At 36.5% G+C, this 53175-nt stretch overlaps 2 protein-coding genes across 3 annotated transcripts; both read right to left on the reverse strand.

Moving 5' to 3' along the window:
* Nucleotides 1-387: 387 nt before the first annotated feature.
* On the reverse strand, nucleotides 388-18662 carry LOC137400196 (probable inactive tRNA-specific adenosine deaminase-like protein 3). 2 transcript variants are annotated; one of them, XM_068086516.1, is made up of 7 exons: nucleotides 18613-18662; nucleotides 17308-17378; nucleotides 15307-15523; nucleotides 14435-14540; nucleotides 12448-12608; nucleotides 4264-4371; nucleotides 388-788 (listed from the first exon to the last, which is right to left on the reverse strand). In XM_068086516.1, the coding sequence occupies exons 1-7, from the start codon at nucleotides 18636-18638 to the stop codon at nucleotides 623-625; spliced, it is 855 nt and encodes a 284-aa protein (XP_067942617.1). In that variant the 5' UTR covers nucleotides 18639-18662; the 3' UTR covers nucleotides 388-622. The 2 variants fall into 2 exon arrangements, with proteins under 2 accessions (XP_067942617.1, XP_067942618.1); XM_068086517.1 differs by lacking the exon at nucleotides 4264-4371.
* Nucleotides 18663-21767: 3105 nt separating this feature from the next.
* LOC137399814 (ELAV-like protein 1) lies at nucleotides 21768-42997 on the reverse strand. Its single transcript, XM_068086046.1, has 10 exons — nucleotides 42883-42997; nucleotides 40744-40886; nucleotides 38929-39069; nucleotides 37194-37347; nucleotides 33938-34068; nucleotides 31285-31376; nucleotides 30966-31131; nucleotides 30716-30862; nucleotides 23563-23715; nucleotides 21768-22333 (listed from the first exon to the last, which is right to left on the reverse strand). The coding sequence occupies exons 1-10, from the start codon at nucleotides 42965-42967 to the stop codon at nucleotides 22007-22009; spliced, it is 1539 nt and encodes a 512-aa protein (XP_067942147.1). The 5' UTR covers nucleotides 42968-42997; the 3' UTR covers nucleotides 21768-22006.
* Between the last annotated feature and the right edge of the window lie 10178 nt (nucleotides 42998-53175).

Consider the following 53175-nt stretch of genomic DNA (forward strand, 5'->3'; position numbering starts at 1 on the left):
AGATCTAATACTCAGTTATGTGATGGTTATTGCAGCTAACAACTCTTGTTTATTATATAAAAAGTATTTAATTTTTTATAACAATTTGTACCTAACTAGTCTCCTTTGGCTGATGACATTATTTTTATGCTTTACGGTGTCATCAGTCAGTATGTTGCATGTCAATCGTGCTTACCAACTCACCATGTTTCACTAATTTGACTTACCATGTCAACTTACCGCACAGTATTATTCAATTTGGCTGTTCTGCACAAAATATACTTTAAAAATCAACCGGCAGAGGTTCATTTTCCTAAAGAAGGTTAAAAACTAAAATTTAGCAAAGCACAAAGATGAGTTTCAATGCTCACCATTTCTGAACATCCAAAACAATACAAGGTACAGGTGAGACAATGTCCTGTTTAATTCTCAGCACAAGATAATCAAATGGATTCTATCGGTTGCGATAGCAACAGTTACTTCCCTTGATATCTCATATCACAGCTAGCTCCCTTTTTCTCTCCCTCTCTGATCCATGTTTCAGCATGACTCTCAAGTAAGAGCAATATCTTCTCATGGTACTGAATGAAGCCATGAGGTCTGACATCACACGAGTTGTCAAGGTCAAGGTGACTAACAAGCCTCATGACCCAGATGATGCAATTGGCTTGACTCTTTTTGTTACAGTGAAGCTGTGGTTTAGTTTTCCATGACAATGTAGCTTGTAAACAGTACCAAGTGCGCCAGATGAAGTCGGACTGTTATAATGTACATGCTTGATTCGAGAGTGCAGCAAGGCCATGGCACACCTAAACACATAGTAGATAAGCTAGGTAGCGCAGCCTTGACAAAACAGGACAGGAGAATAGTAACAGAAATAACCAGATGAGAATATACAGGTAGCTTAGTGTAGTCACTGAAACAACTACACAGAGGAATAGTTACAGTGATCATTAAACAGGAGTGTAGTCACAGAATAGCTGAACAGGGATGTTTTAACAAACCTAATTAAACTGGGGTGTAGTCACAAGAATGACTAGACAAGACTGAAGTAACAGAAGTAATTAAACAGGGGAATACTAGCAGCAGTAGTAGCTAAGCGGGTGTGTAGTCAAAGAATAATTGAGCAAGGATGTACTCACAAACCTAATTAAACTGAAGTGTAGTCACCGGAATAACTAGACAGGAGTATATATTCACAGGAACAACTAGATAGATTGTAGCCACGGAAATGACTGAACAAGGCCATATTCAGAGCAGTAAAAACATGAGTGAAGTTTTAAACATAACAAGGCAGGGTGTGGCTACAGAAACTACTATAATGAGATATAACTTTTATACATCGCTAGACATGGGAATACGATTATAGACCAAGAAAACAGGGCCACCCTTACAGCCATAAAAAGGGAGAAGTAGCCCGAGAGATAGGTAAAAAAAGGTGTGGTTACATATAGGCTACTACTAAACTAGAGCTTAGTCAGAAATGTAGCTACGTGATAACTATACAGGAGTGTACTTATGTACACACGAAGAAGATTACAAAAGAACTACAGAGGGTCATTTACCTACTTGAATTGCCAACTAGATTACTAGATGTATATAAGATAGCATATTGATAGGTAGTTGTGTTTAGTATAACATATTGATAGGTAGTTGCGTTTAGTATAACATATTGATAGGTAGATGTGTTTAGTATAACATATTGATAGCTAGATGTGTTTAGTATAACATATTGATAGGTATGTGTTTAGTATAACATATTGATAGGTATGTGTGTGTATAGTATAACATATTGATAGGTATGCGTTTAGTATAACATATTGATAGGTAGATGTGTTTAGTATAACATATTGATAGGTATGTGTTTAGTATAACATATTGATAGGTATGTGTGTGTGTATAGTATAACATATTGATAGGTAGTTGTGTTTAGTATAACATATTGATAGGTAGTTGTGTATAGTATAACATATTGATAGGTATGTGTATAGTATAACATATTGATAGGTATGTGTATAGTATAACATATTGATAGGTAGATGTGTATAGTATAACATATTGATAGGTAGATGTGTTTAGTATAACATATTGATAGCTAGATGTGTTTAGTATAACATATTGATAGGTATGTGTTTAGTATAGCATATTGATAGGTATGTGTGTGTATAGTCTAACATATTGATAGGTATGCGTTTAGTATAACATATTGATAGGTAGTTGTGTTTAGTATAACATATTGATAGGTAGTTGTGTATAGTATAACATATTGATAGGTATGTGTTTAGTATAACATATTGATAAGGTAGGTGTGTTTAGTATAACATACTGATAGCTAGATGTGTTTAGTATAACATATTGATAGCTAGATGTGTTTAGTATAACATATTGATAGGTATGTGTTTAGTATAACATATTGATAGGTAAGTGTTTATTATAACATATTGATAGGTAGATGTGTATAGTATAACATATTGATAGGTATGTGTATAGTATAACATATTGATAGGTAGATGTGTATAGTATAACATATTGATAGGTAGGTGTGTTTAGTATAACATATTGATAGGCAGTTGTCTGGCCATGTCAGGATAGACATATGTACCTTTACATACAATACACATAAGGCCATGTCAGGATAGATATATGTACCTTTATATATAATATACATAAGGCCATGCCAGGATAAATATATGTACCTTTATATATAAGAAACATAAGGCCATGTCAGGATGGATATTTGTCCCTTTATATATAATATACATAAGGCCATGTCATGACATATAAATTATTCAAAGTTGCAGTAGAAATTCCAATAAGTACTAAAGTCAAAATTTTGAAATTACTTGGCGAAAAGCCTGTATTTACAGATAAATAACATCTCATATGGCTCACAGGTGCTTTGTGACAATAACTTGTGATTGATTGCTCGGTTGACGTCATTTTGTAATGAACATCAAATCTCTTTCATAGACTTTAATTGTTTTCCTATAGCACAGCCTACTACTCTTCCAATGAGAATGGTTGGTGAGGCTAAGGAAGCCTGAATTGCTTCCTATAGCACAGCTTACTACTCTTCCAATGAGAATGGTTGGTGAGGCTAAGGAAGCCTGAATTGCTTTCATACACTTGTTTAAAATCTTGTAGGCAGGGATAAAGCATAATATAATCACATGACTTAAGCCATCATGACTTAAGCCATCATGACTAAAGGCCGGGCCACACGTATCGTGTAATTTCAACTAATCTGGGAAATTCCATTCGTACGAAATTTCTGACCTGCCACACGGAGTTTCCTCACCACGGATTCGTACGAAACTAACTTTCAACTAGCCAATCATAACGCGGTGATAAATTGAAGCCGATTCCATTTCAATCATTTGCTTCAGTACAAACATGCGGGTCAGATCTAAATAAGATAACGATTTGTGAGTTTCTAGCCGCAATTCCTAAATCGGTTCCGGAATGTACACGTAAAATAATTTCGGCGCCTACAATATAACTGCGCGTTAATAAGGTCGTTTCTACGCAACTACAAAACTGCTAATGCTAGTTGCATGAGTAGTTGTAGTAGGCTGTTGTTGTAAATGGTTTTTAGTATACTTTTGAATAGAGCTTGCACATTGATAATATTATTACGAACTATTACGTATGTACTACATTGCAAAACGGTTATTTTGTATGACTACAGCAGGTTTTGGCTTGCCCACAAAACCGTTTTACTTTTTCTTCTAATTACAATACAAATTTGAACCTGACTTCAGCAATGATTAGCCTAGCTACAAAACAGTTATATTTCTATTAAATACATATTGGAACCTGACTTTTCAGCAAATATTAGTCTAGCTACAAAACAGTTATATTTCTATTAAATAAATCCATTACGTCCATGGTACTACTGATTACAAATAATCGCCAACACAGTTACACAGTTTTCAAACCGAGTTAGAAACTGCGGGCTAGAAACTCACAAATCGTTATCTTTTTTAGATCTGACCAAACATGCGCAAAAGAAAACGACCTTCAACATTCAACTAACCTTTTCAACCGACCAAACAAACAACGATTCGTAGGAATTTCTGACGTTTCGTCCAATGCAGGATTCGTTCATCGTTCGCAACCAACGATGGACGAATTCGTCCAAATGTCAATTTGTACGAACCGTTTCGTCCAAATTTCGCTGATTTCGTGAGAATTTTGTCTCGTGTGGCCCTACCGTTACAACATGTCTGATAACGAGGCTTAAAAATAGATACAGGCTATAAATACTTTTGGTAATCAACTCACATAGAACAAGGTTCATGGGTGAGGTAAGCTGTATAACCAGTACAAATGTAACCGCCTTCATTTGTTGACAGGTCAGCCTTCCGTTTTCTGGCCTCACCAATCCTATCACTGGCATAAAGCAACATAACACGAGTTCAGACACCAAGTATAATGTACAAGAGACCTCACCAACCCTATCACTAACATAAAGCATCATAACACGAGTTCAGACACCAAATATAATGTACAAGAGACCTCACCAACCCTATCACTAACATAAAGCATCATAACATGAGTTCAGACACCAAGTATAATATACAAGAGACCTCACCAACCCTACCACTGACATAAAGCATCATAATACGAGTTCAGACACTAAGTATAATGTACAAGAGACCTCACCAACCCTATCACTAACATAAAGCAACATAACACTAGTTCAGACACCAAGTATAATGTACAAGAGACCTCACCAACCCTACCACTGACATAAAGCGACATAACACGAGTTCAGACACCAAGTATAACATACAAGAGACCTCACCAACCTTATCACTGACATGAAGCAACATAACACGAGTTCAGACACCAAGTATAATGTACAAGAGACCTCACCAACCCTATCACTGACATAAAGCAACAAAACACGAGTTTAGACACCAAGTATAATATACAAGAGACCTCACCAACCCTATCACTGATATAAAGCAACATAACACGAGTTCAGACACCAAGTATAATGTACAAGAGACCTCACCAACCCTATCACTGACATAAAGCATCATAACACGAGTTCAGACACCAAGTATAATATACAAGAGACCTCACCAACCCTATCACTGACATAAAGCATCATAACACGAGTTCAGACACTAAGTATAATGTACAAGAGACCTCACCAACCCTATCAATAACATAAAGCATCATAACACGAGTTCAGACACCAAGTATAATATACAAGAGACCTCACCAACCCTATCACTGATATAAAGCAACATAACACGAGTTCAGACACCAAGTATAATGTACAAGAGACCTCACCAACCCTATCACTAACATAAAGCAACATAACACGAGTTCAGACACCAAGTATAATATACAAGAGACCTCACCAACCCTATCACTGATATAAAGCAACATAACACGAGTTCAGACACCAAGTATAATGTACAAGAGACCTCACCGACCTTATCACTGACATAAAGCAACATAACACGAGTTCAGACACTAAGTATAATGTACAAGAGACCTCACCAACCCTATCACTGACATAAAGCAACATAACATGAGTCCAGACACCAAGTATAATGTACAAGAGACCTCACCAACCTTATCACTGACATGAAGCAACATAATACGAGTTCAGACACCAAGTATAATATACAAGAGACCTCACCAACCCTACCACTGACATAAAGCAACATAACACGAGTTCAGACACTAAGTATAATGTACAAGAGACCTCACCAACCCTATCACTGACATGAAGCAACATAATACGAGTTCAGACACTAAGTATAATATACAAGAGACCTCACCAACCCTATCACTGACATAAAGCAACATAACATGAGTCCAGACACCAAGTATAATGTACAAGAGACCTCACCAACCTTATCACTGACATGAAGCAACATAATACGAGTTCAGACACCAAGTATAATATACAAGAGACCTCACCAACCCTACCACTGACATAAAGCAACATAACACGAGTTCAGACACTAAGTATAATGTACAAGAGACCTCACCAACCTTATCACTGACATAAAGCATCATAACACGAGTTCAGACACTAAGTATAATATACAAGAGACCTCACCAACCCTATCACTGACATAAAGCATCATAATGCGAGTTCAGACACCAAGTATAATGTACAAGAGACCTCACCAACCTTATCACTGACATGAAGCAACATAATACGAGTTCAGACACTAAGTATAATATACAAGAGACCTCACCAACCCTATCACTAACATAAAGCAACATAACACGAGTTCAGACACCAAGTATAATATACAAGAGACCTCACCAACCCTATCACTGACATAAAGCAACATAACACGAGTTCAGACACCAAGTATAATATACAAGAGACCTCACCAACCCTATCACTGATATAAAGCATCATAGCACGAGTTCAGACACCAAGTATAATGTACAAGAGACCTCACCAACCTTATCACTAACATAAAGCAACATAACACGAGTTCAGACACCAAGTATAATATACAAGAGACCTCACCAACCCTATCACTAACATAAAGCAACATAACACGAGTTCAGACACCAAGTATAATATACAAGAGACCTCACCAACCCTATCACTGATATAAAGCATCATAGCACGAGTTCAGACACCAAGTATAATGTACAAGAGACCTCACCAACCTTATCACTAACATAAAGCAACATAACACGAGTTCAGACACCAAGTATAATGTACAAGAGACCTCACCAACCCTATCACTGATATAAAGCAACATAACACGAGTTCAGACACCAAGTATAATGTACAAGAGACCTCACCAACCCTATCACTGACATAAAGCATCATAATACGAGTTCAGACACTAAGTATAATGTACAAGAGACCTCACCAACCTTATCACTGACATAAAGCATCATAACACGAGTTCAGACACTAAGTATAATGTACAAGAGACCTCACCAACCCTATCACTGACATAAAGCATCATAATGCGAGTTCAGACACTAAGTATAATGTACAAGAGACCTCACCAACCCTATCACTGACATAAAGCAACATAACATGAGTCCAGACACCAAGTATAATGTACAAGAGACCTCACCAACCCTATCACTAACATAAAGCAACATAACACGAGTTCAGACACCAAGTATAATATACAAGAGACCTCACCAACCCTACCACTGACATAAAGCATCATAACACGAGTTCAGACACCAAGTATAATGTACAAGAGACCTCACCAACCCTATCACTGACATAAAGCATCATAACACGAGTTCAGACACTAAGTATAATGTACAAGAGACCTCACCAACCCTATCACTGATATAAAGAAACATAACACTAGTTCAGACACCAAGTATAATGTACAAGAGACCTCACCAACCCTATCACTGATATAAAGAAACATAACACTAGTTCAGACACCAAGTATAATGTACAAGAGACCTCACCAACCCTATCACTGACATAAAGCAACATAACACGAGTTCAGACACCAAGTATAATATACAAGAGACCTCACCAACCCTATCACTGATATAAAGCAACATAACACGAGTTCAGACACCAAGTATAATGTACAAGAGACCTCACCAACCCTATCACTGACATAAAGCATCATAACACGAGTTCAGACACCAAGTATAATGTACAAGAGACCTCACCAACCCTATCACTGACATAAAGCATCATAGCACGAGTTCAGACACCAAGTATAATATACAAGAGACCTCACCAACACTATCACTGACATAAAGCATCATAACACGAGTTCAGACACCAAGTATAATATACAAGAGACCTCACCAACCCTATCACTGACATAAAGCAACATAACATGAGTCCAGACACCAAGTATAATGTACAAGAGACCTCACCAACCCTATCACTAACATAAAGCAACATAACACGAGTTCAGACACCAAGTATAATATACAAGAGACCTCACCAACCCTACCACTGACATAAAGCATCATAACACGAGTTCAGACACCAAGTATAATGTACAAGAGACCTCACCAACCCTATCACTGACATAAAGCATCATAACACGAGTTCAGACACTAAGTATAATGTACAAGAGACCTCACCAACCCTATCACTGACATAAAGCAACATAACACGAGTTCAGACACCAAGTATAATATACAAGAGACCTCACCAACCCTATCACTGATATAAAGCAACATAACACGAGTCCAGACACCAAGTATAATGTACAAGAGACCTCACCAACCCTATCACTGACATAAAGCATCATAACACGAGTTCAGACACCAAGTATAATGTACAAGAGACCTCACCAACCCTATCACTGACATAAAGCAACATAACACGAGTTCAGACACCAAGTATAATATACAAGAGACCTCACCAACCCTATCACTGATATAAAGCATCATAGCACGAGTTCAGACACCAAGTATAATGTACAAGAGACCTCACCAACCTTATCACTAACATAAAGCAACATAACACGAGTTCAGACACCAAGTATAATGTACAAGAGACCTCACCAACCCTATCACTGACATAAAGCAACATAACACGAGTTCAGACACCAAGTATAATATACAAGAGACCTCACCAACCCTATCACTGATATAAAGCATCATAGCACGAGTTCAGACACCAAGTATAATGTACAAGAGACCTCACCAACCTTATCACTAACATAAAGCAACATAACACGAGTTCAGACACCAAGTATAATATACAAGAGACCTCACCAACACTATCACTGACATAAAGCATCATAACACGAGTTCAGACACCAAGTATAATATACAAGAGACCTCACCAACCCTATCACTGACATAAAGCAACATAACATGAGTCCAGACACCAAGTATAATGTACAAGAGACCTCACCAACCCTATCACTAACATAAAGCAACATAACACGAGTTCAGACACCAAGTATAATATACAAGAGACCTCACCAACCCTACCACTGACATAAAGCATCATAACACGAGTTCAGACACCAAGTATAATGTACAAGAGACCTCACCAACCCTATCACTGACATAAAGCATCATAACACGAGTTCAGACACTAAGTATAATGTACAAGAGACCTCACCAACCCTATCACTGACATAAAGCAACATAACACGAGTTCAGACACCAAGTATAATATACAAGAGACCTCACCAACCCTATCACTGATATAAAGCAACATAACACGAGTCCAGACACCAAGTATAATGTACAAGAGACCTCACCAACCCTATCACTGACATAAAGCATCATAACACGAGTTCAGACACCAAGTATAATGTACAAGAGACCTCACCAACCCTATCACTGACATAAAGCAACATAACACGAGTTCAGACACCAAGTATAATATACAAGAGACCTCACCAACCCTATCACTGATATAAAGCATCATAGCACGAGTTCAGACACCAAGTATAATGTACAAGAGACCTCACCAACCTTATCACTAACATAAAGCAACATAACACGAGTTCAGACACCAAGTATAATGTACAAGAGACCTCACCAACCCTATCACTGATATAAAGCAACATAACACGAGTTCAGACACCAAGTATAATGTACAAGAGACCTCACCAACCCTATCACTGACATAAAGCATCATAATACGAGTTCAGACACTAAGTATAATGTACAAGAGACCTCACCAACCCTACCACTGACATAAAGCATCATAACACGAGTTCAGACACCAAGTATAATGTACAAGAGACCTCACCAACCCTATCACTGACATAAAGCATCATAACACGAGTTCAGACACTAAGTATAATGTACAAGAGACCTCACCAACCCTATCACTGATATAAAGAAACATAACACTAGTTCAGACACCAAGTATAATGTACAAGAGACCTCACCAACCCTATCACTGATATAAAGAAACATAACACTAGTTCAGACACCAAGTATAATGTACAAGAGACCTCACCAACCCTATCACTGACATAAAGCATCATAACACGAGTTCAGACACCAAGTATAATGTACAAGAGACCTCACCAACCCTATCACTGACATAAAGCAACATAACACGAGTTCAGACACCAAGTATAATATACAAGAGACCTCACCAACCCTATCACTGATATAAAGCAACATAACACGAGTTCAGACACCAAGTATAATGTACAAGAGACCTCACCAACCCTATCACTGACATAAAGCATCATAACACGAGTTCAGACACCAAGTATAATGTACAAGAGACCTCACCAACCCTATCACTGACATAAAGCATCATAACACGAGTTCAGACACCAAGTATAATATACAAGAGACCTCACCAACACTATCACTGACATAAAGCATCATAACACGAGTTCAGACACCAAGTATAATATACAAGAGACCTCACCAACCCTATCACTGACATAAAGCAACATAACATGAGTCCAGACACCAAGTATAATGTACAAGAGACCTCACCAACCCTATCACTAACATAAAGCAACATAACACGAGTTCAGACACCAAGTATAATATACAAGAGACCTCACCAACCCTACCACTGACATAAAGCATCATAACACGAGTTCAGACACCAAGTATAATGTACAAGAGACCTCACCAACCCTATCACTGACATAAAGCATCATAACACGAGTTCAGACACTAAGTATAATGTACAAGAGACCTCACCAACCCTATCACTGATATAAAGAAACATAACACTAGTTCAGACACCAAGTATAATGTACAGGAGACCTCACCAACCCTATCACTGATATAAAGAAACATAACACTAGTTCAGACACCAAGTATAATGTACAAGAGACCTCACCAACCCTATCACTGACATAAAGCATCATAACACGAGTTCAGACACCAAGTATAATGTACAAGAGACCTCACCAACCCTATCACTGACATAAAGCAACATAACACGAGTTCAGACACCAAGTATAATATACAAGAGACCTCACCAACCCTATCACTGATATAAAGCAACATAACACGAGTTCAGACACCAAGTATAATGTACAAGAGACCTCACCAACCCTATCACTGACATAAAGCATCATAACACGAGTTCAGACACCAAGTATAATGTACAAGAGACCTCACCAACCCTATCACTGACATAAAGCATCATAACACGAGTTCAGACACCAAGTATAATATACAAGAGACCTCACCAACACTATCACTGACATAAAGCATCATAACACGAGTTCAGACACCAAGTATAATATACAAGAGACCTCACCAACACTATCACTGACATAAAGCATCATAACACGAGTTCAGACACCATGTATAATGTACAAGAGACCTCACCAACCCTATCACTGACATAAAGCATCATAACACGAGTTCAGACACTAAGTATAATGTACAAGAGACCTCACCAACCTTATCACTGACATAAAGCATCATAACACGAGTTCAGACACCAAGTATAATGTACAAGAGACCTCACCAACCCTATCACTGACATAAAGCATCATAATGCGAGTTCAGACACTAAGTATAATATACAAGAGACCTCACCAACCCTATCACTGACATAAAGCATCATAATACGAGTTCAGACACCAAGTATAATGTACAAGAGACCTCACCAACCCTATCACTAACATAAAGCATCATAACACGAGTTCAGACACTAAGTATAATGTACAAGAGACAGCAAGACACTGCCTTTGTTCTTATGTTTATTAATTTTATGGATTATCTAATATGAGGAATGTAATGTTTTGTTAAAGAAGAACTTGCACACAATTTTAGTAGATTTTATCAGAAAATGTAAGTACTTTTTTTTTCATTTTCGATAGTTGTTGATGTTTGAGGCGATGTGACTGCAAGGTAGTTTCAAGGTTAAAATCAACAAAACTTGATTGCGGTTAAAACGCTCAGAAGAACAATAGGTGCCGAAATGACATCACTAGTTGTTATCGTTGCTATAGTTGATATCGGCTATTGTGTTCAAGTTGCAACATTACATGTCTCTATTCTGTCTGTCTCTTTACAACTATAGACACTGTAATCGCATTTTCCCTTGATCTTAGCGTTTTTACTACGATTAAGTTTTATCGATTTCAATCATGAAACACCCTGGCAGTCGGGTCACCTCAAACATCACAAATGAAAAAAAAATACCAGTACTTTCTGATAAAATCTATTCAAATTTTGTGCAAGTTCATCTCTGATTGTGGATCAATGGTTTGGTTAGATTTTTTAGCAATAAATAGTTTAAAGTTTATTCTTTGAGCACACAGAAGTGCTATGTAGAGTGGCTTGATCCCATATATTCTAACAGTGAGAGCGTGACCTAGTCTCGTATTTCCACCATCCTGTCTAGCGTAAATACTCGTGTTTTTGGAGCTCGTGCTATTTTAGTCAACCGAATTGTCTTTTGATTCACACCAAAATTGTGTGCAAGTTCATCAAAAAACAACTAATTGCTTCATCTTAGTTATGTGAGAATGCTAATAACAAATTAGGATAGGAATGCAGATATGAACACATGCGACTCACGCTGATAAGACAGGCGTCGAGTCCCATACTCCGCCCCCGTGGTTGTGAGCTACGCTATCGATAGCAACCATTACTGCGTGCTTTAAGGGATGAGCACCAGTCATGGAGTGTCCAATGCCAATCAATTGCTTTCTCTCCGTGTCTGCTATGACAGCGCCACACTGCAGTAAGTTAAAATATCCTACAGTGCCATATCATATATTAGCCATTGCTATCAGCAATATACATGTAGATAACAATACATTCACTCCAACAAGCCTGCTCTTCTACCTTCTGAACGATTGGAGTACAATAAGTGCAATGTGATGATTTTATGCAAAGTTAATACAGCTGAACATAGACATAAAAAACTAACTCAAGCTATACAGTTTATGGTGTATAATAATGTGAACTCTTTTAAGAAATTGTTGTGCAGTCTGGGAGAGGATCAATTTAATACAAACATCTGAGAAAATAAGCCGACGCTATGACATAGCTATACATATATTAATAAAGTATTCTTGATAAAATCATTGTATTTTATATATTTTTATGTTCTCTGAATATGCGACTTACGGCACCAAATAATACAATGTTTAAAAAAATTTTGTTTAGTCTTGGAGCGGAGTAAAATTATTTAACATTTTCCATTTGAGAGTCAATGTTGGGAGTTTAGCAGCTGAAGCTTGGTACCTGAACACTGTTATGGTTAGCATTTGCAGATGTTCCTTGGTTTCTTGAGAGGCCAATAAGAAGTATAAACAGTGAATTAATAACCAGTCAAATTCTCCTTATTGTAATAGTAAAAATGGTTTTGGAGTTTGCACAAATCTCTTTTTGAAGAGCCTCCTGGGATTGATCGTGGTTAAAACCCAAACTGGGACTGTATAAAATCTTTTAGGAATGAGGTTCCAACTAGATTCCTTTTGAATCAAATTATAAAATATGGATAAAAACTGCAACTAATACTAATTTGTCACTATGAATAATCATGCCCTTTGTCATAAGACAAGTTATAGCAATCAACTACAAATATGTCTACCAAGGAGCAATAAACAGTATATAAAACTGATGAATATACTGTAAAATCTCTCTTTGAGCGCCACCTTTATTTGAACGCACCTTTATTTGAACGCACCTCTATTTGAACGCCAGTACAGAAGAAGGATTACAAAATACAGCGCCACCCTTTAATTGAATGCCACCTCTATTTGCCTGCCAGTTTGACATTCTTTGGATTTTATAATTTTATAATAAAAAGTAATCAGTAGGAAAATGGTTCATAAAATAGTATTAATAATGACTCAGTTACATCGATACAATTCTTTCATTGTTGCTGCAGCGGTTACCATGGTTTTAGTGACGGTGCACCTGAAAAGATCGATTGTCACAATCATCAAAACCACACACTGATTCAAAGTCACTAAGGTCTAAATCCGATCTATTGTTTTTAGATTCATCCATAACGTGGTTTACAATCTTACCTGAAGACTTTTAAGCGTTTTGGTAGATCATGAGAATACTTTCCAGGAATGCCATACTACATAATAGCAGCCATTATTATAACATATTCAAGTCCACTTTTAAATCCGAGGCTTTACAGCTTTTCTTTAAAACTTTGAAAGCAACACTATTGAAATAATTCATAGCTGTATATAGCTAATATTTTTTAATAAAAGTAGTACCTTGGTTATATCAGTCTGATATTTCAACATACGTACATGAAAAACTGGTTTAGCACAAATGCTGGGGCCGATGGCATTAATGTAATGCTGCCTGAAGAAGAGTGTGAAATATAAGTGACATTAGCATTGTTTCGTCTGTTTTTCATTTAAAATTTATACTCTCAAAATTCTGATGAGCTAGTCAAAAACACAGGGCCACCCTCATTTTGAATGTCACCTTTAATAAAATGCCACTATAAGGAAACAGTCAAAAAATACAGCGGCGTGGAGTTCAAATAGAGGTTTTACGGTAACTAACAACTATAGGTGATCATGACACATACCTTGTGAACAAGTGAAGACACGCTTTGATTCACTTGCTCATGAGCCATGGCCATGCACATGCTATCAAATTCAGAGAAGTCAGGTCCTTGCAATTGTTTTTCCAACCTTGAAATGGTATTCATAGCACCAGTACAAAGTTGTGCTACTTGTAGAAACAACATCAAGACAAAACTTCGATCGAGTGATATGCACACATGTGAAACCTCATGCAGCCATTGCAGGTTACCTTATTGCGGTAACCTACTCCACAGAAGATTTGACATACAAAATAGATACAACGTAAAATGAACTGCTATTGTGATGAATGGTTCCTATTAATACATAAAACTTGGTTTTTCTTAATATTTGAGCACCAAAAAATCGAAAATCAAGTAAAATGGTCTCAAGAAAATACAGAATCCTCCAGTATGTCAAGTTCCTTAAAGAACTTGCAACTAATATCAGTATATAAAACTATTTTCAGGATATAAAATTATTTCCAACACCGCGAAATTAATGTCAGCTGGCAAAACTAGTATAGGCATTTAATAGTAATTTAAAGTTTCTCAAAAACGACAACCACCTTTTTAACAACAACTTTCTAACGACAACCATAGCTAACAATAATTGCGCTCATAGTTATTACACGTGATGATCTCCCATGGAGCAGACAACTGCCAAAGTACTAGCAATGTTAAAAATTGATGTTGGTCAATGAGCTGTGCTGTTTTTCAGAAGCGTGTTAGGTCAATCAACATTATTCCACGAGAACATTACTCCAAATTATAATAAATTTGACCCACGATCTTTAACAAATATGATAAACAAGCTAGACAATATACGAATAGTCATAATAAATATATGTAGAAGAGGTACCTGCTGATTCACTCACAGTTTATTCTCATGAAATGAAGTAGGCCAGTCATGCTTGCACATTTCAAACTGTTTCCGAGTAATTGGTGGAGTGGAAGCGGCACGGCAGCAGTATGACTCGGAAGAAAAATCTGAGAGGTCTATGGAGGTTACAGATAAAAGCTTTTCATGACAGTGAGGCTCAAAGTCAAGTGCCTCAGGAAGCTGACACAGCAGAATGTGTGCAGACTTACCACCTGCAATACGCAGCAAAATAGCGTTAAAGCTGATATAGACTTCCTGTAACTAGCTGTTCCATTAAAACCCTGAAGGAAGACACTGAAAATTCTCGGAAGTGGAACAGGGAAATTTTGTAGTGTACCACCAAAATTGTAAGGAGTGAACACTCGAACTGCGTACAGTGATACTAAAACTGTATAGAACGATACTAGAACTGTGTAGAGTGACACTAAACTGAGTAGAGTGACATTAGAACTGAGTAGGGTGACACTAGCACTGAGTAGAGTGACACCAGAACTGTGTAGAGTGACACTAGAACTGTGTAGAGTGACACTAGAACTGTGTAGAATGACACTAGCACTGAGTAGAGTGACACCAGAACTGTGTAGAGTGACACCAGAACTGTGTAGAGTGACACCAGAACTGAGTAGAGTGACACCAGAACTGTGTAGAGTGACACTAAAACTGTGTAGAGTGACAGCAACAGCTTCTAGGTAAATCAGACACGCTGATTCCGATTTTGTACTCAAAATAAATATTGGTCCACTAACCTTCAAAGTCATTGAGGCTTTCTTGAAGCGTTTCAATATCCGTCTCAAAAACAATACAATCGGCATAACAAGCTCCGCCCATAATAATGTGACGAAACCTAGCTTTTCCAGGAACGGAGGTTAGGGATGTTCAGTCCGATTTAGAATAATACAGATGGGTGTCTTAAACCCCATTATTATCTAAATCCAGCCTGTAAAATAATCTCAGTCTTTTATGAAAGGTTTATAAACTATTTAAAATTGCTGGTAGCTTGTAAAATGATGTTTAAATAGGCTGAACGCCGAGAAAAATTAGCTCAACAAGCGTGATTTTATCACAAGGTAGCGTTGTTATCGCGCTTTTTGAGTTTGTTTTTTAAATATGCAATGTTTATCTACCTTTCAGAAAAAACTGAGATTATTTTCAAGGCTGAATTTAGATAATAATGGATTTTAAAACACCCATCTCTATTATTCTAAATCAGTCTAAACATCCCTAACTTTTGTTCCCAAAAAGCTAGGTTACGTCATGTATTTATGGGCGGAGCTTGTTGTGCCGATAGTGTTGTTTTCGAGACCGATATCAAAACGCTGTAAAAAAGCCTTAATTACTTTGAAAGTTAGTGGACCAATCTTTATTTTGAGTACAAAATCCGGAATCAACGTGTCTGATTTACCTAGTAAAAACGATAAAAGTTGTAAGTGACAGTTGTGGTTTAATCAACCATCCTGAACCGATTTTCAATATTACCCAAATAACCTACCAAAAGTGGCTCATAAACCGCTCTTGGCAGCTTCCAAGTTTGTTCCTCTAAACTTACAAGCTATCAGGTGAGTTTAGTGTAAGAGGCTAAGTGGTGTGGGACACTTTCAAACCCTTCCTAGTCAATGGAAAGGAGGAACACTTTTAGGTGGAAGACGGGACAGTGAAACATATCAACATCCCAAATTATATGGTACTGACTGATATGTAAGGAACTCCATGGCTCGGATATAAGTCAATATTTTATGAAAATCATCCAAAATAGTAAGTTTTTAGTATCATTACTATATGAAGAAGCTTGTGAAAAAGCACAACTTTTTAAAAGCACAACTTTTAAAAAGAAAAGTGTGCTCACCCACAATGTATTCGACCAACAACATGCATGTAGGTTAATTTGTCTTCAAACAATACCAAATGACATCATTTCATACTAAATGATATCATTTCATACCAAACATCATTCATAATAAACCTTCATATTACTCTTTCCTATGTTGTATCTTCCTACCTGCATCTGTGACAGTCTTTACTCGTCGCAAGTGTCTATGATTGATGAGTGGGTAGTGTTCTGTTAGCTCTCTACATAAAAAGATAGCTCATTAGTGATGGAGTTAGTTGTAGACCAGCTAACTAGGTGCAGTATTGTGCCTCAACCCGAGTTATTGAAAGTAGCTAAACTTTTAGGCTTGTTTGACAGCTACTAGACCTTAATCTATAAATATTATGAACCTATAATAGCAAAATTTTAGTAGATTTTATCAGAAAGTGTCAGTATTTTTCTATCATTTGCGATTGTTTTTGATGTTTGAGGTGGTCTGTCTGCCAGGATGTTTCAAGATTAAAATCAGTGAAACTCGATCGTGATTAAAATGCTCAGAAGTACGTGAAAAATGGCATCACTAGTTTTTATCATTGCAATAGCTGATATCGGCTATTGCGTTCCAGTTGCAGTGTTACGTGTCTCTATTCTGCTGGTCTCTTTGCAACTAGAGACGTCAGAATCGCACTTTTACTTGATCTGAGCGTTTTAACCGCGATCAAATTTTGTCTATTTTAATCATGAAATATCCTGGCAGTCAGATCACCTCAAACATCAAAAACAATTTCAAATGATAGAAAGATACCAATACTTTCTGATGAAATCTACCAAAATTTTGCGCAAGTCCATCTTTAAATGCAATGTTCATAGCCATCAGTATTCTGTTACTCACTGTGAGATAATGCTTTGAAAATAACTCCCCATAGAAGTCGTTATTCCTACGCAAAAATAAGGAAAACAGGTTTTTAAATTTAGAATACAGCCATATGTAACAAAACTTCATAAGTTTCCATGAAACGACATGATGAAACCAGAGTAGGTTCACAAACTAATAAACTGCCAAGGACATGTCACATGATTGTTGCCTTATTCCAGCTTCTTATCACTGTATATTGATGATCACATTGCTTTCTTTGAGGCAGTTCACTTTTCAAAATTTGGTAATGCGCAACTTATTATGGTGCGGTTTTAATTTAAATTATGTTAAAATTTATGGAGTACAGAAACCAGATATTGCTTCGAAGATTACCATTTTCATTTGTTAACAGCTTCTCCGTAGAATGCTTTTTTCAAAGGAAAGAAAAGTTGTAAAGCACATTGGAAAGAAAAGTGTCTTTCAAATGGTCAAATTTTCATAGTTTGTCATATTTACACGCATCAAATGGCGCTTCAATGGATCAATCCTCGAAGCGTGAAAATGCAGTGATTATTCTCTCAATAGCTTTATAGCACCTAGCAAGCTACTAGCATGACTTTCAACAACATAAAACTCACTGTAGAATGTGAGAGATTCTCTTCATGTTCACAATTTGGATTGCAATGAATTCATCTAAAATAAAAATTGTATTTACCAATAGCGCTTTATCTGCCGGCATGTACACCAGTACAACCGTAAATTGTGTCATAGCATAAAAACAATCAGTATATATGTATGTATGGATATATGTATGTATATGTATGTGTAGTATATTGTAATGTTAGGACAGTAAAATATACTACACAAACAACTAAGCATGTAGGCCTATTTTAATTATAAATTTGCTATATTTTGCTATAGAGCTTTTTAACTAATGCTTTTTTGCTATTTCATCCAAATTGCTATCAAGCCTCTGATTATATACTTTAAGTGGGATATCTTTTAGCATTCCATTGTGCACTCAGTATAGCATACTAATAAATACAAGTATCTGAGAGAATACAACTCTGCACATAAATGATGTTTGCATACGATAAATGAAGGATTTAAATGTAGAGCTGTGATAAAAAAAGGTCTAACACAAAAGTCAAAGAAAATAGTTCAGCAATAAACAGCAAATATAGAAGAGTTGCTTCATGCGCAACATGGTGACCATATGATGGTCTATATGTGACCATATGATGGGCACCATATGTGCATGGTGAACCTTATAATAACTTGCTTAGTTTGTGACCAAATCTAGAATTTACAACAGCTGCTGCTTGGCTATGGAACGCCGAGAAATAGCCTACCATTTGCTATAGAATGAGTGACTAAATCTGGAAGAACAAACTCCATTTTTGTGCCAACACAACCTCCTAAAACGAACAGCATAAAATAATACTCAATTAGAAACCATCAAAGATCACTTAATTATTTGCCATAAAACATCAAGTATTCAACAGGATCAAGCTTATGATACATGCTAAAAGTTTGAACTCATGAGCTGTATGGTCCAAATTTAGTTTGTTCGATTACACTCAAAGTTTATGTATTTGAGCAGATAATAAATTTTAAATATTTGCCTAATAATGTTGAAGGTGAATAAAAACACACCTTGAGCATGTTTGTCATCAACGTAATAGGGCTTTTCAATGCTTTTGCGGATATACTCATCATTATAGACGAAATCAATAATAAATAAAAAAATTTTGGTTTGATTAAGATGTGCATATGAATTATGCAGTGTGTGCTAAAACCTATTGACTTATTTAGACCATGCTAAGGAAGTTATTTTGAAGACCGCAAAGGAGTGGGCGGGCACCTTGATGACAAAAATCTGAACTAAAATGGTAAGTATAGGTGTCCCAGAACTGAGCCAGTGAAATTATGCGACATTCAATAATTGCGATCGGATATCAGAATCATGTTGATTGCTCGATCTTGATCGCCAGCTGGGTTGGAGGATGGGTAGAAAAAATCATTCTCTTCTCTTCTTCTTTCAAGCACACTAGAGCAAGAACAAGTGGTGCGCCTCATAAATTAAAGTTATTAGCTAGCATTTATCAGTAGTGTCTTACTATGTCCCGACTATATGTTATAGAGCAGCATGTTAGAAGCATCGATATGTTACGAGAGCAGTTAGCAAGCAATCTTTGATTTCAGTTCTCTGATAGTTCGTGGTAGGAAGCTATTATGATACACTGATTTGTTGGCGAATATTGTAGGAGGTTCTCCCCTTGCCGCAGCCCTAGTTGTCGCCATTTCAGTAGGTAGTCTAGTATAAGTTCATCATATGAGCTTGACAAAGCTTTATGGTTTTCTTCATTAGACAAAATGCGGTATAAGAGAGTATGTCTTATTTTCATTCGTCTATCTGCAAGTGTGTCAATCTCGAGCTTTTCTCGAGCAGCAGTAATGCTTTTTCTTCCCTTGATGTTGGCAATATATCTTATGGCTTTGTTCTGCACCATCTCAATATCTTGAACTAACTTGTTGATGGGCGTGTCCCAAACTGAGCTGGCATATTTAACATGGGATCTACAATGGCTTGTATACGCTAGAAGTCGGGCTTTCTCTTGAGAATGGTGGAGAGCATGTTTGATCATGTCAAGTTGACGATTTGCTTTGGATATTTTATCCTGTATATGCGAGTTAAATTTTAGGTCTGATTGTGGTATCACGCCAAGATATTTAGTTTCAGCAACGAATCTCAAGAGGATCGTTGTCCAGGTGGTAGTCTGGCAGAGGAGATGCCGCAGTAGGGTTAAATACCATTATCGAGCATTTGCTTACATTAAATGGAGCATTCTCACATTATGCATTCTTATCGTGTTTTAACAACGAAAAATGTTTGCCACCTTCTAGATTTAGGCAGTCAAAACAACAGTTTTAATTTCCTAAATGTAATATGATTTGCTAAAACATCTGTAGAGCTATGGCGTAGCAAAATCTTTAGCGTTCGAGTCGGCTTTGTCGATTAAAATATACAAACTATAACTTAAGAGCTTCTGCAAGCTTTCTGACTATATTTCTTTGTTCATTTCTTGTAGTTTATAACAAAACGCATTTTGAAAAACTTGACAGATCCGGCAACTTCTGATGTGAAAAAAGAAGATATTGGCTACGGTAATCTATAAGCAAAAAATAGGTTTTTCGACAACAAGCTATCAGATAAATTGTAAAAGTACAACAAAGTTAGAAGCATTCAGATTATTTTCATTTAACATTCCAAATCTGTCCGCGATAGCACAAAACCCTTACTGAGCATGAGCACATGCGTGACCTTAACATAGCAACTGGCTATGCGTCAGAGGTTGGGTTGGTCCGACTTACTCATCGTCAATAGTTCATCTCGGGTGTACCAAGGATACGACGCAAACCAAAATCGCAGCGAATAACCACCGCTAGATTAAATTCAGTCTATACATGCTGGGCTCGCCTTTTGGACATTCGCAAAAGCACATGTGCCACATGTGATCATTGGAAAGAGTTCATATATAGCAACAGCTACTGTCACTATTCAAAATTCAACCGTGTTAACAATTACTAGTCTTGTAAAACCTTACAATACACTAAAACAATGCATTTCAAGAAAACCAGTTTCTTCATAACTTGGTGGATTATATTTCAAGCAATGCAATACATGTAGTGGCCTGTAGTTGTGCTTGTATAGTTGATTTTGTTCGATCTATCTTTGATTCTAGTTCAAACTAGCCAATTTCACCAAAGAAAAGCAACGACAGTAGCTTCATTATACATGTAATGACATATTTTGGTGAATGCCATAAATTAAGCTCTCTTTTAATTAGAACAACACAAAGGGTATTACAGAAGAAACATACAATCAGCTATAATAACAAGGTACTTCTATCAGTGCTATAATACAGATTTATTAGCTATGATTTGCTAGCTAATAACTAAACCAGATATGGTTTGCTGAGACAATAATCCAATAATATACAGAGTAAAGCAACCGTTCAAGTTTCTGTGTTAATAGTAATCCCTTTCATAATTTAGAGGTGTAAGCTGAGGCCTTCTCTGACTAGGCAGAGCGTAATGAGGTCGACCAGTCTGTGAGCCAGCCCCATGACCATAGTGGCGCACAGGAGCGGAGCGAGGTGGCCTCATTCTTGGCATAGACTGTCCATACGTTTGAGATGGATATCCCATTTGACTGCCAGCCCCTATCGGATTGCCTACTGGTCGATTATGTATGGGAAAAGGGGGCACTTGTTCACGCACGCCGGGGCTATAGTATCTGTCTGGCCAGTAACTCTGATCAGCATAATATTCCTCAGCCGCAGGCGGCCTGTACATCTGTTGTGGTATAAAAGACATCGTTTAAACATAATGTGATGGCAACTGGTTGACCAATGTGGACACAATTCTTGAAATAGTAGTAGACACAACATTATGAAAGTGATAATAATGCATGTAAAGCAATATAAAATCAATTATAACAATATAACTTTACATATAGAATGATCTTGCAAAAACTGATAGCCGAATTCCCATGGAAAAAGACAAAATCTTTGCAGTTGAAATCGTCCACGGCTGAGCAACCAAATTCATGCAAAGCTATGAGCAGCAGTCCAGAGTAACGACCTACCAACTTACTGAAAGTCAAGGGGAGGGAACTCCAAATTGTGTATTAACTGATAATTTTGGTTGTTTGATTATTCGTAACTACATTATTCTATTTTGTCTATAATATTGTGGCATTGGTTTCCAAACAGAAGAACATTCTCTTATTCTCTCATTCTCGTGTGCATATTCATTTATAATAGATAAGTTATATCCATTTTACCCAGCTAACTTACTTGCCACAAACAATCTAGCAAAAGTAATGTTAACATTTTATAGAAAAGAATCATTTAAACCAAAGACAGGAGTTAATGGCTAAGGGTATTCAAAAATGCAAACGCTAGTAAATAAACACTGATTTAATCTTATCTAGACAATCCAGCTGAGAGACTCTTCGAACACAAGCTGGCTCAAATAGGAGTAACTATTTACTTACATCGGAGTGAGTAATACTCTTCAAAATAGTAAGTTTTTTACATGACCTAAAGATGACTATGGGCATCACCCAGTGCTGCCAGGAGTATTGCCCACAAAAAATTATAACTAATTATGAATTCACAGCCTGTAAACGCAAGAGATCCAAAGCAAAAAAGCATACTTTTTAAAAGGAAATAAGGTGTGAGATTCAAATGCCTCTGCAACTAATAAAACCAGAATGTCTGGCATGGTTCAGAACGCATAAGCCATGTTTCTTTGCAGAACTTATAAAGAAGAAAATATCCCAAGCATTACAGTTCTCCGAAGGCAATAATAACGTGTTTGTCTTAAATAATTTTATTATAAAAAGTATTTTTACACAGCGGAAGTGTGTTCGACTCCACTTTAAAATCATGGAGGCAGTGCGCTGTAGATTAGCAGATGACAATACCAAGCGAAGGATGTGTCTGATATGGACTGACACATGTTCCGAAGACATGTTTCACTCGAGTTCATAAAAATACTATGTAGTTATGGTACCATACCGGTTTAGGGGCGCTGAACACTTCTCGTTCATTGTAAATAGGTCCATCATACATGTGATCGGCGTATTGGGGTACACTTTCCATTTGAGGGTCAATGTGGGAATTTTGGCTGGGTATCTGAGCGTTGCTATGGATAGCATTTGCAGATGCTTCCTGTAAAACCATATCAATAAACAGTCAAATGTCCGAAAAGATCTAAGTAATATCACCAGTAAGTGCGTAATGGTTCGTGCGTAATGGTTGCGCACCTACCAAGTGCGTAATGGTTCTTCCACCAGTATGAATCTGCTCTAGCCTCACCTTAAAGTGCACATTTCTTAAAATAAAATCTATGAACATGGAATTGTCTTCTGCAACTGTACGGCGTAACACCACTATGAGGAGCTCCACTTTGAAACCTAATCTATATATATATTTTCTCAAAGTTGGTCGTATGTGTGTCGTTGCAGCTATAGCTATTACTAGAAATTCCCCTTTCATACAGCCCATGACCAAAGTGATATTGGAAAAAAGAAAGAGTACTGATGGTTGAGAAATGCAATATTAGCAGTCAAATGGCACTGCAGTGCAATAAGATAACTGCAATGGTAGCTGTAATGTACTGGGTGTGGGTGTTATTATATACAACAAACAGCAATAATGAAAGGAAAAGATTACATGTTTATATCTCTCCCCCTGCAATAGGAGAAATGCAATATTGGCCAATATTAAAAGTAAAATGCACTGATATTATTAGAATAACCACCCTAGGACACTTATGTATTCGCCTCATTTAACTTTCGCGTTTTCGCGGAGTCATCCTCTCGCGAAAATTTCATGTGCAAAACTAAACTATCATAATGAACGAGCGAAAACACGAAATTAAATAGCTTTGTTCATTGATAGTCCAAGAAACAATGGCAGCAAGCGATCAAATTGCATTATCGACCTCGCCCACACCATTCTACCTGCGGTTCACAATTACAAACTAGTCCCAAATTGAATTTTTTTTCTTATTGGTGAACCAGGCCCGTATTCCCTGGGGCGGCTGGCAGGCTGAGCCGTCCCAACTTTTTAGGAACTTTCCACGGCTAAGTACAGTCAAACTCGGATAACTCGCCCTTGGATGAAATGTAACATTTCATCTCAAACACAAGGTTAACTCGAACGGATTTGTTTGGTCCGTTCCCACGCAATGTTAAACTGCTTCAGATAACTCAACCTCAACATCATTTATTCGAAAAGTTATTTGCCCGACGGCTATGAAGACGGTTTTATCGCTGTAAAATATCACTTGATTCGAAGCCATAGAGACAAACATAAACTTTTAGTAGTTCTTAGGCGTCATTATTATCATCATCAGTGGCAAAATATTCTTGTTAACGACCTTTATAAAGGTTTGCAAAATATCAAGTTTTACCAAACATCCGCTTGGCCATGTCCCATCGAAAGCGTGGAAATTTCCGTATGAACTTAAAATAAAATCGGCAAAATTGATCTTTGTTAAAACACTCAAAAGAAAAATATGTCTTTTTTGAGCATTTCAACTGCGGTCAAGTTTTACCTATTTCAATTTAAAAACGTCTCGTCAGTCTCATCACCTAAAGCAGAACAAATCTCAAAAAATAGAAAAATGTTGATACTTTCCGATAAAATTTTTTAAAACTTCACACAAGAGGCCCGGCTGAGGCCCTACATAAGAAAAACCTGTTGGGGGCGCACACCGCCCCCCTCAACACCCCCAGGTGTTCATAACTAGTCGCCTAACATTAGCCACCCCAACTTGCAACCAGTGAATACAGGCCTGCGGTGAACTGAACCTGAGGAATCTAATTATGTTTGTTCCACTGCATTTATTTTCATATCACTATATTTTCGCACTCATCAGAGCTGCGAAATTAAGTTGCAGTGAAATTTTACTCTGTATGCTACTCACGAAACTAAATACTAGCAAAATATAAGTGTCCTAGGGCAATATTATTAATATAGTAGTAATAGAAAACCAATGCACAATTTTGTTTACATTTCAAAATGTCATAGCTAACAATATCAAGAAGTTGTGATATTTATATAGATTTTTAGAAAATCTATTTAAAATAGTGTTTGGTCATGACAAACAGCAATAATGACAGGAGAGGATTATATGTTTAAATCTCTCACCCAGCAATAGGAGAAATGCAATATTAGTAGTAAAATGCACTGATATTATTAGAATAACCAATATTATTAATATAGTAATACAGTAATAATAGAAAACCAATGCACAATTTTGTTTACATTTCAAAACGTCATAGCTAACAATATCAAGAAGTTGTGACAATTATATAGATTTTTAGAAAATCTATTCAACAAAACTATTTAAAAATAATAATAACAGTAACATATTGCCCATCATCAATGTTGTTAGTGTGACTATAACACTTCAATAGTCATCCAAACTTATAATTAAATATTGTAATAATCTCATAAGAATCGTTAAAAAAAATCATCATTTCCTTTACTTCCACTGCTTTGGACATCAGTTAGAATATCAAAGTACTCAAATGTTTCCAAAATGTCAGTTACTTTGAAATCGGCAAAAAAGAAACAATTTCAGTACTCCTACGTTAATTTCAGAAACCTTCAGCAATTCGCCAATGCTATAGACTGGTGAAATGTGCACGTTATTCTTTCGTGAAATGCGCACGACTTAATGGTTCTATTCTCTATCGCTCGGCGTTTCAATTGCCGGCCTTCATTTTGATCAAAGTAAGGCTTAGCAAGTTTTAATAACAATTTTCAGCAAAATTAATCTGTCGATTTGCGTATAATCCATTCAGATGGGTAAGTTTTAAGAATATGTCGACACTTTTCAAAGACTTGGTAATATATTTAAATAGGTTTATATGTGTTTTGTATCATTGTTATACTAAAACGACTCCACAGAAAAATGGTTAAATTAGATACAAGGGTTTGCGACGTTGTTGATGAATAATTTTCGTGAGTTGTGTGCACATGCATTTATCATAAAAACTTTCAAACATTCGCTCAGCTCGTTTGGTCGTGGGAAAATCTTGGAATTAAAATTCCTCGTTCTGATGGATTTGAAGTCACGATGAATCCGCAAGTCTTTAATCCAAGCGCTCTCCCACTGAGCTACATAAGGCATCTTCATCAAGCGGTTATCATATGCCGTATACCGTATCCACACGCTAATTATTTTAGCACTGCGCCCACACGTTACGATGCTCCTGTTAAGAAATTTTTTTTGCAAGGTTCAATTACTATACTTGGGGTCAAGGCCAATTCTTCTCAAGTGGGCAATTATATTATCTCCATAGGAAAAGCCTCGACATTCTCTCTCTGTTCATTCAGACAAAGACAGTACGAGGTCTTATTTTAACATTTTTACCAGTATCGAAAAGTACCAGTATCGTCATATTCAAAGTTTTGATGGATAGCTTCTGGTGAAACAGTAATCTTCTTTATACACACTTCAATGCAAGAATTGTTATTATTAATTCAAGATATTCAGGATTTTTATTTTGTTTTCTCAGTTTGTATTAATTATATCACTACCAAATCATCTTTTATTGTAATCGTAGCAAAACCGACTTAAAGAATAGAGAAAGCATTATATTATTATGCTTTATTATTCATCTTGAGGTGTTGACTGATGTTCTAAAAAAAGAATCAAGGAGATTGACCAACCAGAAGCTGAGATATAGCCAGCCAAACACAGGTCTACCAAAAAACAAAAGTGTTTTGGTAATCACCAATATATGACGTATGAAATCGACTTGTGTGTCATTGGTCAATTAAGCCAACTAATGCGCTCTCCTATAACAATCACGGCGTTTTAATTGGTTTAATCCCTGGAAGTATAGAACAATCAAATTGGGCCTAACAATTATCGCTCCTAAAATTCCGGACCAGTCCCTCTGACGTGTAGATTAGTTTTAGCATAAAATAATTACACGCATCTATTATTTCGCAACATTTCGCTATCTTGCTAGTTCAGCTCAGTTTTGTTGTTCTCCTACTTAGCTTCCCTATTCAGACTCATCTTTAGCGTTGTTCAGATTTTTTAACTATAGCTAATAAATAGAATCAATTAAATCAATCATCAATCTCGGTTATCATTTGGAATTTTCTACAAATTATATTAGTTACATCATTTATTCTATACGCAGTTATATTATTATTTTGTATAATATGCATTATGAATATTATATAAATCATAAAAAATAATCATAGATAAGATAATAGATCAATAGAAAAATCAAAGCAAAAGTTATCGTTTTCTTTTCTTATAGCAAGAGCAGCACTGTCAAGTTAGTCTTTTTAAGATTATGGCTGTAGTGAACTTCCAGTCTGTTAATAGTGACAATAATCATGAAAATCAACTGAATGCTGCAGTAGATACACAGTAGAAAAATGATGAAGGAACAAAAAGTCCCATTCCTATTTCTTATTCTAAACAAACTGCAATCGCGGATATCGCATATAGACTATACACGCGCCGTTCGTTGAACAGATGATCTTCGGAGCATATCCGTGGAGATCGAGTTAAAATTTGAAGCACAATAGTCAAAATCTGCTCTTCTGCTTTAAAAAATCATGGCGAGGGGTTGTGGGCAAATGCCTTTACCACACAATGTTTGGATGATTTTCCTGAGAAACCAGAGCTAGTATGTAAATTATTTACTATCGCGAGAAGCGTTTCACATCTCGTAGCCAAAACAATCATTATAAGTAACGGCTGTAAGGGTGCGCAACTCCGGCACATGACCATTAAGTCGATTTTATACGTCACAGTTTTCGGGATTTTCGAAGGGTTTTCCTCTGATTCTTTATTAGGTAGACCTGTGTTTGGCTGTCTATATCTCAGCTTCTAGGAGGTCAATCTCCTTGATTCTTTTTTTAGAACATCAGTCAACCCCTCAAGATAACTAATAAAGCATAATAATATTATGCTTTCTCTATTCTTTAATTTAGCTATTACTTGCTAATTATTTCACATTTACATCTAAACCCTTTTATAGCTGTTTTATTTTTTTAATTAATGCACAAAACATTTTCCTCATGATAAGAAGTTTGAAAGTTACAGTTGTTTGACAAATTTAAAAACTTTTACAGTTGTTTTTTTAAACATATTTCAACTACACAAAACACTTCTCAAACTACATGATACATAGTTTGAAAATTAAAATGGCAAATGTTGTTATATGGTAAATACAAATCAATTTTCTGTGCAGACTTTTCTATTACCCAGGCAACGCCGTTTAGTATAGCTAGTCTTGTATATACAAGCAAGTCTCCTGAGCCTAGGCCGTATTAAAAACTTTCCATCGATTGTGAAAGTACTTACATGGTAGAATAGCAAAATTCATTTTTAACTGAATTCATAGTGAAGCACTAAGCTTACAAAACTCAACGAAAAAAAAATTAAATAAAGTACATAGTTTTTCGTCACACTCTTTGAAAAAAGTGGTATTTTAAAGATGACTAAAGAACCAATGATTGCAGTACACCGAGTCTGATAGTGTACAGCGGAACCTCGGCTCTCGAATGCTTCGGCTTTCGACCAAAAAATTTGAGCTTTGTTCGTCTCGGATCTCGACCATAAATTCGGTTCTCAACCAAACCGGAACAAGCGCCTTTGCATTAAATATTCGGAACAGCTCCGGAAACAGCATGTTTGTACGTTTATCGACATTGTTATGAACCAATTTCGGAAGGTTCTCAAACAAAGAAAGAAGTTTCGTGTCATTAACTCTTTACAAAAAGGAGCCATTTGGGAGAATGTCGACTCTACTGAAGAGATTTTATAGGGACAAAACTCCTCCAGTCGAGTTACCCTAAATTGTTTTGAAGGAGGACTCTTCTTCAAAGATGTGAAGTAAACGTACTATTGCTGTATCTATTTTCTTTTCCACACGATTTTTGATGTAACTGATCTGTTGCATCTTTTGTTGTTTCATTATCAATTTCTGCGATTTTTGGATTTGTATCGCAACCTTTAAAGATTGACTTGCAACAAAACTCATGTTACAGTTATTTGGTATCAAAATATTCACCATGTCTTACTCTGCTGTGTTGTAGGTGCAAAATATGTGGAAATGTGATTACAAGCTCTTAAAAGCTCAAAAACGAACAGTTAATCACCGCCATCACGAAACGGCCGTAGATTGAAAGTGTGTGAAAATGTAAACAAAAGCCATCTTGTACAACTAGGTCCCATTTGAGCCGTTTTGGAAAGGGATTCTAATCTACGGCACTCTCGTGATGACAGCAATGAACTGTTCGTTTTTGAGCTTTTAAGAACTTGTAATCACATTTCCAAATATTTTGCATCTACAACACAGCAGTGTAAGACATAGTGAATCTTTGGATACCAAATAACTGTAATGTGAATTTTGTTGCAAGTCAACCTTTAATGTTTTCGATGTTTTAAGAGCAAAGCATAAGAAATGTTTACTCGTTTTTTTTTCATCATCATAGATAGAAAATCTTTAAAGTTAAACACAATCTTTATCTACCTGTTTTTATTTATAGTATGCACTATACAGTACAGTTTATGGTGTAAAATGTTAAAAAATACTCTACCGAAGTTGTTAAATCGACTTGGAACGGATTAAAACTTACATACAGTACATTAGTTCTAATGGGAAAACCTGTTTCGGATCTCGAACAATTCGGTTTTCGAACAACCTTCTGGAACGGATTGTGATTTTTGATCCTTTGTTACTAAGAATCTCTATCAGTGTGTCATTAGAAACTAGTGTTCAATCAGCAGTCATTTCTACATTTCTTGGTCGCTTTAAAGTACCCTCGGTATTTTGGCTTTATCTAAAGAGCTAATGATTCAATTAACTTAAAACTTTCAAACTTTGTTAAAAACATATTATGTACAAAACAACCAGAATTTCGAAAATTCACATAAACTTGAAGTACAACAAAAACAAATTGAAACTACTTGGCTTTAAACTACTATTTAGGCAATATCTTAAGAGCTAATCCAATCAATTTAAAACTTTGGAACTAGACCAAAAACGTATTCCGCACCAAACGACCAAAATTTAGTAACCTTACACAAACAGGAAGTGCCTGGAACAGGAACAGCTGATATAAGAATTCCCTGAATTATCTCAGGCCTAGGCCTTCAAGTATTAAATATTTTAAGACAACCAACCGCCATTTTGAATCGAACTTCGATAGTCCTATCCTCATAGGTGGATCTGTTAAGCTTTAGCACTGCCCTCACTGCCTCGTCGTCATTAGCCATCGTTACAAAGCCATAACCTCGAGGATGACCCGACTCATTTCGCATGACATTCACCTGCAACAAGTCAGGCCACAATCAATTCAGCTGCTGCAAGAGAAGAGAACTCACAACAAATGATATAAGAGAAAAACAAGCATGAAAAGTATTAGAATGTTACCTTGCGGATGACACCAAAGGGAGAAAACAGACTATAAAGTTTCTCCTCATCAGTAGTGAGAGGAAAATTTCTAACGAATATGACAACTCCCAGTTCTGATCTCTGGGCAAGACTTGGATCCGTCACAACACCTGTTTCCAGACGGTGTCCCAATGGTTTATTGCGGCTGTAAAAGAAATAGCAACAAACATGAAAAAAATAATCGAGACACTTTTTTCTGTTTGGCTTGCTATAAGACTAGACTGATGTGTGTCACAAGGCTTGCTATAAGACTAGAATTAGACTGCTCTGTGTCACAACATGCAAAAACAGTACTTACAGATGATTAGCCTTCAATGATCGCATGGGTCCAGCAGAAGACGCCTGATTGGATGGCGGAACATAACTTTGGTTCACGTTAGCTTTGCTATCCTGTAAACGCATAGACAATCAAAGATGGGCAACACTTGCCCTAACCAACATGGCTGATTGCACCGCCAGACTGCTTTTCTAGCACATGCATATGTATTAGGTAGAAATTGCTAAGGCAAAGACTATACATAATTCCAGTGTTTTGAAGTTTCAGTCAAGTACTTCTAACACAAACAATCATGGTAAATAAATATTTACCAGAGCACTAATTACCTCAAAGAAAATCCTGGTAAAAACTGGAAAAATTATGAGAAAAATTAAAATGGCAAATTCATGAAGATTTTGAAAGTTGAAACATTTCTCATTTTGATTCTTATGCACTGAAAAGTATTTACTTAAACCTTGAACTGTTATAAAATAAAAATACTGCTATTTTAACTGACATAAAATGCAGATTGTAACCTTGATTACAAATGTCATGCAACATAGACTTTTTTTATTTGTTTGTTTGACATTTAATGACAAACAGCAACTTACGCAGCTAAAATATGAAACTGGCAATGGAGTTAACAATGTTTCTCCCAGTTGATAATCAAGCAAGGTTGCACTGTCCTTGCCCTCCTAAGTGTGTGGCACACAATGTCAGCTTTGCAGCCTTGTCTATTCCAAGCGTAATTTAGTCTAGACAGCTTCAATCTACTTCCAGACTGAGTGGCTGTCAACTCGGCAAATATTTGGCTCATACGCCCATAATCAAAAATTGAATTTTAACCAAGTCAAAATATCAGCTTAAATCATGAATTTTCAGTATGCGCAGTGAATTCCCATGCTATGAAAGACTAATGATAATTTACTTGATAGCAGAATAATTTTTTATGAATTGTAGTTTTTTTCCAATTTCCCAGTAAATACCAATTTTTCCGGTTTCAGCTATTTTTCCCTGCCATCCAAAAAGTGCTGTGTTTTTCCCGGGAAAATTGTAATTCTGCAAGCAATATATATTAGATAAGAATTTTTGCTTTAACGTTGACTTGCAATAAAATTCACATTACAGTTATTTGGTATCAAAAGATTTACCATGTCTTACTCTGCTGTGTTGTAGGTGCAAAATATGTAGAAATGTGATTACAAGCTCTTAAAAGCTCAAAGACAAACAGTTAATCGCCGCCATCACGAAACTGCCGTAGAGCGGAATCAGTTTATCTCTCTGACGAAGTCAATCCATTTGGTTATTGTGTTGACACGTGACGTTCTCACAGGAATTGAAAGGCTATTAAAAAGACTCAATAGAAAACTTCTCGTAGCACTAGTTTATAAAAAACACCCGTATCAAATATAGATGCTCGTTATGTCAGTTTTGTTTCGGCTTGGTCTAATCGTCTAGTCATAATCTGATCATGTGACCCATACATCCTGCCAAACAGCGCAAATAATTTCTGCAACATTTTTCGATTATCACAGTTAACCAATAAGCTCGTCATGTTTATTAGTGAATGATATGTACTCCTTCGAGCTAAAGTAAAAAAATTAAACGAATTTTCACGATAAGTTATAATATATCAGTGCTGAAAGTGACAGCCTTACGATGATGATGATGATGAAATAGACGCGCATGGACAATAGACATGGTTTTATTGAATGCGTGAAGTATATTTGTGAAAACATTTCGACGAGTGAGGTTGCACGGAAATGTAAATAGAAGCAATCATGTTCGTCTACGTCCCCTTTGAGCTGTTTTGGAATGAGATTCTTATCTACGGCAGTTTCGTGATGGCGGCGATTAACTGTTCGTTTTTGGGCTTTTACGAGCTTGTAATCACATTTTCACATATTATGCACCTACAGCGCAGCAGAGTAAGACATGGTGAATGTTTTGATACCAAATAACTTTAATGTGAATTTTGTTGCAAGTCAATCTTTAAGCATTTTAACCTATGGAAAAATGGAAAGTGATGTAGAGGCCCAAGATTGTGGTCAGGCAACTGCATTTCATTTAGTGATTTTAACATCCAATCTCTTCATACAGCTTGTCCATAATGACAAGGACACATTATTAAAATTATGGGTGTTTCCTATATAGCCAAATTCTCTGCAGGTTTGGTATGATTTCAGACTAATGCCCACTGTCAATACCACTATTGTTGCAACGCATGATATGTTGCTAAGATGCCACTTAGTGAAATATAATGATCCAACTTATGATCATGTTTTGCCAAAATGCAAAAATGTGTTTTGCTGACTTACAGATAAAAACTATTGCGCAAGCAGCAGTAGAAATGCATACTCGGCATTGCTTCATCAGCAAATGACAGACTTATGTAATGTACTTCGTACATTATTAATACATATTCGTACATTTACAGAGTACATGTAATGTACTTCGTACATTACATGTACTCTGTAATGTACAGCGAATGACAGACTATAGGAAACAAAACAAAGTGATGTTTTAAAATGAATGAGCAAACAAAATACTTTTATGTACTTTAAATTTCAAATAACTCTTGCCACTCTTGTTTAGGTCTAAAACCGAATTCATTTATGTTACTGCGTAGCTGGAGTACAGCTTCCGTGTAAAAACTTGAGTGTAACGGAAGCAAGATATGTTGGAATTTACTTACGCTGCTGTAAGCGAACTGGACTTCGAGGTTCCGCAAAAAACCTTGGGGCTTTGTATTATTCAATGCGTTTATGGCTGCAGTACATTCGGTGGTGGTGGCAAGCAAGATAAAGCCAGTACCAGCGCATTTCACTACAAATATATAGTTGGAGTGGAAGTTATTCTGCTATGCAAGCTATTGTTTATTAAAGGCTACTGTCAATATGGAAAAATATGTATCAGACACACATTTTAAAATTAGTGAAGAGGTATTGCGATCAGCTGGTATACAGAGGTTTTTGTTAAGGACAGTGAAAAATTCAATTCCACGTACTTCTTCAATAAGCTGACACAACAAAAGACCAACTAGTTTTATAGGCGGGTTTTATTTTGGATGTTGAAAACACTTTTTCCCAGGAGAGTGGGGAAAATCCAAAAATAAGTGGGAAAATTCGAAATGAAGTGAGGGAAAAAGCGAGTAAATTGAGGAAAGTGATAATAATTGGGATAAATTAAAAAAAATGGAATTATATTGAAAATTAGTCAATTATTTTTATGATTGCAAACAATTTGGTTCATGCATAGTTTATTGCTACAAGAAATGAGATGCTGTTGGAAAACAATTATTAAAAATACCCCCGGTATTTACCGCACCGGAATAATTTTCCAACCCTGTTGAAAATACCTACAGTGATGTTATAGGCCTGGGAATATGTAATGACTTAAGCATTGGGACTACCTAATGTTGTATTCGCCGAGAATACCTAATGCTATAGGCGTTGGAAATACCTAATGTTATAGGCGTTGGAAATACCTAATGCTATAGACATTGGAAATACCTAATGTTATAGGCGTTGGAAATACCTAATGTTATAGGCATTGGGAATACCGTACAGGATGAATTTATTCGCGGAGTTATATTTCGCGAAAATTGTCTTTTCATGCATATTCGCGGATGAATTTATTCGCGGCTGAAAACTGCCACTCTCTAGGAAAAGTTAACTCTATTACGTCTAGCAATAGAGTTAACATTACGCATGCGCGGCTGCGCGCATTGTGCGTTCCATTTTCTATTTAGCTTACAACTACGGGTGGATCGTACTAAGCTATAAATTTTTTGTTGCGTTCAGAAGTTTTCACGAATATTCACAGATTTGGAGGCCTTTGATGAACCAACAATTTGTGGTAAGTAATGAGTTTTTCACATTTACTAAATTAGTTGAATCTTACTTTGGTTCTTCGGTAAAACGCAATATTCATGTTTTCCATCCCTACCAATTCATTATTTGTTTTAGTGTGAGAGAGAGATTTTTCATCATACACGGAAGAACAATGATTGCAAGGGTGGTGTATGTCATTTTTAGAAGATCACGAATCATTCAGGGAAGTCTGGAAATTCAGATAGAAGTGACCGCAGCTACTTACGAGGAGAATATATCTGATTTAAAAAAAGAGCAAAAACGCCTTTACGAGCACAAATCTTTGGCCAGCCGGCAGAACTTTGCAATAGTAAGCTACGAGGAGAGTTCTGATGATAACTTCCTTACCAGCCATGTAGTAGCAAGAGAATCGTCTTTAACATCTACCCAAGACAGTAACAGCGATGTAGAGCTGCTATTACCAAAATAACTAGTCGGAGAGCGCCATTACACGCTAGTATTCACTTATCAAGAGTCTCAGTTTAATTTTTTTGCTCTAGACAACCGCAATATAAACTAAACTGTTAATATTTACTCCATTCATCGTTTGTAAAATTTTATTTGTACACTCAAGTTTGTAATAAATTATAATATACCTATACATGAAATAAAATATATAATTTAATCATGTTTGCTGCAGCGATATCAAGGAGTTGTTGTCAATGAAGGGGTCTAGGTTGACTGGTTGCTTCTCTGCCAATATTCCTGCCTTGATGAATATTACTACTTGTCTCTAGTTTTCGTAATCGGAGTAGGTTGTTTTATTCTCAGTCTGCAGTAAACACAAAAAAGAAAAAAATCTTAACAAGTGTCAAGGAAGTACAAAAACAATAGCTGAAGTATTTAATGAAAGCGATCAGTTTTAAACAAAAGAATTAACTAATGCAGTTAATAATGAAAAAACATATCTGCACAGCACATCAAATACATACCATAATGTCCAGATCAGAATCATGATCGTCCTCAACTTCGGTATTCAAGATTGATGGAGTTGATTTCAATGTATAAAGACTAGGAGAGCTTTTTTGCGATGATGAAGCCATGCCGAACTACTTGTAAAAACCTTGAATAATTTTGTAAAGTTTGCTGCAATGGCAATAAAACTCAGAACCCCGGCAATGATTTTAAAGAAGTTTTGGAACTCGTCTACGTTTAGTACTTCTGCCTAGTGGCTATTTTCGCTATGACGCCATTCTGCTTATCTTGTGACAACCTTGAATAATTTTGTAAATAAATGTGATGCATTGGCAATGGTGTTAGCTCAAAGCCTAGGCAATGATTTTAAAAATGTTTTGGAACTCACCTACGTTCAGTAGTTATATTAAAAACTAGCCTAGCAACTAGTTTTCAACTTGATGCAGTAGTTATTCTCCCTTGTGATAAAAAATAGAACTAATTATTCACGGAATTTAATAATTCGCGGAGTTTACTGCTCGCGAAATCGCGAATTTTTATATCCATCGGATATTTTCATCCTGTATGGTACCTAATGTTATAGGCGTTGATAATATTGAACTCCAGCTTTCTGAGAAGCATACGTCAGAAGCACTATGTCAGTAGCTTGTGCTTCCTAACTCGCTGCTATTCTACTAAAGCCCGGGTCATTAAAGATGATCATTTGCTAACTGTTGGCACCAACTTGCGGAGAGAGATTGTAAAAAAGGTGGTTTACTTCTCATTAATGTAAACAGCACTTAAAAACAGTCTCGCTGCCATGATGCAGGAAGTCTAGCCAACAGCTGATTGGATTACAGGAGCAAAGGGGTAATTCAAAAGTGACTAAAATTCTCAGTCCATAAGGCCGTAAACTGGACTATTGATCTGGATAAAGAATCGCAATATAGCAACTATCCTCAAACAATCAGTGCTCTCCTCATCCAAGCAATTATCACAATTTAATTAAAAACAGTGATTAAAATAAGGCGTCGTTCATGAATGTCTACAGTTGCAAAGAGTATGATATTAACAACGGAGGGGGAGGCAACAATAGCAAAGTTTGGTACGATAGCAAAGACTATGACACTCTAAGCGTTATAGACATTCCTATTACAAACTGCAAAGGACTGACTGGTGACTCACTGGTTTCTTGGTTCATGAGCACTTTGCAGTTGATTACAGTACCATAGGGAGAGAACAACTCCTTCAATAAGGCCTCATCTGCAGTCAGTGGGAGACCAGTTAAGTAGAGATTGCAGTTTTTGGTCTTCTCTGACTTAGGTCTAGCATAGGCAACCTAACAAAAAAGCCTAACGATCATAAACGCTGCCAAACGAACTTATAAGCACTTGATACTTCAACAACAAAATCTAACTCACGATGTACAGTTGAGGATGATGTAGCTTACGGTCAAAGCTGATGCACAGTTAAACCGCTATTTATTACTGTTTAAACATACCATTATTTCCAGGATATCTATCAAGTGCAAAATGTGAGCTGATATTTGACTCTAGACCCAAACCAATTTCACCATGTTATGTTTAAAATCTCCGGAAAATGAAAATGATAAAAAGAAATGTAACACGGGTGAAAGTGAAACTAAAACACTGAGAATAGAAAGATACTAAAGCTAAATACCTAGTGTTCATATAGTCTACATAGGAGTAAGTCACATTGCATATTTCTAATACCACCTCTACCTATGGACTATCCATCTCCTGCATTGTTGCAGCTACACCTACTTTCGCATATTTTTCAAGTAAAGTGACATCAAAATGCTCTTCAAACTAATTTAGTGCATTGCATTGCTACTGTAGAATTAAATTACTTTATTGTTATGCATAACTATTTGCAAAATTCATTTTAGACGTAACACAGGTTTCTGGGATGAAAAACATTAATGAGTTACAGTCATACCTCGATATACGCGTTTAATGCATTCCGGGACCGAGGTCGTGTGTCAATTCTATCGAATCTCAAATCAATATTTCCTATGTAAAATAACTATAAACAAATTAATCCGCTCGGAAAAAACTCGGAAAAAAAAGTCTCGGAAAAAACATAAAAACAAGATATTACATTACAATGTGCTAATTCGCTACCTATGCGCGCAAAGTAACATATACTTATCTAGTGGATATGATCTGCCATAAAATGTAACATTATGTACAGTACAGTAACTGTATGGTGTTCCTACCTTCACTATCTTCCTTACCTTACGCTACACTTTTGTGACGCAACGTAACATAAACTTTAAATTTAATTTAAATGAAGTAGCTTGCTAAACACTCACTTAATTATAAGTTTGAATTTTTACTAAAATTATTTCTAATTTGATTTTCTTTGTTCTCCCGGCTTACCTCTTTTTAACTCGGTTTTCAACTCACTTTTAGCTGGCCTTTTTAACACTTTTTCAAACTGATCTGAATAGAGAGACCGGGTGATGCTGTTTTCATAAGCGGCCTCTTGCGCAATCAAGCAACTACCAAGAACTGTCTCGTATCACAAGACAAAATTTATCTCAGAATTTTCCTTGCATCTCAAACTTCTCATATTTTGAGACACTAGCATGTTGAGGTATGACTGTGCAGTGTACTCACAAAGGGAATACTTGATATAACAGTTATGTGACAGTTTAAATGTACAAAGCAGATTCTACAACAAACTAAAATTGTACATAAAAAATTGACTATATAACAACTGAATGCCATCATACAGTTCGGATGAGTGCAGGAGTTACCATTACTTGTTATTATAGAATGAAGAGCAGACAACTATTGAAAGAACATATACTGCAGCGTGGTTTACCGACCACCTACTATTTTATAATGGCACTTGTAACGAACTAAGACCGTTCAAGCTGTACAAAGAGGCGAACCTTGAGAGTCTTGTTCAAAAGTCGGAGTCCATTCAGCTTGGTGATGGCAGTTGCAGCATCGGCAGCAGTGGCATAGTTAGCGAAGCCATAGCCGAAGCAATATCCTGTCTTAGGGTCCCGTACCACTTTATGATTTGTAAGCTATAAAAATGTAATAGCTTGTATGTTAAGGCCTCCTTTTACAAATAACCTATTTATTGGAGAATTCATTTCAATTCCATTAATTTCTATAATAATGGAACTTACTATTTGTGTGATTACTCCAATTTAATTGGAGTACTAAAAAATAATCAAATTATTGAATTGGAGCATTACTGTGAATGATAGGAATTAAATGTAGACTCCCAACATTCTTGTCAGAAACACAAATCGATTAAAGCCTATAACTTTATAATAGTTGCATGACTTAAGCATAGCCACCAAACCGGCTCACACTACCAGCTCACACTACTTGCTCACTATGGGTGAGGGTGAAATGCTGACCTCTCCCTTTAATGCTATCAATCATCAAACAAACTTGAGCTAGAAAATCAAAAAGAAGTCCATATAGACATTAACTTTCCTTCTCTCCGGAGAAAAACTTACGTAAAACCTCTAATTGAATGCCATGACGCTCTATTTTTCAACCCTTCTTTTTTAATGGCGGTCAATTTTAGGTGGCGTTCAAATAGAGGCTGGCATTGTATTTTTCAAATGGCTCGGCAGAATTTCGGGAAAATAAATTTGGCCCTTTTTTTGGGCGAAGTGAATGTCGCCTATATTTTGCCCTCTCTTTCCGGTGGAGCGATGTTAAACCTTTTAGATGCAATAAATCTGCTAACTTACCTCTTAACTTGTCAAAGATCGCTAAATGAAATATGAATTGGGGAACCGAGAGATATTTCTACCAGTTGTTATCTATTGTTTGCAATTAATCTGCAATGATACTATAGCCTGTGCATTGCAAGTTGTTAGAGATTTCAATTTTTTATTTCATTCTAAATTTGAAAACATATTTATCTATATCAAGAATGTTGAATAAAAGCTCATTGCACTCATTGATATGTCTGCTACAGTTTGCAGCCAAAACTAGCTTTTTATGAGTAATAAAAGAGGAGTTATGAGCATCAATCCATTATAAACCGGGTTAAGATAACTGCAGGGATGCTATTAAATTATATGCTATAATCTGCAAATTTACAAGTTATATAGTAACAATCAAGGAAATGTTACAAATATATATTCATGAAAAAGTGACATAAACGAAAGATACTTGTATTACTTGCAGAAACAAAGATTAACGTTTTTAAAACAAAAATATTTCAATCGTTTGCTCGGATAGCTGCGTTCTGATTGTTGCTTTCTATGGAACGAGCTGCTTCTGTTTGTCCAATACCTTCCACAATGTCTTCTGACCTAAACTCTTCTTATGCACTGCTGAACTAGTCAATATTGACGCCCAAACAATTGTTTTGCAGAGCAATATTTTTACTCGTTGCATTTAGCACATTTTGGTATGCATTTAGCATGGCGCTTTATTTTTCAACCCTTCTCTCAGGGTTGCGGTCAATTGGAGGCGCTGTTCAAATATAGGCGACGTTCAATTAGAGGTTTTACAGTAATTATCCTGATAATTGCTCTTGCTCATCAAAATGTCATATTATGTACTCCCTACGCCTCATCAAACAAATCTGAGTGAACAAATTGTTTATATTCTTTACATTGTTTACAAAATCAAGCTTTTAAAATACTTGTAACACAAATGAAGGCAACACTTACAGCAATGAAATATTTGCTAAAAATGTTATAAAACTACCCGAAAGTCGAGGTACTTACAGTTCCAATGGCTGAAAAGAGATTGTAAAAAGCATCATCCGAAAGAGTCTGTGGCAAATAGTTGACAATGAGGTTAGTACTGCTGAAGTTCGCACCATCTCCAGTTGCATTGGAAACATCAGCAGCATCTTGCTCTGAATTACCTATGAGGTAAGCAGTGTGAGGTGGTATACACAGGGAATGCTAAGAAGGTAATCTTAGGTCTAAAATTCCAACTCGATAGTTGTAAAACCTATGAACAATAGTCTGGGTATGCCATCTCTCAGATCAGACTATCTAATGTAATTAATTTAAATTTATATTAAAACAGCTACAGACGTATACATGGTCAACTAACCTATAGATAAAGATTAATTAACCTGCTATAGACATATACATCAGCTAACTATCCTGCTGTAGCTACATATTGTATATGGGCTAACAAACTTTCTATAGACATGCATTATGCAAGAAATAACTAACCCGCCAAGGACTGCGACCTAGTCTAACCTGTTAAAGGTATAGACTAACATACCTTTTACACACAAATGTGGGCTAATTAACCAGCTATAGGCAAATACGTGGGCTAGCTAACCTACTATAGGCATATACATGGGTTGACAAACCTGCTGTAGGCATATACAAGGGCTAACTTCTCAAAATTAATGGATTTTGGCTGCTGATCTCGGTAAAAACCGTAAATTAATTTTTACGGTAAAATAAAAGTGGTCAAAAATTTGGTCGGTAAGCATATGAAAAGAGAGAGAGCGTAACTTACCAACGCACCTGCAAGTTGACGCAACAAAACTAAGCGAAATTCAAAAATATAACAGTTCACCAAATAATTATCAGCCACTGGCTAACATAAAGATTACGAAGAATTAAAATCCTTTAGTTTACAAATAAAAAAAGATAGCTAGTTGCCCATCTAATATAGCAAAAAGAAACAATAACAAGAATAATCACACTATGAATAACAAAGCGAATAATAAATAAAATAGTACTTATTAGAATTAATAGTAATAAGCAGAAACATAACTAAAAAATTTAAGAGAATAAGGATGATCTAGTGGTTATCTTTAAAAAGATGAAATGGGATATTATTAAAAGGGGCCAACTACCGTATTTATTTGAGTACAATGCGCGCCCTTAACGTTTGAATAAAACATGTTATTTTTTTTCATTATGTATCGGTGTATATTTGAACTGTATATGGTTTAAGAGAAAGACTGCATTCCGGTTGGCATTACAATATCTATCGCGAATATGCAACTAATAACAACAACAAAAAATTGCACACATCTCTAAATTATCTATTCTTGACAAAAACATCTTGAATGAAAAATATTTTTTTGGATACAGCAAGCTACAAATTTGTACTTAATGATGAAGCCTGAATCATTTTGGGTCTGTAACCGTCCATCCTTCAATAAATATATTAGTGTGCCATAATGGTGTCAAAAGTTTGATGTTTTGCTCTCAATTGACAAAGTGGAGAAGCAGTTACTTCACCTCTTTACAATTAGTGAATTTTCACTTTAAGCCATGCATCTATTTTGTCATGCCGGTTTCAAAGAAGTAAGTTGTCAAACAGTCTGTACAAAAATGATCAGATGTATGGCTGAACTTTCCTCAGTAAATGCGGCAGCAGTCATCTGGTAAGGGGTAGCCCATTTTTAGTCGAGCGGACCATATTTTTTTGTTGAAAACCGCACCAAATTTTGCGTGTTACACACAAATAAATACGGTACTGTTTTATTAAAAAAAAAACATAATAGCATTTGAAAACAAACAATTGTCCTTTTCAAATTTTTCTCTAAACCACCACTGATGCACTTTGATGATACTCCGCGTTAGCATTATGTTGCAAAACGAAGTTTTGATAGATTGTATAGGGCAGACATTTTACTACATGCCAAACATTTACCATTAAATTTACTTTAGAGACGAGTTTACTTTAGAGTTATACAAACTAAAATTATTTTAACACATAATCTATCATAGTTTATATGTATTTTGAATAAAGATGTTATGGTAGATTCAGTAAGTAAAATAAATAATCATATAAATAAAACGGAGGTACCAAGGTGAAACAAAGAAACGAAATAAATCCAATGAGTATAGTTCCTTGTAAGAACTATCATTTTGACCAGTCATCACCTGCTGCTGAGGATTCCTCAACCTCAGTGCTGCTCATCTTCACTGAATTGGTTACAATTACTGAAAAAAAATCAATTGAACACATTGTAATAAATAATATCTAAAAATATAACGAATCAAACGCTTATGCTAAAAATTACAAAAACAAATTTCTTCAAAGAATTATCTAATTCTATGACAAATGAAATATGATACTCGGGCTTGTTGCTATTGTAATAAAATCAACAAAACAATTAAATAGAAAAGCGCATCCCGCGCAATACTGAGTGCCCGGCAAACACACCGGCTTAAAAACTGTTGAATTGCAAGTGTAGCTAGTTACAGCCAAAAGGAATGCTCAGAACCTTTTTGTAACCTGAATGAACATCCATGACAACATTACATACCATTGATTGCAGAATAGATACACAACCTACCTAATGTTTCCCACACTACAACTATTTCCTTATTTATATGCCATCTGGTGGTGAATTGTACACAGGTTTTACATTGAACAGCTCAACAATAGCAGAAAATACAATTTTAAAGATTTGGGTTAAGCTAAATAGACTGTGTTTTTCTTAAAAGCATTGTAACAGTGTTGCAAAACTAGCTTGTGATTTGATGTCATCCCATGAGGTATGTTTGAAATGTTTATTAGTAACTAAAATAGATTCTCATATTTAAAAAAACTATGAGTGGAACCAAAGTCACAGTGTTATCTCAAGAGAGAGAGAACATTCTAGGCAAGTAAATTCAGATTACTGGAGGGTTTGTCACAAGCCAACAAAACCAAAGATAAAATCTTTGGTTTTGGGAAATTTGCTGAAATGTGCACAGCTCGGCTGAACCCGATAATTCAGCAACACAAAACCAAACTCAAAAAATGAATGTCATTACTGCTACTTCTTTTATTATGATAACAATATTTATTGCTTTTGACTGATCCAACTATTTTTAAAGAATTAAATCATATAATACATTCTCTAGTAATATATTGTTCGGGCAAACAAACGTTTCGGTTATACATAGCCAAACAAACTTCAGTATCACTGCGGCAGGCTTTTATGGTTTCATTATTTTGACCAATTTACAAACTGCAACTTTCAATGCCGGAAGCTTTAGCTCACTTGCCATGTAACAACTTCCTATTTTTAGCAATGCAGCAAAAATGGCATTTGGATACAGGCAAATTCATTAAAACAATAAAATTTGCGTTAAATATCTGAACAGCAAATATCAGAATATCTGTGTTACTATCTGAACAGGAAACAAAAATCTTATGATAAAATTTGAATGTATAGACCAAATTAATTCGATAACAGACTCACAAAATATGAATCTAGCTACTTTAACAATTTCATGTTGTAAAAAAGATAAAGCTGTTACAGCAAGACTTGCCAATCTTTACACAAGATTTAGACATGAATTTTTTTACTTCCGTTAGAATTTTCAAGAGGTAACATGAAATGATTAAAATATATGTATCTATGCAATCAGTGGTCTCAACTGATGTCGAGCTAACCCTAGTTCCCCAAATTTGAAAACGAAAGCTGTACTTCGTAAGAATGCTGGCTCAACTAACGTCTATTATCTTTGAGATCACTATTGCTAATACAAGTATGGTTACTGATGACACCAAGTTCAGGCTTAACCACTTTTTCACTGTTTAATCAACTTTAATGGTTCAAAACTAGCTGACGTCAAGACCAGTTAAGAAAATCCTTTTGAATGCAAATTGAGCATAACTTGAAACTTTGTAATCAAACATTCTTGCCTTCAGAAACCATGGGGAGTAGGCTAACCTCACGCTAAACCTTACGTAAATTTCCATATGGCTGATGTAAATCTTGATAGAGCATTACTGTTTGACTCTTGCATAATTATTCCTATTTTTGAGCTGCTATAGGCCTATTTTGTTCACAAAATAGCTACTAAATTTTTTTCAGCTTGAGTAGCTAGATTGTATAGCTAGAATACTAATTGTCATTTATTATTGTGTTTTATTATTCAATTAATTATGGAGTATTCATTCTAACTACCTTAATATTTCACTTCTCACTACACACTGAACCACATTGGCATTAGCTAATAGATTGATTTCCTAGCAAAAAGCGTATTTGACTTTTAACCAATTTTGCACTGTCTTGCAATACTTCGACAATCGTTTAAAACTACAAGAACTTCATTCTGTGGATTTGTAGTCACGGTGCGTGTTGCAGATGTCGATCTTTGCTCATGGTAAACTATGGATTCGTTACAACCATGAGATCGTTACACCAATCATGGATCGTTAGCTAAATCTAGAGTATCGAGTAGAATTGAATAACAAAATAGTTAATTGCTTCAAAAATTGATTAATTCATGAATTGATCGGTTAACTCAGAAAACGAGAAGTTATTTCGTAAAGCGTAAAGCAAAATATTTTTATAACAGATACTACAAATGTACCAAATGTAGTGCCCGCCCGCGAGTTACACAAATTTCACATACATTCGAGTAATAGTTTACATATTTAACAAACAAAAAGCAAGCATGCCAACTGATTGCGCCTAAACTTATCGCGCTAAGGGCCAGATGACGTCTAGGAAATGCCTCAGTTCCATTAATGAGCCAATATTTGCCCATATTTCAGACGCTCGGGTTGGTCAACGAATCTGACAACTATTTTATATTTTCCATTTGCACTATGTTTACTATCGGTCTTCGATGCGCCATTCGCCGATATTTGCTGTATGCCAATAGCAGGCGAGTTTATATATATATATATATATATATATATATATATATATATATATATATATATATATATATATATATATATATATTAAATTGTACTAAAAGATCTTTAGTACAATTGCGTCTGAGGAGTACTTCGCACGAAACAAATTTGTAACGCAAATACTAAAAGTTTACTTTTTTTCGCAATAATTTTTCAAATATATATATATATATTAGTGAATAGTCTAGCTAATATAATCAAAGATATGCAGCCTCAACAGGGCTGTATATCATCAATGATATACAGCCCCCAATCGAGGGCTGTATACCATTGATATACAGCTCCCAATCGAGGGCTGTATACCATTGATATCATTGGTATAATAATGTTGGAACTGAATGCAAAAAAATATGTAAAACGCAAGCTTGAATAATAAGGAATAGAACACTACTACAGTATAGTTATAGTAGTCTTAAAAGAGAATGCAGCCTTCTGTTGTGCTTGTTATTCGTTGTACAATATGAATAGAACTGTTGACTGACTTTAGATTTGTGTTAGTTTATGTACAAGGCCCACTCCAGGCTCTACAAAACATGAAACTAAGATGTATGAGTTATTCAGAATAAAAGTATTAAGTCACAACACCACATAAATGTTACGGGCATATTATCAACATTCCTTTTACAATATTTGGAAAGAAGCATGTGATAAAGCAAGTCATGATTATCACAAATTATGTATCGTATGTATCCACAAAGGTATGATGAAGAAATGCTATTTCACATGAATAGAAATGTGTGGTAATAGCTTCTCACAAATGTTTCTTGTTTGTAATAGTGTATGAATGAAATATGAACTGAATCTGACTAATTGTCAAAGCAATATAGTTTGTAAAGTCTCTTGTCATCTATCGTCTCATGACCAGTATTAAAGAGATTGTGTTAGTCCCATCAGGCCTCAGAGGCGCAGGCCCCCTCAGCCTGTTCCGACACCTCCTGGGTCAGCCTGGTCACCTAGTACATCTCATAATCCTTGTATTTGCTTGGTAGTTTGACTTGTCGAGCTCTCTGCCATGGAGCTGACATAGCTTCATCTGTAGCTACAGACTGGTCACAACTAATTGGTGCCGTTTCAACATCAGGTGGCACAGAAGCATTTGCCTGAGGCTCAGGCGGGTTAATGACTTCAGCTTCGATGGTATGGTCAGGACCAGATACCATTGGTCTTAGATCAACTCTGTTTCTTCTCACTGCATTGCCTGTGTTTTCATTTGATACCAGGTACGATCTGTCTGATAGCTGTTCCACTATCCGTCCCTGATACCACTTTGTCTTTTGTGCTTGAATATCTTTCAGCATCACTGGAAAGCCAATAGCCAGTTTAGAGAGATCTCTGGCTGATTTATTATAGTATTTCTGCGTCTGCATTTTTCGATTTGCCTTCTGCTTCAGAACCTCGGCCTCAGGGTCAAAAGCTGTAGGGAGTATGGAACGTGTAGCTCTACCAAACATTCTCTGTGCAGGCGAGGTAGACATGCCGGCAGTGGTTGTATTCCGATACTCTAACAGGGCCAGGTATACATCATCTGCCCTCCTCATCAATCTCTACTATTTTACGGCGGCCTCTGCTTTGCCGTTACATTGTTGGTGTCCGGGAGATGATGTGGTGTGTATGAAACCCCAGATCTTGCCAAAGTTAGTGAACTCTGCAGAGGCAAACTGTGTTCCATGGTCAGAATGAATCCGATGTAGAATTTCATACCTAGCAAACGCCTTCTTACAAGCTTTAATAACAGATCTTGACTGCAGATCAGAGAGAGACTCGCACTCGAAAAAGTGTGAGTAGTAGTCAACAAGTATCAGATAATGATTGTCTTTATGTGTAAATATGTCCATTCCAATCTTTCTCCACACCTTTGCAGGTATGTCATGACTCTTTAGAGTCTCATGAGGTTGTTCTGGAGAGTCTAATGCACAGGTGACGCACTTATGCGTTTTGATTCTTATGTCCTCGGCCATCTGGGGCCCGAACACTGCACTTCTGGCTCTCCTGATTGTTGCTGCGGTACCTTGATGGCTACTATAAAGTTTCTCTAGAATATCTGGTTTCATCATATCTGGATTACAATTCTTGAACCCTTATAAATGACCCCATCAAGTACAGCCAACTCATCTCGATAAGAGTAGTATGGCCGGAGCTCTTCCGGCAGATCACCTATTTTATCAGTCCATCCTGACAGAATCATTGTTTTCAGCTAGCTCAAAATGGGATCAGTCCTGGTTTGCTGTTGTATTTTCACATATGTCGCCTCTGAGACTGGCAGGCCTCTCGTTATGCTTTCTGGATTCAGGTCATACATGAATGACCTCAGTTGGTTGACTGTGAAAATTTGTTCTTCATTGATTCCCTGTTCACGTGTGCCAGTGGGAGCTCTTGAAAGTAGATCTGCTCTAATCTGTTCCTTTCCTGGCTTGTAGACTACCGACATAGGATACCGTTGAAGGGCCAACAACATCGACTGCAGTCTTTTTGGTGCTTGAATAAGTGGTTTGCTGAATATTGACTCCAGTGGACTGTGATCTGTGTGCACAGTGACATCAGGATTTCCAAAAACATACTGATCAAATTTCTGCATACCAAAGACAATGGCAAGCAGCTCTAGCTCTAAGGGCGCATAATTCCATTCACTGTCAGTCAGACTCCGAGAGGCATAAGACACTGGTTGACCATCTTGTAAGAGCACTGCACCAAGACCCTCTGTGCTGGCATCTGTTTGCACTACAACTGCTTTGTTCACCTGAAAGTATCTTAGAGAGGAAGTTGCGGTGATTAAACATTTTAGTTTTACAAAGGCACGATGCTGATCTTCACCCCATCTGAACTCTCCATCTGACACCCCTACTAGTCTGCGCAATGGCTCACATTCTGCAGAACAGTGTGGAACAAACTTGGCCAAATAATTCACATGACCAAGGAATCTGCGCACCCCATCACTGTTGGTGGGAGCGGTCATCTTGGTAATAGCTTGAATTTTTTGCAGGGTCTGGTCTTACGCCCTCCGGTGTTATTATGTGGCCAATATATGGTAGTGAATCGAGCATAAACTTGCACTTCTCTCTGTTGAGTTTCAGGTTTACTCTCCTAGAGCGGGCAAGGAATTTCTCCAGATTTGCATTGTGGTCCAGCATAGCTTCTTCATATGTTGCGCCTTTTCCATAGATTAGAATGTCATCCGCTACCACTCTCACTCCCTTTAACCCACTCAAAGCATCTGAGAGTTGTTTTTGGAACTCCTCTGAACTCGATGACAAACCGAAAGGCATTCGGAGCCATTTGTATTTCCCAAAGGGAGTCCAAAAGGTTGTCAAATCGCTAGATGCATCACTCAACTTTACTTGAAGAAAACCATCTTTAGCATCACACAAGGTAAACACCTTGGCACCAACCAGATCGCTGAGAACATCTTCCAGAACTGGCATGGGGAAATGGTTCCTCTGTATCACCTTGTTGAGGTTACAAGGGTCAATGCACACACGTAGTGAACCATTCGGCTTTCTGACAGATACATTATTGCTAATCCATTGCATAGGGTAGTCAACTGGAGCTAAAATACCCTTCTCTGTGTAGCTATCTAATTTAGCTTTCAGATCAGTCATCATTGAAAGTGGCGTCTTTCGGTTGTGGCTTTGTCTCGGTATGGCTTCTTTGTCAACTTCAATATGGTATTCTCCTGGCAAGCAACCAATTCCTTCAAATACATCTGGATAGCTTTTGAGGATTTCTTGAAAGTTGTCACCACTAACAAGAGTTATTCATTCATCTTTGATTGAGATCAGTCCGAGCTCAAGGCAAGCATCTAGAGACAGCAAGCTGTGATTGCGTGTTTTGTGTACCAGAAAATAGGTTTTACCAGCGACTTCCACTTCACATCCTCCTAACGCCCTAGTAGTTGAACCATCAAACTGTCTCAGCTGTTTACGGTTGCCATCTAGACTGGGTTTTCCAAGATCTATGTAATCTGTGTGATTCAAAATATTACAGGACGCTCCGGTATCCAGCTGAAATCTGGTCTGCTTTCTATTTCCATTCACCTTGGTGACAACAGATGTAAGCAGTTTCCTGTCTCCGGACAACATGAAGGCATAATAGGGAGTCCTCTGACCCTTCTCCTTCATCCTCCACAAGATTCACTTGTCGTTTAGATTGACATTGCTTCTTATAGTGGTTGTACTTATGCAGCCATGGCACTGTTGTCCCCATGCTGGACATTTTCGTGGAGGATGGGATCCGCCACAATTTCTGCACACACTTCTGTTGCTTGATTTACCAACCCGGGTGGGCCTTGTTCCTTCTTGATTATCATTCTTGCCATCATTCTTCTTTGTAGTTACTACCTGAATGGCCTCCTCTGACTGAAGAGTGGCCATGTCATTCTTCGAGTTTTCTGCAATGCGGCATTTCTTTATAGTCTGCTCTAATCCAAGTCCGGTATCACCTCCAGCATCATCGAATAACTTTCGTCTCAGTTGATCATCATTGACACCCAGGAGCAGAGCTTGAAGCATGAAGTCGTCATACATGGTATTGAGTTGACATTCACGCGCGACTTTATGAAGAGCTGTAACATATTCATCTATCGTCAGGGTGTTTTGCTTCATTGAAAGGAGTTGATGTCTCTTGACAAGCTTGTTTGTGCCGCGATTACAGAAAGCATCAAATTTCTCAATCACATCTTTATAAACAACTTTTGACTTGCCAGTCTGGAAAGTGAATGTTTTAAATATATCACTTCCCCTTGGTCCAACGCACCTCAACAAAAGAGCAACTTTAACTTTGTCATCTGAGTTAGTCTTCTCAGCTGCTGTGAGAAATAACTCGAATTCATCTTTGAATCTGCTCCACTGATTGGATAGTCTGCTCCATCTTCTATAGGCTTAGGAGCTAGAAAGTCAACACTGATGCTCATATTGTTAAGTTGTTGTTGTGATTTGAGATAGGTAGAAGCTTGGAGATTTGTGAATCATCAACTGTCAGTCACTTCTTATCAGTAGTAGTATCTCCTGACTTGGGGTACCATGTTTGTTATTCGTTGTACAATATGAATATAACTGTTGACTGACTTTAGATTTGTGTTAGTTTATGTACAAGGCCCACTCCAGGCTCTACAAAACATGAAACTAAGATATATGAGTTATTCAGAATAAAAGTATTAAGTCACAACACAACATAAATGTTACGGGCATATTATCAACATGTTGATGATATAATTTATAACTATCCATTTTGAATTTGCTTTTAGGGGTTCATAGGCCAAAGGTCAGACGGATTAGAGCCCACACTATCAGTGACAAGGTAAGACGTCGTATAAATCATAGTAAATAATCACAGCACGTTTTGATAGCATAAACACAGTCCTCGGTCAACGTGGCACATTTCATAAAACACGTATGACTGGAGACTGAAAGGACTATCTACCGGAATATTGCAAGATTTTTCTTTACTACTTATTTGCTGTAAGAGGCTAGATTTCTGTTAGCAAGTTTGCTTTTGCTCAGTTTTTTTTCCATAGTATGCATGTTATATACCTCACAATCGGTAGATACGAAAAGCCGAACGCGCTAAATGACTGAACAGACCGATTATCTTTTGGGAGTTGCCCTCCCTCAACTATTATCTATAAATCAATTATTATCTATAACTAATATCGATTGCATGTTTTATATAATTATAATAAATATTACTATATATAGAAATAAATATATTCATTTCCAATTGAATAAAGAAACAATTTTGGCTAGTTATTAAGCTACTAGTTTACCAAGATACTACTGAACAAATAAAACCTTTTGCTTGCGCTAGGCATTTCCCTTTAATCTGTCAAAGGTAAGGCAAGTACTGGTTGGACTATAGTGACAGCAAAAATACTTCGATTGAATATGTAATATTTTTATTCACAGCGTGCTTCACTGGCGCGAAAATAAACACCAGTCTCTAAAATGTTTCTACGGAATTCATTGAGCTCTTTATTTATAGAAGTTTGAGTTACGCACCCTTATCCTTAAATAGTCACACAAGAGGGCAACTCCCAAAATATTTGGTCTGTTCGGTCATTCAGTGCGTTCGGCTTTTCGTATCTACCGCCTCACAATGACATCCATTTGGAAACACCTTGATGTGGAGATTATTGATTGGGGTTTATAGATTTTATGCCTGGTATGTTGTAGGTTTACTATGTATCACTGGCCATACAACTAGCATCAGTTTGAGAATGACGATCATAAATTAGCATATCTATGATTCAGTGCAGAACTTGCGACAAGTGATACTACAGGAGATCTATAACTCTCGAGCCAACATATATCATCACCTTTTCACTAACAAATTAACTGATGATTATTTTTGTAGCCCCATATTGACAAGGACAGGTGCTTGCAGTAATTGTTTTCATTTCATTTGTCAGATTTCTTGCCATTATTTCTAATTTATAGTTTATGCCTGTTTTTTGTTGAAACAGATTACATACACCCTGTCTTATATACCCACTGATAATAAGTTTTCATTGTGTTCTATGTCTACTGTAAATGGGGATGACATACTCGGTGTTGTGCATACACACCTATTGTGAATAGGTATCAGACACCATGTGTTGTAGACATACTGTCAATTGCTACAAGTATCACTTTGAGTTACACATACAGTGTTACTTTTCGTTGTTCACGGACAATGAACATATATCACATACTCTGTTTTGAGTATCACATAGTCATTTTACATTACAAAATGTTGCTTTTGTGTGTTGAAACAAAATTGTGAATAGTTATCACATACTCTGTATTGTTCTACACTTACTACTGTTTAGTAATAAGTTACCAACTACTGCAGTAAGTACAACATACATTGTAATTTTGTGTTACAAAATAAAGAGAGCTCCTCTACTTTCAAAAACCTGTTAAACTTATTGTTTAGCCCAGTACATGGAGCCAGGTACAAATTTTTGGTTTAATTTTCAAACATCTTTTTCTAAAATTTGAAGTCGTAACAAGAATAGTGTTCGCTATAAGAAGAACAACAATCAATTTACACCATAAGGCAATATTAGTGACAGTGAATTTCAATTCAGCTCATGTTTTTGCGGCGATAACGTTCACAGGCATCTATAACAACTAGAATGACCAGTGAGTTGACTAACGAACCGTTGTAACAAGAAACAAGCTTTATCCAATACGAACTACAGTATACTCTTATATTCCCCATAATCTCCCCTGCCATTGCAAATCACAGATGGCACACCGGTCTTCAATAGTTTACAACTGGTGCGCGGCGCGACAGGCAAAAGTGATGTCAAAAACTCTCGTCAGGAGGCACGTCAGAGGCTTTCCTAGCTTCTGGTAGTCCCAATGACTAATGACATTCCTAGTTGCTGTTGTGTCAAGCTGACACACCAGTTATCATCCTTATGTTGCAAAGTTGTCAGTAAGCGTTTTCTAGTTAGCAAGGTTGCTCATAACTAAAAGCTCATCATAATTAGCATAGTACAAGTGCTCTTGTTCTTTGGTATCAATCGCTTTGCATTCACTTTTAGCTTCATCCTC

Source organism: Watersipora subatra, chromosome 7 (assembly GCF_963576615.1).
Source record: "Watersipora subatra chromosome 7, tzWatSuba1.1, whole genome shotgun sequence".
NCBI lineage: Eukaryota > Metazoa > Bryozoa > Gymnolaemata > Cheilostomatida > Watersiporidae > Watersipora > Watersipora subatra.

Bases quoted from the DNA above. Each gene is read 5' to 3' on its own strand.
- LOC137399814 (XM_068086046.1), bottom strand. From the start codon at position 42,967: ATGTGTTCAATTGATTTTTTTTCAGTAATTGTAACCAATTCAGTGAAG. The intron at 40,887-42,882 runs GTGATGACTGGT...CTTACCTCATAG, and splicing joins TGAGGAATCCTCAGCAGCAG to GTAATTCAGAGCAAGATGCT. The intron at 34,069-37,193 runs GTGAGTCACCAG...ATATATTTGTAG, and splicing joins GCTCATGAACCAAGAAACCA to TGAAATGCGCTGGTACTGGC.
- LOC137400196 (XM_068086516.1), bottom strand. From the start codon at position 18,638: ATGAAGAGAATCTCTCACATTCTACA. The intron at 17,379-18,612 runs GTGAGTTTTATG...CTTTTTATGTAG, and splicing joins AGAATCTCTCACATTCTACA to AGAGCTAACAGAACACTACC. The intron at 12,609-14,434 runs GTATGTGTCATG...AACTTACTGCAG, and splicing joins TGTCTTCACTTGTTCACAAG to TGTGGCGCTGTCATAGCAGA.